The 72,089-nt window shown below is 34.3% G+C and overlaps 3 protein-coding genes and 1 pseudogene across 8 annotated transcripts; all 4 read left to right on the top strand.

Moving 5' to 3' along the window:
- The first annotated feature begins 15,098 nt into the window (after positions 1-15,098).
- Positions 15,099-17,248, top strand: LOC120078172 (annotated as a pseudogene).
- A 23,227-nt stretch (positions 17,249-40,475) lies between these two features.
- Positions 40,476-44,233, top strand: LOC120077694. 2 transcript variants are annotated; one of them, XM_039031653.1, is made up of 2 exons: positions 40,476-40,806; positions 41,456-44,233. In XM_039031653.1, exon 2 carries the CDS (start codon positions 41,626-41,628, stop codon positions 43,741-43,743), a length of 2,118 nt encoding a protein of 705 aa, XP_038887581.1. In that variant the 5' UTR covers positions 40,476-40,806; positions 41,456-41,625; the 3' UTR covers positions 43,744-44,233. The 2 variants fall into 2 exon arrangements, with proteins under 2 accessions (XP_038887581.1, XP_038887580.1); XM_039031652.1 differs by having other exon boundaries at positions 40,476-40,903.
- A 167-nt stretch (positions 44,234-44,400) lies between these two features.
- LOC120077695 (transmembrane protein 256 homolog) lies at positions 44,401-47,365 on the top strand. 2 transcript variants are annotated; one of them, XM_039031655.1, is made up of 5 exons: positions 44,401-44,878; positions 44,951-45,021; positions 45,104-45,184; positions 45,864-45,903; positions 46,970-47,365. In XM_039031655.1, exons 1-5 carry the CDS (start codon positions 44,833-44,835, stop codon positions 47,014-47,016), a joined length of 285 nt encoding a protein of 94 aa, XP_038887583.1. In that variant the 5' UTR covers positions 44,401-44,832; the 3' UTR covers positions 47,017-47,365. The 2 variants fall into 2 exon arrangements, with proteins under 2 accessions (XP_038887583.1, XP_038887582.1); XM_039031654.1 differs by having other exon boundaries at positions 45,864-45,907.
- Positions 47,366-49,255: 1,890 nt separating this feature from the next.
- LOC120077893 (nuclear pore complex protein NUP133) lies at positions 49,256-55,935 on the top strand. 4 transcript variants are annotated; one of them, XM_039031991.1, is made up of 8 exons: positions 49,256-49,597; positions 50,360-50,484; positions 50,572-52,383; positions 52,725-53,446; positions 53,523-53,675; positions 53,790-54,132; positions 54,620-54,690; positions 55,228-55,935. In XM_039031991.1, exons 1-8 carry the CDS (start codon positions 49,407-49,409, stop codon positions 55,780-55,782), a joined length of 3,972 nt encoding a protein of 1,323 aa, XP_038887919.1. In that variant the 5' UTR covers positions 49,256-49,406; the 3' UTR covers positions 55,783-55,935. The 4 variants fall into 4 exon arrangements, with proteins under 4 accessions (XP_038887919.1, XP_038887918.1, XP_038887917.1 ...); XM_039031990.1 differs by having other exon boundaries at positions 54,617-54,690; XM_039031989.1 differs by having other exon boundaries at positions 54,614-54,690.
- Positions 55,936-72,089: the final 16,154 nt, after the last annotated feature.

Here is a 72,089-nt window from a genome sequence, read left to right as displayed (position 1 = left end):
GAAGACCTTTGCGACATATTCTCCCTACGACGCCGCATTAGGGAGTATCTTCTCCTTCTTCGCCTTCTTCTGCCGCAACCATTTGTGTTGTTTCAGGTTGCGCCGATTCCATAAATTGTGCTGTTTCCCCCTACCCTCACGGAGGTTGATTCTCCATCCTTTTCAGGGCTTGCAGCCCTCTGCTTCTTTTCTTCTTCCTTTTTTAGGCGCCTCTCTTCATGACAGCGCATTCTTCTTTCTTCTTTCTCCTTCTTCTTCCTTTCCTTTTTCTCTTCCTCATCTTCATCATCATTCTTCTTCTCTTTATTATTTTTCTCCTTGCGATGATGAGATGACTCAGCTTCTCCAGCCTTTCTCCCTTTTCCTTTTCTCTTTTTCTTTTCCTCTTCAGCTCTTTCTGGTTGCATCTCCATTGCAACTTCAGGAATCTCTACCACAACTTCAGCCTCCTTAGCCTCCTCCACCACAATCTTCTCCACCGTAATTCTGGAGGGTCCGTCGTAGACTTCTGCGTTGGCAGTTACCTCAGGAGTCTCTAAGGTCAGAGTGTCTCTTCCTGTCTCTTCTTCAACCACCACTGCCTCCGCCACCACCATTTCTTCAGCCACTGCCACCTCTTCAGCCACCGCCTCTTCCTCCTCCGTGGACAGTGGTTAGTTTACAACCCTGCCTCGGATAATCCCCCTCCTTGCTCTAAATGACTCAGAATGTTGCCACACTTCCTTGTCATCACGCCTCTTCTTCTCACTCTCAGTTGAGACAGCAGAAGTTGGAACTGGGATATTTTCAGTGTTGTGCCCCCTCTTGAGTTGAGGAGGTTGGATGGAAAATGGGTTTCTCCGGGTTCTACCCGCAATTCTTGGGACGGTATGGGGTTGGGTAGCAAGCCGACGACTGGCTAAAAGGAATGTTGCCTCTCGCATGGTGATTTAGTCAGATGAAGGGGTTAAGGGTGAAGTAGAAGATTGGGAAGCTTGGTCAGCCATGGGAGCTTGGTTGAAAGAGCTGGAAAATCGTTAGGGTTTTGGGAAGAAGAAGGTTTCGTATGCTAGCACTAGGGTTTTTCAAAGTGCAAATGAGGTAAAAAAAACTCACAGATTGGGAAGGGTTCCTATTTATAGGTTGGGCCGCAGTGGGCCCAACGCGATTTTTGCGGCGACAGGCCTCGAGAAGCTCAAAAGGCCCGTCGTTCGAACTTCCCTCATTTATGAATTTTCAGAAAAACGTCCTTTCGTTTGCAAAATCATCATTGCTTTGGGATACGAAACGATTGGACTTCTCAAATGCAAAAAGAATTTTCTTTAATATTTTATTCGAATGGACGCAATGTAAAGATTAACGCAATGTGCTCATCAACGCAAATGCATCTTCACAGAGGACGGGCAATAACGTATACACCCCCCAACACACCCCTTAACTAACACATTTCTGGAAGATACCTCAACATAGTGCATTTAACTAAGGACGGGCAAAGGATATATACGTGCGCAACACACCCCTCAGCTCAACACAGTCGAGTTGGGTGAACGCAAAGCATATCTCATTGGTTCAAGATGCGTCCATTATCGCCTTGCATACTTGTTGTTAGTTATATGATATTTCTTTTTCAACAACGCAAGTTGCTATGACTTGCGGTAATAAATTTCTCTTTATTTCCCATTCATTCACCATTTAAAGAATAACGCATTAATTACAGAAAAGTTCAAAGAATTAAAGATGGTATAAAAATAAATACAAATGAAATAAATGAAGAATTAAATTCATAAAGTCATGAAACAAATTAAATACAGAAGTAAAGACAAGATTCAAGAATTCAATAAGACAGAAATTAAAGAAAGCGTTAAACATAGTTGTGAGATATGGACCGGAACATGCGTTTCTTTGAATTAGCGTAATCCACATCCCTGTTGGCGGTCCGGCTTGCCTGCCCAACGTCCTAGGGACATTGCTCCTTTCCATTGGATCCCGGGGCTTCTGAGTTGCTGGGCAACGTTCCTGGTGCTCTACTTCTCAGCTCAGATGCCAGCTGGCCCACTTGGATCTCCAAGTTTCGAATTGAAGACGCCTGCGCTTCCATCACTGCGTCATTTTTGTCCATATCCTGTTTCAACAGGGTCTTCAATGAGCTTCCAGAGGTGTTTGATGATGAGGGTTGCTGGTTATGCAATTGCCTTGGTTGCCCCTGGTTCGAGTTATAGTGGAAAAGAGGATTTCCTCGACTGCCACTCTGATGGTTGATTGGCCCCCCTTGGTTAGGATTTCCTCTCCACCTGAAGTTAGGATGGCTCCTCCAGCCAGGATTGTAGCCGTTGCTAAAGGGGGATGGCTCCTCCAGCCAGGATTGTAGGCGTTGCTGAAGGGGTTGTTTTGGATTGCACATACTTGCTGAAGATTTGATGGGCACATTTCTGCTACATAAGCCCCTCCACAATTAACACAACTTATTGCGGCCACTTGAGCCGGTGCAGCAGGTTGTGCTGATTGTTGGTAGATGGCTCCTTTATTTATTTCCATCGATTGAAGGATTGAGGTCACCACGGCCATCTGAGCAGCCAACATGGTCATTGTCTCCACAGAGACAATGGCAGTTTCATTTNCCAACATGGTCATTGTCTCCACAGAGACAATGGCAGTTTCATTTTTTCTTCTTTCGGCGCCTCGGCCTCCATAGCCATCATTAATCCAGTCATCCATGTTCCACGATATGCGGTCAAGGATGACTTTAGCCTCAGTATACGTTCTGTTCATAAAACCTCCTACCGCTGAGGCATCAGCAACAGCCTGTGTTGATCTGTTCAGGTCGTTATAAAAGGTCTCCATCAAAACGCAATCGGGTATCCCGATATGCAGGCAGTTTTTCACCAATCGTCTAAATCGAACCCAAACGGTGCTCAGGGTCTCATTTTTCATCTGCTCGAAGTTCAGCACGTCCTTTCGTCTTCTTGCGTTGACGTTCGGTGGGAAGAACTTCTTCATGAATCGCTCCATTAGTTGATCCCATGATGTGATCTCGTTTGGCTCTAGTGAGTGAGCCCACCTCTTGGCTTCGTCCCTCAAGGTGTAAGGAAACAAATACAATCTAATACTCTCTGGGGTTACGCCAAGTAATGAGAAGTTGTCGCACATTTCGACAAAGTTAGTCAAGTGGGCATGCGGGTCTTCACCTTGCAGACCCCCAAATTGCCCTGCATTTTGGATCATTTGTAGCATGACCGGTTTTATTTCGAACCTTGCGTTCTCCTCAACAATAGGCCTCGAAATCCCAGGCGAAAAATCATACAGGTCGGGTACCGCATAATTCCTCATGGGGATGTTACGGTCAGCAACTAGGAAAACAGGATCCTGCGCTGACCTAACAGCCTCTTGATTTACTACGAGAACCGCATTGTCATTATTATCTGCCATACTCGCTACTTTCTTTCGCCTAATCCGATTCTGATGTGCCCATGCGCGAAAGGTACGCTCGATCTCAGGGTCAGCTTCGAATTCTGGTTCAGCACCAGTACTCATAAACCGTCAAGCTACTCTCCGCGTTGAACAGCTAATACAATGAGATATGTCCTATAAATACCACAAACACACTCAAACAATAAACCATTAACTAATCCCCAGCAACGGTACCATAAACTTGTTACTTAGAAATTGATCTTATGTCACACAATGCATGGATGCATATGATGCAAGGTTCAAATCCATGTGATACTACTTCTAGATATGCATTAATTAACAATGTTCTTGTAGTATGTTGTGCATTGTCACAAGTTTCCTTGCGTTGAAACCAAGTATAATTTCACCGCATGTTTCTCGGTGTGATCCGAGGTCGAACACAAAGACTGTTTGAGGTTATTGCGTTATACTTGTGATACATGCGACCAGGGGTTTTCAATTAATAAAAGTTGTTGTGTACAAGAATATAAACATGCGATAAAGTAAAGTAAAGCGTGAAGATGCGATAATAAAATAAATTGCGTTAAAGTAAATCTAAGCTAAGATGATACAAGATACAGGTTTCATGATACAAGATACTAAGGTCAAGGCTGGCTGTGAAGATTATGCAAAAATCATGTAATGCGGTGACATCTTATGTACGAAGCAGAAACAGAAAATATAATTAATACAAACATCGCAAGTTCCTTAGTTGCGTTAAAGGCATAAACATGGTTCCGCTTTTCCCGTGACGTACACCTCTCGGTGATCGGCCACGTTCCCACATCTCTGTGGTGAAACAGGGGCAAACGTAATGAACGCAAGGTTGCTTCCATCTCTGAAAGTACTTCTTGCTTTAGTTAATGCATTCTTCTAACCTTCTCTCGACAGATCAGAATGACATCTTCACTTCTGCTCTCACAGGTAAAGGTGTCGTTAGCATGTTTTAGCTAAACGTTCTTATTTCTTTAGCACGGAGTAAGTTACTTGTTTAATTCATATTAATTACCAAGGGATAAAAAGACTTTATGAAGAAAGCGATAAATAAAGGAACGAAAATAGACAGAGAAGGGAATATGAAATCGATCGAGACATTAAATATTTCTATTCAGCATCTGATACATGATTTGTGAATGAAAAGATTAAGAAGGTGAAATACACTTGATGAAAATAGAGTTAGAAACAAATACAAATGAGCGCCAACGTCTTAATGCCGATCTGGATGGAAATTTGCTTGCCGGTATGGATGGATCGTGCGGAACGATGAGCTTCCCTCTCAGGCTTGTTCAACCGGTAACAAGGATCTAAGCACAGAGATTCGCGGCGACGATCTGGCAGATTTGCACTGAGATTCACCTCTCGGCCTTGTCTCTTTCCCTCCCGGATTTCTTCCAATCAGTACTCAGCTCAGCCTCTCTCTCTCTCTCAGTAATTTAGCAGCAATTAGCCCTCGTATCAATTATACTCGTATCAAGTATATCTTCTGTGAATTCTATAGAGGTATTTATAGGTGAAAAGCTTTGACTCTTGGCTGTGGACCCCCACCTCTTGTTATGGAAATTCCAAAGATGGAGGAATAAATATTTCTTCTGTTATGCAATCATACCGTCAAATCTGCACAACTGTTAATTGTACACATGTCGCAATCCTCCGTCTTTGCGTTGCTCATTTGCATCTTTCAATCGGTTGCTCGCATGCGGTGTTGTTTTTATTACCATATGATCGACTGTCGCATTGCGCCGTCTTTGCATTAATCGTCTCTTCATTGTTGATTTATCGGCACAATATAATAGAGATGCATTGTTCAGTTTCTCGTTGCCTTGATCGTAAGCGGTGGCTTGGTTTCTTGCAAAACAGAGTAAAAATATCCTCTTCTACCATCTTAACGATGTTAGTGGGTGTAATTGTGTTAATTCATAATTATTGTATTTCTGAGCTAATTTTCATACAATCAACGCATATTCCTTCTCTTTTGGCTATAATATCTATAAGGAAACATAAATAACTTGTATTTCTATAAGTTATCAGTTATCAACAGTAAAATCAAATCAACAAACAAATTACTAGCGGTTGATTACACCAACAGAGTTTTAACATAGGATTGTCCTCTATCTCCCAACTCATCTAAAATTATGAATTATATAGATGAGAATGTTGAATTCAAAAAATAAGATAAATATGATTTACTTGTTATCGAAGCATGTTTAGTGGAAAATGATAAAATCTGGATAATTGATTCATGTGCTGCTAATCATGTATGTACTATCTCACAGGAAACAATTTCCTGGAGATAGTTGACAAAAGGTGAAACAATCAATAAGGTGGGAACTTGGGAGATTGTTTCAGCCAAATAAGTGGGAGATATAAAGTTATTTATAGGAATTTATTTGAAAAATGTATATTATATTCCTTCTATGAAAAGGAATCTAATATCTATATCTTATTTGCTAGAACAAAATTTATTTCGAAAATGGTGAAGTGTTCATCAAAATGGGAAATAAAAAGATTTGTTCTGCAAAATTAGAAAATAACTTGTACATGTTAAAACCAACTGAGGTCAAAGCTGTTTTGAACATAAAGATGTTTAAAACTATTGGGACTCATAAGAAAAGGAAGATTTCTCCAAATGCCTATCTTTGGCACTTGAGACTGGTCATATAAATCTCAACAGGATTGAGAGATTGGTTAAGAATAGTCTTTTAAACAAGTTGGAAGATAGTTCATTACCACTATGTGAGTCCTGACTTGAGGGTAAAATGACAAAAAGATCTTTTTCTAGAAAAGGTCCTAGAGCTGATTCACTCAGACCTTTGTGGGCCTCTAAATGTTACAGCAAGAGGAGGGTATCAATATTTCATCAGTTTTATAGATGATTATTCCAGGTATGGGCATGTTTACCTAATGCACCAAAGGTTTGAAACTTTTGAAAAGTTCAAAGAGTATAAGGCTGAGGTTGAAAACCAATTAGGTAAAAAGATTAAAACGCTTCGATCGGATCGAGGTGGTGAGTATATGGACATAGAATTCCAAAACTATTTGATAGAACATAGAATTCAGTCTCAACTCATAGACCCTGGTACACCTCAGCATAAAGGTGTAGCAGAAAGAAGAAACAGAACCTTGTTGGACAGGGTTCATTCCATGATGAGTTACTCTCAGTTACCAAATTCTTTTTGGGGACACGCAGTTGGGACTGCGGTGTATATTTTGAACATGGTTCCCTCGAAAAATGTTTCTGAAACATCTTACGAGCTCTAGAGATGATGCAAAGAAAATTTATATCACTTCAGAATTTGGGGTTTTCCAGCACATGTGTTGATGCAAAATCCTAAAAAATTGGAACACCGTTCAAAAATATGTCTATTTGTAGGCTACCCAAAAGAAACTAAAGGTGGTCTCTTTTATGATCCTCGAGAAGATAAAGTGTTTGTATCAACAAATGCAACCTTCCTGGAAGAAGATATATAAAGAACCATCAACCTCGCAGTAAGCTAGTAATAGAAGAAATGTCCAGAGAAACGACAAATGTATCAACAAGAGTTGTTGATAGAGTAGGTTCGTTAACAAGAATTGTTGATGAAACTCATACTTCATATCCCTCTCAAGAGTTGACAATGCCTCGTCGTAGTGGGAGGGTTGTGCAACAGTCTGACCGGTACATGGGTATAACTGAAACTCAAGTCATCATACCAGATAATGGATTAGAGGATCCATTGTCTTTTAATCAAGCAATGAACAATGTGGACAAAAACCAATGGATTAAAGCTATGAACCTTGAAATGGAATCTATGTATTTCAATTTTGTCTGGAATCTTGTAGATCAACCTGAAGGGGTAAAACCCATCGGTTGTAAATGGATCTACAAGAGAAAATGAGACCAAACTGGTAAGGTACAAACCTACAAAGGTAAACTTGTGGCAAAAGGTTTACTTAAAGAGAGGGATTAGATTTTGAAGAAACCTTCTCTCTAGTTGCCATGATAAAGTCTATTAGAATAATCTTTTCTATAGCCATGAAATATGGCAAATGGATGTCAAGACAACATTTTTGAATGGCTATCTCGAAGAGAGTATCTATATGTCTCAACCATAAGGGTTTATACAGCAGGGTCAAGAGCAAAAAGTTTGCAAGCTTAATCGATCCATTTATGGAATAAAACAAGCTTCTAGATCCTGGAATATGAGATTTGACGCTGCGATCAAATCTTATGGCTTTGAACAAAATATTGACGAACCTTGTGTATACAAGAAGATCGTAACAAAACTGTCGCTTTTCTAGTGTTGTATGTTGATGATATCTTACTCATTAGGAATGAGGTAGAATATCTAGCTGACGTTAAGAGATGGTTGGCTTCACAATTCCAAATGAAAGATTTGGGAGAATCAGTATGTTCTTGGAATCCAAATAGTTCGAAATCGCAAGAACAAAACATTGGCATTATCTCAAGCATCTTATATAGACAAGATGTGTCTAGGTATAAAATGAAAAATTCCAAGAAAGGATCTTTACCTTTCAGGCATGGAATTCACTTGTCTAAGGAACAGAGTCCTAAGACACCTCAAGAAGTTGAGAAGATGAATCGAATTCCATATGCATCTGCAATTGGGAGTTTGATGTATGCAATGCTGTGTACATATCCCAACATATGCTATGCAGTAAGAATTGTCAGTAGATTTCAATCCAATCCTGGTCATGACCATTGACTTCTGTTAAAAACATCTCAAGTATCTGAAGAACGAGAGATTATATACTCATGTATGGACATAAGGATCTTATCCTTACTGGATATACTGATTCTGACTTTCAGACCGATATTGATTCGAGGAAATCAACTTCGGGGTCAGTATTCACTTTTAACGGAGGAGTAGTTGTGTGGAGGAGCATCAAGCAGAGTTGTATTGCGGACTCCACAATGGAAGCTGAGTATGTAGCTGCAAGCGAAGCAGCAAAAGAAGCAGTATGGCTCAGAAAGTTCTTGATAGATTTGGAAGTAGTTTCTAATATGCACCTGTCTTCTATGAAATACAGATACAAATATGGCTACACGATATGGATAAGATCGGATACAGCAATTCGTCAATTTCTAAAAAACTAAGATACGGATATGTCTAAGGATGCGTCAGTTTTTTATATATTTTTTTAATATATATATTTCTAAAAAACGAGGGTACTGATACGTTGAAGATATATTTTTTTTCTTTACAAAAATCTAGGATGTAGATAAATTTAGCATACAAGTTAATAACAATAGCACAAAATATAATACAAACACTAAAATACAATACAAAAAAAAAAAAAAAAAAAAACATCTAAGATATTGAAGTACAATAGTTAATAAAAGCAATGAAAAGTGACTCATATTGAAAAGAAGAAGAAGAAGATTAGAGATAGAAAGTATGAAGATAAACGAAGAACTTATTGTTGAAGATATCCAAATGGTTATATTTTGGTGGACTTTGTGGGGATTCAAATGTGAAGATGGAGATTAGATGATTTTAGTCTAGGGTTTGGTTCGTTATTTTTTGTCTTTCAGTTTTGGACTCGAGTAATGAGCTTTTTAAATAGATTGCCTAATTTTAGATTGGGAAAGATTAGATGAGTTATTTGTCTTTTTTCTTTAAAAAAAATATGCATAGAAATAGATACGTGAAATCACGTATCAGATACGTCTCTGGAAAGTATCTGAAAGTATAGATACGCCAAATCGCATGTCAGATACGTATCTAGAAAGTATCTAGAAGTATCAGTATCCAATACGTGTCTGATACTGATTATTTGCCTCACATGAAGTATTTGTGCTTCATAGCCTGCCTGTCACTCTCTATTGTGACAACAGTGGAGCAGTTGCAAATTCAAAGGAACCATGAAACCATAAAAGGGGAAAGCATATCGAACAAAAATACCATCTCATTAGGGAGATTGTACATAGAGAAGATGTCATTGTCACTCAGATTGCTTCCCAAGACAATTTAGTTGATCCATTTATGAAGGCCTTCTCAACTAAAGTGTTCGAGGGTCACCTAGTAGGACTAGGTCTACGAGTTTTGTATCACAAGGGCAAGTGGGAGAATTTATGGGTATTGTAATGCCCTAGTTTATTGTATTGTATTTTTTATTCACTCCATGTAAACTCAACATTGTATATATTTGTATATATTGATCCACTGGAGTTTTAGTCCAAGTGGGAGTATTGTTGGGTTTTATGTCCTAAAAACTCGTAGTTTATAAAATAATAAACATGTTCTATAATCAATATACTTGTTATTGATCTCATAAATTGTATGAAAGTCTAAATCCAATAAACTAAAACCCATGACTATAGTATGAGTAATTTAACTTTATGTGGAGACATAAGAGTGGATCAAGTTCGAGTAAATAATTAAAATGATCTATAGTACATGAATAAGATTGGGTACCTTATTCTGGTAACACCATTGGATGCGGCCTACTCTGTAGCTGTTACAAAGAGTTGTAAAGTACTACATACAATGTGATCTTAATTCGTACATGTTATGACATGAGGAGTGGGAGCATCATATGCAATGAGTTTGCATAAGATCAGGACCAAGAAATAAGTCACTCTTACTTTATAATGTTGTTTGCTATTTAAGACTGACTATTTCACCTAGATGACCTAGGTAACTCAATCTTATTTCTGAGCTAACTATGAACTCCTGTTTATTCGGGACTGCCCTTAAATTTGCATAGTTGAGGGTTAGCTCAACAACGCCGATTCAATAAGACTCCCATTTCAGGGGTAAGACCGAATAGATAGCTGGGGACATAGGGTGCAAGATGGAGTTTACGCCTACCCGATTTAGGGATAGGAGAAAGATCATTCTCTCAAGTACTGAATCCAAGTCTTGAACAAGGGGCCTCACCCTCTCATTGGGTTAAGAGAGTTTGGTTAGTGATTGGATCACAAACCAGTTGTTCATTAGAGGATCAGTAGGGACTTGAGGAATAAGACGTAATCTCAAGGGTAAAACAAATATTTGACCTAGTCGTTATTACGAACAACCTGTGAAAGGTCGACTTGCTGATTATGATTAAATCATGTGGACATAATATATCTACAGTGAGGGGAGTGCAACTATAAGCTTTAGTGAAGTGACCCATTAGTTAACGAATGGGGATTAATTTGGTCTAATGAGTTTAGCCAATTAATCTCGGATCGTTGGAGCCCATGATCTGTAGGTCCACGAGGTCCCCCTACTAATTCCCTTAATTCTAATTTGAATGTTTCAAATTAACTTATCACGCTATTCTAGAGCTAGTTCGTTACGACCCAATATATGTTTTTCATGGTTCAATCTTCTACCATGGTTATGTATTGGGTTTCTTTAGTTTCCATTTTAATAGGTAACTGTAAGTTGATTATTATTTATTTTAAGTTTAATTTATGAATGTTGGAGAATATACTTTCTTCTCATACCAGATTGACAAATAACATTTCGTACAGTTTTTCCCTTGTTTGGGGGCTAATTACAAAGAACTAACAAGTTCATTGAATTTGGTTTACACCATAGCAATGGTTCCAATGCAGTTTGATGTCAATGTTTGAAATGTGGGAATCATGTATCCAACGATGTTATAACAGTTAGGTATCACTTGTATGCCAATGGAATCGATGAAAGTTATAAGGTATGGTTTTGACATGGAGAAGATTTGACCATAAAGAATGTTAACAATGGATTAGAGAATAATGTGACTGAAAATTATGAAGGAGATGGTGATTTATTTAATGTATTTAACATGCTGTAAAAGTGTTGAGTCTCTACGAGACTTGAAAGGAAAAATTAAACCATGTTCAAAAACTCGTAACTCATCAGAATGTGCTAAAGAGAAAGAACCTAAAGATCCATAGTGATTGTACATCAAAAAAATTCAAGGAGGACCCTGTTGAAGTAGAAAAGAAGGTCAAACTGAAGAAGGAACCTCTAGATAAGGAATATGAGTAAAAAAAGTCTGCGAGCTCAAAGAAGATAAAGGTTAGTATTGATTATAATTCATACAATTGTTGTGAAATGTGATTTAGTACTAATCTACTTGTTTTACAATGACTTCATTGTGGTTATTACACTCATAGGTACTTATACAAAATTATTGACAAATCCAATACTCTGAGTTTGTACAAGTTCTTGGGCATTGGATCTATTTCAATATCTACTTACAAAGAATCACGTGTACAAATATTGAATGCTAGATTACTGGGAACATATTGAAATCAACTTATCATGTTTCTTTATAATTCGGGGTATGTTGTGTAAAAATTGGGCATACATAGTTTAGTATCATTAGTCTAACAATTTCTATGTTTATTTGAACATATGACAATCACCGGAGTTTGGTAGTTGTTGATTACACAAAAGTTGTCGGACCCTCTGAAAAATTGTATCCATGAGGATGCTATGGAAATAGTTGGAATATATGTGATACTTACATACCATTTAGCATATAATGACTAACTATTTTATGTCAATAGTTAAAATCTTCTTCATTCCATGTATGCATCCGTAGGTTCTTCAACATCTCAAAAAAGAATAAGTCAAGTTGGAAGGTTGTCAAGGTAGGTGAAATGACAATACAAGTAAGTGACAAGTTAGTTCATAGAAACCTTATCTATCATATATATGTATCTTATGTTCTATGCACAGTGTCCTAAACAATTAGGTGTGGTTAAATGCGACTATTATGTCATGAGATTTATGCGTGATATAATATTGTCCAAGAACACTTCAATTATAGACATGGTATGTATTGTAGAATGTCAAAAAATTTGAACGAGAAATTTAGTGTCATAAGTTAAGATCCACTTTCTTGTATACAAATGAAAGGTGCACCATCTACTTATACACAAGATGATATTGACTGTGTGCGATCTGAATGGGCTGAGTTTGTAGGATCACACAATTTTTTACATGATATGTGGTACTTGGTATTTTTTGTTGCTTTTGGACCGCATTTTGTTGTAAATGATTTTTTGGAGAAGAAATACATGTACATTCACACATTAGGGAGAATTAAAACCAACAAAGTAGTGACTTTAGTGCTTGAATGATATATAAGAACAATTTGATTGTGATACATGTAGACTAATTTGAATATTGACTTTTTGTTCTAAGAAGAATTTGTGGTGATTATCCAAAGGAATGTATAGGTTACGGGATCTCTTTTGTCATTTTTCAGTAACTTATTGGTGCTCGATAGATACGTAGCAGTTTTTACATTTTCCATTTGTATACCCTTCCCCTCCCCAATGTTTTACTGCTGTCGCCGCGTTAAGCCCCCCCCCCCCCTCCCCCCCCCAAAAAAAAATAATAATAATAAGGAAAAGAATGATGCTATTTGTTGTCGAGTATTCCATGTTTACTACCGTTTTGGAGAATTTTGTTGAATATTATTATGATTGTTGACATGGATGAATTGCGAGTATAGGTTATTATACCAATGTTGTATAAGTAAAACATTTACCCAATTTGATTATAAGTTTTCATACTTGTGGATATAGGTTATGAACTCCATGTTTTGGGCAAGATCAATGTGTTAGAAAAATCGTTAACATTGGAAAGGTAAAACCTTCTTATATTATAATTATTGTCAATATTGATGGGTAGACTTGAACTCTAAAATGATTTTTTATTTTCTTAACAGGTTTTGTAAGAACTTGTTGGAGAAAAAAAAACCATGGAGCATTGATATATTTATATGATTTTTTTGTAGGATTAATAGCTAAACTTTGATTGAAATGTAATTAGATGTGGCTTATTGTAAAACCTTTATAAATGGTTACTAGTTGATCTTTTATGTAAAAATATTATCAACTTTATGCTTATTTTCTATATATGTGAAAGTATTTTATATTTGTGTTCTTGGGGTTGAAAAGCATTAATTCATTATGGAAATCTTATATGTAATGACAGGGTTCACAGAAATAACAACTATAAAAAAAAAATGCATCTTAATGACATTACAAAAGTATAAAAATGTTAAATTTCGTGATAGTTAAAATATATCATAATATAATATTTTTTGACATATAAAATTCGTCTTGATTCAGATTTCAATGACACTGAAAAAATAATCATTGTCCATTTATTCTTGACAAGAAAAAAATGTCACTATATATTTCTTTTTGACATTTTATAATTGTGTCATTACCTAAAATCCTACATAAATTAGTCAATTTTGAGTCAATTGACGACAATGATAACATGTCATATTAAACTTGACAATGACAGTTTATCATTGTCAATAATCGTTTATTAGTGGCAATTATTTGTTGTCATTTAAAGCTCAATTATGATATTTTTCGAAAATTGCCATTGAACATCATACTTTTACAGGGGTGACCACGACGAAAAATAACCGTCATGAATTTTAAATATGACAGTTTTTAAATGTTATGGTATCACAATATTTTAGTAGCGTAAAAATAAAACAGTTACCAAACAGAACCCAAAAAATAAACATTAAACACGAATTATTTCAATAATAATAATAATGGCCTACCATTTTGGGAGTATGTGAAGAGATGAATGGTGAACATGAAAAGGAAGAAACATATATAGAGTTTCATAGAGCAATCCCAAGTTCCATGCATGGATCATAGAAGCAATGACATAGGGGGCTAAAAATTGAAAGGCATTGAATCTTTTTGGATGAAAAAGAAAGAAAGGACTATTCGAAATAAGTCCTTGAAATAGGTAAAAATAAGGAAAATTTAAAAAAAAAAAAAAAAAAAAAAAAAAAAAAAAANAAAAAAAAAAAAAAAAAAAAAAAAAAAAAACAACAACAACAACAACAAATATGCTTACCCCTTTTCATTAAATTGCCACACACAAGAAATTTCTCACCCCATTTTCTTCCACTTCTTTGCTCTTTCAACTTTTCCCATTGAGACCTCTCTCTCAAAAGAAATATAACAAATTAACAAAAAAAAGAAATGAAAGGGGTTATATTGCAAGTTTATTAACTTTTTCTTTTCCCTATTAACGCCTTTATGACTATTTGATTTTTAGTTTTTAGTTTTTAAAAATCATATTTATTTTAACAGAATCGGTTCATCTCTTCTGAGGAAACAGGAAGCTAAATTTCAATTTTTAGTTTTTGAAACATTGTTTGATTTTTTAAAACACCTATTAGAAAGATCATGTAACAAAAGTAGAAATAGTATTTATAAACTTAAAATTTCAAAAACAAAAAACGAAATGATTATTAAATGAGGTCTAAACTTTTATAAGTGTGTAATATGTTCCTAAACTTTCAATTTTATATTTATTAGGTTTCTAAACTTTAAAAATGTCTAATAGATTCTTGAATTCCAATTTTGTGTCTAATACTGTGTTTGTAATTTTTAAAAATTAATCATCTATTAGATATAAATTTAAAGGTTATGTATAATGAAACGTTAAGTGTTCAATTTTATATCCAGTAGATCTATGAATTTTTTAAAAAAATATCAACTAAGTCAATAATTTATTAGACACAAAACATAAAGCTTAAGAACCTATTAACTATTTTTAAAATTTTAAGGACTAAATAGACATAAACCTCCCAATTTTAGAAACTTGTAATATAACCCCAAAAAATAGGCTTTTTTTAGTTCAAATTTGAATAAAATCCAGTCATTTAAATTTAAATAAAATACAAAATGTTTAAAAAAGAGTTAGTAGGATTAGATGATGCTTTGGGTATTCAAGATGGTATATTTACATTGAAATTGGGGTGAAACGCAATAGGGAATACTTGTATAGCATCTGATCTCATAGGAAGAAATGCATGTCAATTACAAATTAAACTCATTTGACAATATTTGTTTTGATTTATTTTCTACTTTGGAAAACACTTTTTACAACATTGGTCAAATATTCAGGATTATGAGGGAAAAAGTTTCAAACTATCTTTCAATTAAGAATTTTATAAATGGTTGTTGGATGGATAATCCAAATTTTGGGAGAAAATGAAATTTGTCCTTTTTGAAATTGGAAATTTTTAACCTTTTGTTTACGACATAATCAGATGAAATTATCAAAACGAAATCTCATATATGTAGATTGGGTCTCTCGTCCTCTCTCACTTCCATCTCTTTCACGCAAATCGATCTCCTCTCTTTCTTGATCTTCTTTCTCGCTCTGCAACACAAAATAACTTGGTGTAGGTGTGATGAAGCATGATGTCAAGTGTCGAGTGTTGTTTGTTGCTGGGGTTGCAAGTCTTCTATCGTAGGGAAGCACTATCGAGGAGCTGGTCTTTTGGTCTCATAGAAGCTAGAGTGTGGTCAGAGAAGAAAAGCAAAGAATTAGCAGAAACAATGGCCTTGCTTGAAGGCATCTCATAGACCATTTAGGCGAGCTTTACCCACTTCAAACTCATTGAAATATTCTTTGATTTTATATTGCATGTGCATTTTATTAAGACGTAAAGAATGTAGCTTGCGAAAAACAAAACCTACATATGGAGCTTGCCACATACACTCTAATGTTATGCTGAAGTTAAGGACGGATGATTCATGTTACCTTATATGAAGCATAGGGATTAACCTAGATCTTCTCCTATTCCTTCTTGGAATTTGGTTATCTCATAATTTGATAAGATGATATTTAGCATTATTGCGTGTTTGTATGATGATTGTGCTCCTCGACCTACTTTCTTTTTCTCTTACTTATTAGATTCACGTTGGGCTCAAATTTTCTCCAATATACAAGATTATGTATTTTCTAATTTTTTTGTGATATTATTCATATAACAATTTAAGATAATTTTAAACCCACTAATACCTTAGTTTTACGAGTAATTATCTCCTAGAATAGAACAGATTACATTTGTTATAGAAGCATATCTCGTCTATAAGATGCAACAAATTATACTTTGAAAATAAACTCAACTCGAAAGATTTTATAAAGAGAGAGAGAATTGCATGGGAGAAAAGTGCTTTTGAAATGAAATAATGCATTTTTCATAACAATCGTCATTAGCAAATGGTGTAAATTATTCTACTGTAAATCAAACTTGTCTTTTACCAATTTCTTTTTCATTTCTTTCTCCATCAATCTCACAAGTCAATTTCCCCAAAACCCCCTTTCTTTAAAATAAAATTTTAAAAAATAATAAAAATAAAAATAAAAAACCGCCCCTCATTTTTTCTCTCTCGATCCAGAAATTGAATCAATCAATCAATCAACAAGAACAACAAAAAGAAACAGCTTAATCATGCAGCGAAATGCACAAGAAGAAGATAACAAACAGAACAACAACAAGAAATTCAAATTCTCAATCAACGATCACCTCGACATTCTCACCGAAATCCTCAACGACTCGGCGCTCCTTCCCTCTGCGCCGCCGCCTGCGTCTGCCGTCTCTGGTGTGCCCTAGCTCGCAACGACGATTCGCTCTGGGAACATCTCTGCTTCCGCCACCTCTCTTCTCCGCCGCCTTCCTCCCTCCGCCCTCTCGTCCTCGCTCTCGGCGGCTACAAGAGACTCTACATGCTCTGCCTCCGTCCTGTCCTCAGCCGATTGAACCGCTCCGGTTTCCTCCCTCGTGTTTGGACTCTCCAAGATCAGGTCCAACGACTCTCCCTCTCATTGTTCTGCTTTGATTATTACGAGAGAAATGGTTGCCTCGGCTGCGATGCGGCCGCCGCGGCTCCGTCGCTGCGCTTCCTCTGCGAACCGCTGAACGTATAATTCGTTTGTTTGTCTGTTTTGTTCTCAAGCGTATTTGATTTGGAATCGTCTCGTTGGAGAAAGTTTGTAAGTGGATTCCTTTTTTCTTTTTCTTTTTTTTTTAGAATTTATTTCAATTTTTTTATTAAATAAAGTAATATTATATATTTATATTACAGTCTCCCTTGAAATAAATTTGGGAGTTGAAATTTTGACTCAATAATTGTTATTTGTTCAACAGTTTCTTTCTTTCTTTCTTTATATCGGATGAAATTCAACCTTTGGAAACCAAATTAAAAAGAAAAATGTTTGATAAGTTTAGGCATAATTAGTTGAAATTAAAAAAAAATTAAAGCCATTTAAGCCATTTGATTTTTAGTTTTCAAAAATTAAGTTAAATTTTGAAAACTAAGATCTTGTTTAATAATCATTTAGATCTCATTTAGTAATCATTTCGTTTTTGTTTTGAGTTTTTGAAAAATTAAGCTTGTTTCTCCTAATTTCTTACCATGATTTGCATCTTTATCAAATACAATGGTTGATTTATTAGCTAAGTTTCAAAAACAAAAATATTTTTTTAAAAGTTACTTTTTTTAGTTTTCAAATTTTGGTTTGGTTTTTTAAATTATTGGTAAAAAATAGATGACTAAGGAAGAAATTTAGAGGTGGAAGTAATATTTATAGGCTTAATTTTCGAAAACAAAAATAAAAAATCAAATGTTTATCGAACGGTAACTTGATTTTTTGTTTTTGTTTTTTAAATGAAGCCTAGACATTACATCCATTTCCAAATTTCTTCATTAAGCCTTGTTTGGTAACCATTTATTTTTTGCTTTTTATTTTTTTAAAATTAAGCATATTTCATCCACATTTCTTACAAGAATTTGCATCTTTCTTAAGTTCAATCGTTGACTTCTTAGCTAAATTCAAAAAACAAAAACAACTTTTTGAGAGCTACTTTTTTTAGTTTTCAAAATTTGGCTTAGTTTTTTAAATCATTGGTGAAAAGTAGATAATAAAAAAGAAATTTGGAGGTGGAACTAGTATCCATAAGCTTAATTTCAAAAACAAAAACAAAAAAAAATAGTTACCAGATAGGGCCTTATTTATCTTCTTGTTACTGTGGTTTAAAAAACCAAACCAAAATTTGAAAATTAAAAAAGAAAAAGTAGTTTTTAAAAATTTGTTTTTATTTTTTAAATTTAGCTAAGAATTCATTCATTGTACTTGATAAACATGCAATCATTATAAGAAATGGAGAGAAAATAGGTTTAATTTTCAAAAATCAAAAACTAAAAACGAAATAGTTATCAAATAGTGTCTAAAAAAATCGTTTATAATTTTTTTTAAAAAAAAAAAGAGGCTAAAAATCTAGCTCTTTAAAAACTTCTAAATGATGATAAGAAATTGAAAGAAGATAAACTTAATTTTTAAAAATAAAAAAGAAATATTTACAAAACGGGCCTAAATGAACATTGAGACATAGTTAAAATTATAAGGTTTTGGAATGATCTATAAAAAGTTGTATAAGCTAATAAAATATAAGTTTTTTATTGCAGATAATTTAAACCAAGAAATACAATAGTACTTAAAAGAAAGAAAGAAAGATAGTATATTTACTTAAAATATTAAGACTTTTATGTTGACCATATTTGAGGCGGAGGATTCAAATCTTTGATCTTGAAATCTATAGTGCACGTTTTATGTAAATTAAGTTAAGCTCGTTTTGAGCAACAATTTAATTTAAAATTTTATTTTTACCTTGAATTTGTCATGCATTTCAATTTAACTATAATTATTTTCATCTAATCAAGTGATAAATTTTAATAAATATTCTAGGAACGAAATACATTTTTGGCTCTTAATTTTTTGTTCTAGTTTATATTTGGTCGTTATGTTTTAAAATGTTACCATTTTAGTAGTGTTTAGTTTGATTTCAATTTAGTTTTTTTGGGCATTTGGAGCAAGGAATTGTTATTATAGTTTGAATATAATAGTTTGTATTTGAGGTGTAGATTATTTTAGTTTTGGTTATAATAGCATGTGTTTGAGGTGTAAACTATTTTAGTTTGTGGAGGGAATAGTAAATACGGTAGTAAAGAATAAAAAAAATGATGAATGTAAAATAGTAAAACATTAGCAAATAGTAAATACGGTAGCAAATTAGAGTTTTGAAATAATGTTGATTGTAGCTAATTGGAGATTATAAAATAACACGTGCTATAGCAAGAGATGGTTATTATAGTTTAGCATAGTCATTGCCCCGAACCCCTAAGTTTTAAAATGTTACAATTTTACCTTTGAAGTTTTAATTTTGTTTCAATTTAGTTATATATTTGAAGATTTATATTTTTAATATTGATCTTTCACTAAATACTCACTTAGTGTTTACAATTTTTCCTTTGAAATTTTAATTTTGTTTCACTTTAGTTATAGGTTTGAAGATTTTTATTTTAATATTGATATTTAACTAAGTACTCACTTTCAATATTTAGTGTAATGTCTATTAATTAATTTTAAACAATTATAATTAATTATGTTTCTTTAAATTTTCATCCATATTAAAATTAATTTTAATATTTCAATTCATAATTATTTATCCAAATTGAAAAGAAGTCTTTAGTAAAAAAATCAAAGTAAAAAAGTATGAAACTTGAAATCTAATGTCAAATTAAAACAAAATTCAAAATTTAAGTACTAAAACGATAAGATTTTGAAACTTAAGAACTAAATAGAAACTAAACTCAAAATCTCGAGACTAAAATTTTTTTTTTTTTTACTTGTTAAAAAAAAAATTGCCACTAAGAAATTTGGTGGCTGTGTGTGACTATGTGACTCAAATAAATATTATATTAAAAAACTAAAATATATATAAATATAGTTGACAATATTTTTGTGAATGTTAATCTTTGGTTGATTTTTGTGGTATTTAATTGTTAGGTTAAACATCTTTATCGTTGGTTGATTATGTGGCTCGTATCGAGTATTTAGCAAAATTTTGATATTTTTTACATATATATTTTGGCTATTTTATTATATAGTTTTTGGTGGTTTATATCATATAACTGTTAAATATTATTATTTAACAATATATTGACATTTTTTTAAAAAAAAAAAGACAAGCAATATATTGACTTATTTTTAGGAAGGGTGTTAATATTATTAATATTTAATAATCAAATTTTGATAAATTTGTTGTTATAAAAAAAAAATTGATAAATTTGAGTTTAATTATTGAACTAAATTTATGTAAATCTTTTACTACAAAATTATAAGTTTCGTTTATCAACCTTTTTACTTTTAATCAATATATTCTAAAATGACCTTTTATATTAATATGGTTGTTTTCAAAACTTATTAGAGAAATATTGTTGTTTTGAAACTTATTAAAAAAATATTGTTGTTTTAGGAGTTCGAGGCTAGAAGTCGAGGGTTGAGGATTCGATTAATGTAGAGGTCGAACGTTGAGAACTCGACAAACAAAGAAAAACTTGGAAACAATATGTATATTAGGGTTGTCGAAGGTTGAAGTTTCGACATACATAAGTCGAAACTTCAACCCTCAACAAAGAGGATAAGTGGGTGAAGGAAATCTCGCTAATTTTGTGATGAAGATCTCGCTCTAGAAGAAAATCTCGCTAATTTTATGATGATGTATATTAGGTTGTCGAAGGTTGAAGTTTCGACATACATAAGTCGAAACTTCAACCCTCGACAAGGAGGATAAGTGGGTGAAGGAAATCTCGCTAATGTTTTGATGAGGATCTCGCTCTAGAAGAAAATCTCGCTAATTTTGTGATGATGTACATTAGGGTTGTCGAAGGTTGAAGTTTCGAGATACATAAGTCGAAACTTCAACCCTCGACAAGGAAGATAAGTGGGTGAAGGAAATCTAGCTAATTTTGTGATGAGGATCTCGCTAATTTTGTGATGGGGATCTCGCTCTATAAGGGAATCTCGCTAGAAATGTGGGCTGAATCTCGCTGGTAAGATGAGCATCGCTAGGAAGACAGTTTGTTAAAGGATTGATCTCGCTCATGAGGTTCTCGCTCATGAGGAGGATCTCGCTCATAATTGTCTTCACTTTATTTACTTTCCATAGAAATGCTTGATCTCACTCATAATTGTCTTCACTTTATTTACTTTCCATAGAAATATATATATACATGACCAATGAGAAAAAAAGTTAATAATCATTAATGAAAAAATAACAACAATAACATAATTTTGTTATAACTAATAACTATAATTGAGTAAGTTTAATGAAAGTGCATATATTAAAATTGACTATAATTGAATAAGTCTGAAAAAATATGGTCAACCTTGATTTTATTATCAAGTAAATTAAAAAAAAGGCGAAATAAATAAATAGAATAGTAGAGTGAGGTCCTATCACCATGCTACCCCTGCTCCGATAACCCTGCGTGATTCCCTGCATGCATTGACTGACTGCATGCATGCTTCCTTTGCCTGCCACTGATCCGATTCCCCTACTTCGATTCCCTGCATGCATTGACGCCTGTATGCCCCTCTGTCATAGCCTTAATGCCCCTTCAACCACCCCAAACCCGTGGGTCGAGTGTTCAACACTCGACCTACATCCTTTTAAACTCCCATCCTCTTCATTTTTGCTCACTCACTCCCTCGATAATTTTTGTCCCCTCTTCATTTTTGCTCACTCACTCCCTTGATAGCTCACTGCCCTTGATTTTGCTCACTCCTCTCCCTTTGATTTGCTCACTGCCCCCTCACTGCCTTCGAAAATAAGCCTTTGAAATCATCTTCCTCTCGTCCCATTTCCATTTCCATTTCTCTTCTTGTATTTCGTTTAATACAAATTATTCTCATACGACTATACTGGTTCGTTACTCTACTAAATTTTTATTTTTTAAGAATAATTATAAATTTTATTTTCGTTCTTATATTATTATTTTTTATAGATTCTATTTTTTTTAATTTTTTGTAGTTGTTGTCAGATAACAAATAACAGGAGAAAATGGTGAACGTTGTCACTTTGAAGGAAAAAAGAACCGTCGAATCTGTGAGTTAAACTTATGATATTTGAAAAGTTTAGTTTATTCTTCTGATATTTGATTTATTTAGTATTAACTTTGATGTTTATAGTGTTAAAATGTTTAGTTTATTGTTATGTTTAAGAAGTTGATATTTATAATTTAATACAAAATTATTGTGATAGTTAACAAGTTTAGTATAGTTTCAAAAGTTTAATATAGTTTGAAAATTTTAGTTTATTCATATGAAACTTATTTGTTGTTATGTTTTATTGTGATAAGTTGATATTCTTCTAGTATTATACTTTGAATTATAATTTAAAATAGTTTGAAAATTTAATTTAATTTGATTTTTTTTTTGTATTAAATTTGAAAAATAGTTTTAAAAAGTTACCTCATTTTAAAATCTATGAAAGTTTAATTTGTGTTTATTTGTAAGAAAAGGTTATAAAAAGTTTTAATTATTGTTATGTCTAAAAATATTACTATAGAAGTTATTATTATTTATTTTAAAAAGTTTGATGTTCCAACAACTTTAAAAAAAGTTTATGTTTATAAACTAAAAAATTTAATATTTTTTAATATACTTCTTATAAAAAGTATAATACAAAAAATTGATGTTTGTCTTTTTTTTTTTCTTTTAGAAAATCGCAGGCAAATGCTTGGGATTTTTGTTATTTACAAATGATAATATGATTGATGGTATTGATGGGGTTGAGTATGACCAGCCGGAGTTTTACCATAAATGTGAACAGTTGAATTGTATTTGAGCAATTCATTGAAATGGTTGGGATGTTACTTAGTGTAGATATGGGAGCAAATCATATAGATAATATATAGACATCCTAATCTAGAACCATCAGGATCAATAAGGTTTATGTCATTCCCTATTTCGAATGCACAAGCTATGAACTTGATGTTTTCAATGGCAATGCCACTGCCAAATCTAGTGCATTTTTATGTAAATGTAAATACGATAGGGGTGGATCCTGATACATCATTTAACCAGTTTGAAGATCCAACTCAATGTATCGATCCTGATCCCGAGTCAGTTGCATCGCCATGTGATAATGAAGATATGACGGCTAACAACCTATACAGAGACTTCAGAACAAAAACGGATGACGAATTTAAAGAGTTGGATTTCGATGGTCGTGAACATGAGATGCTTTCAGATACATTTAATGATTTGGATATGAATGTACTGAATAGCACTCGGGAACATGACCCAATTGTAGCTCATGTGGACATTGACAATACTCAATTGTATAAAGGATGATTTGTCAAGACAAGGAAATGCTACAACACGCGGTCAAATATTTTGCAATAAAGTGTCAAGCACCATATGAGGTTGTTGAATCTACACCGACGATTTGGACAATCTGGTGTAAGAAGTGGGAGGAAGGTTGTTAGTGGAGACTTTGTGCAATAAAGAAAAAATCGCATGGCTTGTTCGAGATCACTAGGTATGATGAGCAGCATACATGTTTTTATTTAGAACTAAGTCAAAGTCACGTGCAATTGGATTCATCAATGATTGCATTGGAGTTCTATGACGCTGTAAGAGAAAAACCATCTATCAGTGTGGCACAACTGCAGTCCGACATCAAATCAAAGTTTGGATATCATGTTCCTTACCATAGGGTATGGGAGGGAAAAAAAAGCATTGGCTAAAGTGTTCGGTGATTGGAAGAAGTCTTACAAATTGTTGCCCAGATGGTTATATGTGGTTAAGCAGATCAATTCCGGAACACGTGTAGGGTGGAGAGTTAAAGAAACGCTTACTGAAGGCCATGTTATCCTAACTTCTGTATTTTGGGCATTTGGTCCTTGTATAGAAGCTTTTAATAAATGTCGGCCGATAATTCAGATAGATGGTACACACTTGTATGGCAAATATAGAGGAAAACTGTTGATTGCTACATCAGTTGACTCGAATGGTCATCTTCTTCCACTTGCGTTTGTCGTTGCTGATGAAGGGTCCGCAGACTCATGGGGATGGTTCCTGAAACACCTGAGAGAAATTGTAACACACGAATCAGTGAACAACCCAGCAAATGGTTGGACGGGACTGAAATGTCACAATCGTTTCTGCTTACGACATATCGTCAGCAACTTCAATAAAAAGTATAAATTTAATTCATTGAAAAATTATGTTTATCGTGCCGGGTGTCAGTTTCAAATTCGAAAGTTCAACAAAGCAATTGAAGATATCAAAGGAATAAATCGGAGTTGTCTGAGTTTTTTTTACAACATTAGTTTAGAGCACTGGACGATCAAATACATTGTGGAGGATTCAGATATGGTGGATGAACGAAATCTATCAGAGTGCATAAATGGAGTCCTCAAAGGAGCTCGAATGTTCCTTATAAATGCTCGCTCAGATAACATTCTTCAAATGCGTGAACTATTTCGAGAAAGAAGAGAGAAATTAGGGATGCATTGGAGCGTCAGATAACACTCGGTAATATTATTTTATATATATATAATATATTATTAATAATTTATTTCAAACCTATTTTTATAATACTAAGTGGAGCAGGTACGCACACGACAATAAATAAATGGGTGCACGATCTAGTAAACATGAGAGTACAATCATAAGATCGGTTGAAGTGTGTTTCATGTGAAACCGGACGTAATTCTTAATGCCAAAGGAAGAAACGTTCAATATATTGAGGCTAAACAAGTCGGCGGTACTGTTCATGTAATAGATGTAAGCATTCGACTTCCATGCTCGCATTTTATGGCCGTTTACTCACATTTTTAACATGAACTACGAAGATTTTATTGAGGACTACTACAAATTGTCAACCGTATGCTGATGTATACTTCCTCAATTTCAACCTGTACCGATGAAGATTACTGGATCAATACACCCTAATTTTTCACAAACGAGATGGATTGGACAGAATCGCACTCAACAATGATGTGGATTTTGTAACGACATAATCGAAGGAGTGTCCTTCGTTCTATTACGGGCTTGATAGTTAGTGATTATTTGTATTTTTTTTTAAATAGTTTTGGGATTGAATATATTTTATTATTATTCTTTATTGTTATTCAATTTTTTTATTTATAATTTATTGTATTTCAATTTTTTATTAATAATTTATTGTATATTCAATTTTTTATTGTAATCAATAAAGTTTTACATATTCTTTACCCCATATTCTGAGTGAATTTACCTCACTTTTTCTACTATTCTATTTATTATTTCGCCTTTATTTTATTTACTTTGATAATAAATCAAGGTTGACCATATTTTTGAGACTTTATTTCAATTATAGTCAATTTAATAATATTGCACTTTCATTAAAACTTACTCAATATAGTTATTAGTTGTAACAAATTCTGTTATTGTTGTTATTTTTTCATTAATGATTATTAGCTTTTTTTCTATTGATCATATAATATATATATTTCTATGAAGTATATAAAGTGAAGACAATTATGAGCGAGATCCTCCTCATGAGTGAAATCAAGCATTTCTTTAACAAACTATTTTCCTACCGATTACTCACCTTACTAGCGAGATTCAGCCCATATTTCTAGCGAGATTCCTTTTAGAACGAGATCGTTATCACAAAATTAGCGAGATTTTTTCTAGAGCGAGATCCTCATCACAAAATTAGCGAGATTTCTTCACCCACTTACTTATTTTTATTGTAATATTCAATTTTTTTATTATAAAGTTGTACATTATTCTTTTAATTAAGTTGTACATTATTTTTTTAATTATTGTACATTATTTTTTAATTAAAGTTGTACATTTTCTTTTAATTAAGTTGTAATTATTTCTTCATAAGTTGTACATTTTCTTTTATATTAAGTTGGTACATTATTCTTCTAATTGAGAAACAATAATTTTTTAATTGAGAAAAAATATTTTTTTTTTTCAGATCATGGCTTTAAACCCAGGACCTGTTATCCTGATGTTTTGTACGACCAGTCCATTCATCGTATTGTTGATGGCGAGATCGTACTACTGGAGAAATATCTTGAGGGCATCGAGAGACGTTCTCCCGCGCACTATCCCACTTACCCTCGAATACTATTCGCTTTGCGCAACATCTGATTTATGGGGTTGCCAGATTAGGATTTATTCAGTTGGACTGGCATCTAATCAAGCCTTGGCGAGAGATAAACCCGAGACGCATACATATTATATGTAGAGTGCACTATCAATCATACAAGATATAGAGTGTTTGATTGAGCCGTTACGCTGTGATGATGGCTGAGGCGGTCACCGGTGATGTACATGACTGTCAGAAGATTTGTCTAACTGTACTCGGTGCGACCCACCCTCGACAGTTAAGGGATTCAAGGTTAAGTTTAATATGGTTAGGAATACAATTTCGTGAGCTCACAGATGATGCAGACGAGGAAACCGTCATAAGATATGCGCGAGCATATATACTACAAATGATGGGTGGAAGTCTATTTTCAGATAAATCAAGTCATTTTATTCACTTGATGTTCCTGCCACTGTTAGCTAACCTCTATGATGCGGGGTAGTATTCGTGGGGTGAAGCATGCTTGGCATGGTTGTATAGACAACTATGCAAAGCAACAAGACCTGAGGTTCTAGAGATAGTTGGGCCTCTCATACTTTTGCAACTATGAGCTTGGGAGCGATTTCCATCAATGGCTCCACAGCTACAACATGTTAATGACGCTCAGTTAGTTGGACGAGCCTATGGTTATCGGTATGTTATTTTAATTCAATTTAATTTTTATATCACTAATCTAGTTAATTTAAATTCTAAATTATCAATTTAAAAATTTAGGTGGAAAGATAAATTTTGTGTGACTAGGACAACCACATGTAGTCAGCCAGTATAGATATATGTTTGATCTGCTTCAACCTGAACAGATACATTACACTGAACCTAATTGATTATTTTACACACATTTTTATTGTATTTGTCTTTAATATTCTCTAATATAATATTTTGTATTTCAGGTTATTTGGGAGTCGTACAAAATTATTATGCATACTTTGTCTAATTTTTGTATGAATGGTCAAAACATATGGCGGACAATGAGTTCTTTCATATGCTTTCACATTGGTGAGTGGCATCTTCCTGACAGGGTGATGAGACAATTCGGTTTTCAGCAGGATGTCCCATCGCCTTGTAATACTGAACCTGTACTGCATGATATTGATCTAAGGACTGGAGATTGGTCCGAAAAAGTTGCACATTTGGTAGTGCGATGGCACTATCGTGCAAGGTTTATTGCAATGGGGGTTTCTCTTGAACAGTTTGACACATATGTCACTCCAGAATATATTCATTGGTATAATAATATCACAAGGCGCTACGTCACTCGTTCGGGAGCAGCTGTGGGTCATCTGGTAAATGAATGAATATTATCTAATTATTTTTAATTTAAATTTTTTTTGAATATTGTCTAATTGTTTTATAATTCACAGAGATCGAACAACAGTAGATTCCATGAGGTTGTGAATGATCCGAACCAGGTTTTTGCTATATGTAGTGACAACCAAAGCTATATGGAGGAAATTCATTATATGTACGATATACCTATTGTTCCTCCACCAGCTATTAGACGTAGAGGACCTGTTCGGGAAGAGGATGAATTTGATGAGGTTGCACATAATGTGGAAGAGTTGTCCCCTATGATGCAGATGCAAAGTCAAACTGATTATGTTAGTCCGATGATGATGATGCCAATATTTGGTTCAGGACATTATGACTCAAAGGCTGGTCTTTCGTCTTTATACGTGTATAGACATGGTCGGGGTCGTGGAGAGCATAATGAATATTTATATTATGAAGCGCCTGCAGAGGTACCAAAACAACATCAAGAAAAACCCAAGCAATCTCAAGTTCGAAGTCGACGACGACAACGAGCTCGAAATCACAACGTCCGCCTTGTGGGACACATTGATTTTTGTAATTATTTTATATAAATGAGATATTTAATTTACATTTTTTTATTTTTATGATATATTATTTTTTTTAATTTATTCTTTTTAGAGTTTAAATAAAAATAAAAAAATATTTTAGAAAATTATTTTCATTAAAAATGAAAAATTTTAAAAAAAGGAAGAAAGAAAAAAGAAGGTGAAATGTGTAATAATTAAAAAAGAAAAAAAAAGGGCAAGATCGAGGATTTAAAATTCGATCTACCTTGGTGAGGGATTTTAAAAGGCATTATTTAAGTTTTTTTTTTCTCCAAAGGTATTGAATTAAATACATAGGTGAGGGATTCAAATTTCCGACCTCGAAATTAATAGTACAAATACTATGTCAATTGAGTTATGCTTATTTTGGTTTTATTTAAATTATTAAACTTACATCGTGTGTATTGCCAAAATAATGACAATAATAATAATGATAAAAACCAACACAAACATAGTTCGACTAACGTGAACTTGTATAAATATTTTTATTATATCTTAAAAATCCATAAAAAATAAAACTAAGCAAAAATATCACCAATGTGAATATGATACAAATAAGATTAAAATACTATATTGGTTTGAAGTTTTGTTCAATTTTAGTTCATATACTTTCAATAAATCATAAATATAGTCTCTCAAAATTAGTTTTTTTTACCAAAAATTGGTTAAATCACGATAATAATTTCCATGCAATAAAATATAATATGTGAATATATTTTCAAAGTTTATAGTAAAAAGGCTAATAGACAGCAAAAAGATATTTAAAATAATCAAGTAGCATAAAATTGAACAAACCTCAAAGTATTTTAATCTATAAATAGTAAACAATTTAATTCAATTAAAAACATATAATGTTTATTTAATAAGTTACCAGAATATTTTCAAATAATAAAAAATGAGCCAACTTATTTACAAATATTAAAAAAAAAATTACTATCTATTAGCGATAGACAGTTTTCGAGCAGTTTTATCATTTAAAACAATTATCAAGTTTTTAAATTTCTTTATAAAATTTGTTGTTCGTATAATTTTTTTAGATGATGAATTTGAGGTCGATATTTTTATTGATATCAACATCGACGATTCAAAGGGCTAAATTTGTAAATCTAAAAGTTTAGTGGGAGAGAGAGAGAAAAGGAGGGGGGCAGTGACAGTGAGGGTTGAAGAAGGAAGCCGTGAAAGAAGAAAGAAAGGATGCGTTTTTTTGCAGAGAATCCGACGGTTGTATTCGGACTTTGGTGGTCGCTAAGAATATTTGCTCTTCTCTCTCTATTTTACCATAGCCCTATATTCTATTCCAAGGCCCATCTCTTTCTTGGCCCATTGCGTTTCTCCTTCAAACACATAATTTCACGACCAATAATTAGGTATATAACAATAATTATACTATCACTTGAAAAAATAGTAAAAGGTCGGATACTTTTGAATTATAGCAAAACACGTGAATGTCACGTGAGATTTTTTGAAATTCTAAAATACCCTCATTGTCCCTTTTAATTATATTATAATTAATTCCACATCTTTATTATTAATGAGACTCTAATTAATTGTTCAACGTCAACTAAGATCATCATTTCAAGCGGATAATTTGTTATAAATCTAGCGATTTAATAGTTGTTTTGAATTTTTGAATTATATTTAATAGTTGTTTTGAATTTTCAAATCTTGTATCTCAACTAATTTTCAAATCTTGTTTTGAAATTTAAAATATTACATTATATTAATTATCCTAACTGAGATTTGTAATTTTTATTATACTTTCTATTAATCTTAATCAAAATTCGTGGGTTTTAAATTATTTTGAATGTTATATTTATTATCCTTTGTTTCAAACATAAAATATTAGAATACTCTAGTTTTCTTCATCCTCTGTACTAAACGCTTTTCTTGTTATGGATATTCAATGATTAGAATTTTATTCAATGGTAAGTGGGATGAAAATAACCACTATAATGACTTCTGATTTATTGAAGTTTCTATTGCTTCAAACACATCTTTTTCGATTTTTTATTTTTTTTACTGATTTTTTTTTTGTTCTCAATCGACGACAAGTCTACTTTGGAGGCTTCACTTAATCGATCAAATCCACTGAGCATAGATGAAAGGCTCGACCTAATTGACCATCAACCAAAAGTTCAAGTGGCAAAATCTCTTTTATCCAAAGTGATTCCTGCCATTGTGAAAAGGTAGGTCAAGTAGGACAATGTTGGTATTAACCAGTTTGCCTTGGGGTCTCTTAAACCCACCTTAAGGTTTCCACGATTGAAAATTTTAGAACGAAGAATGAAGACAGACCAATCGCATCTAAAGTAGTGGGATGAAAGAAATTATGATTGCGATAATAGATTCAGAGACAGTGATCTATTCACGACAACATCATTGTTAAGAGTTGAGTTCGGCAATGGAGCTTGTGTCGGAGGAGTTGAGATAGAAGAAAATGGAATTGGGGTGATCACTAGTGTCTCCAAAGGAGTAGTAAATGAAGCCGATGGAGAAGGAGCTAAAGTCGAAGCTAATGATGAAGTATTCGTGGAAGGAGAGAGAGCCATGCTCGATGGAGAAAGGGATGAAAACAAAATTCAAGTCGAAGGTGTCGTCGTTGTTGGTGGAAGAGCCGATTTCAGAAAGGAAAATGACGGTAACTTGGTTAGAGAAAGGTTAGTGTAGTGCTCAGAGCATGACCAACCGATAGTCTCTAGTTGTGTGTTTTAATTACAATGTAATTATAAATATTTTTTAATAAGTCAATTGCAATCTAATAGGTCTCCAATTATGTTAATATCAAAAAAGAAAGAATAAAAGGGAAAAAGGGAAGTCGGTGGTTGAATCGGTTAAGACTTATGGTCAATTCTGTGGGGAGAAGTTGAGGTTTAAAAAGAGGGAAGAAACCGAAAAGGAGGGTAGCGAAGTCTGAATATCATGTGAGGAAGGAGAGCTCTCGAGAGTGGGAGTTTAGAAGTCTCTATCTATGCCGTTCATCGTCTACTTCTACCAGGCGATCGTGTATTTGATAGGTGATCGTATAGCAATTGATAAGCAGTCGTATTGAAACTAATAAGTGATCGTGTAATAGTTTGTAAGCGCTCGCGTAGGAGTTTGTGAGTGATCACAGAGTATTTTGTAAGCGATCGTTTAGTAATACTTAGCGATTGTGTAGAATTTGTAAACGATTGTTTAGTGTTTGGTAAGCAATCGAGTAACATGTAAGCGACCATTTAACCTTTGACTCTTATCGTTTAATAAAGAGTTTGTTCATCATTTAATCGCTATTCCAGAAGATTGTACCAACTTGTTACGTTAATAAAGAATTTCAAGAATCAGTTTCCTAACACAATCTCATTTGTATGGTCAGGGGTAGTTTAAACTTTTATAATTTTTTTTTTAATTTGTTTTATCGTTTTTACAAAATGAAATGTTGATTTGCTATTTTTACAAATGAAAAGTTAAAATCTGTCATTCTTCTTGTTAGCCCCAATTTCACAACCGTTTTGAAGCAAAGAGTGGAGTTATTTGAAGTTAATAACTTATGAAATCGATGATGTTTAATTATGAGACTACTTAACCCATCTGTGTTTAGTTTTAATCTATTTTCTTGATTTTACTCGATGGCTCTAAAAGAAATTATTTAGTAAGACTACAGTTCTTAAGGACGGTTAGCAATAGTAGAGTTACAATAGGGCCACAACTTCATACAACGATTATATAGTAGTACTATATGTTTCATGTTAAATTATAAAAGAAGCATAGGGCTTTGTGGCCTCAAGAGATGTTCAAGCGGTGAGATAGGGATGACGAAGCCTTTCCCATTCCCGTCTCTGTCCTCAATACTATATGTTTCATATTTCTTTTGTTTTTTCTTAAATTTATTGATCTTTTTACAATTTTTTAAATTTATTCTCAATCAAATAAAAATTTTCAATTTTTATATATTAAATTATTCATTTCCAATAAATTTTTATTCAAAGAAAACACTATAAAATTTCTTAATAAAAACAATAATATTTTGTTGGGAATGCAATCCAAGTCTCCCACTTGTTAAATAAAAAAAATGGTCATGGATTTATAAATGAAGACAACTATCTATCTTTTACGGTATAAGGCCTTTGGGACGAAACCAAAAGCAAATCCATATGGTGTATCCCAAAGTAGACAATATAATATTATGGCGATATCTAGAGAATTGTTGTTCTTGACTAGGAACTAAATTCAAGTTCTCTTATGCTTATTTTGCTTCACTTTTCATCTTTTTTAATTCTTGAACTTTGTTATGTATTATTTTATACTCTCGATTAAAACTTAATAATATTTAAGTTAACCGATAATGAGAAGGAAATACTATACATTATTATAAAGAGAAATTTGAAATAATAGTACTATAGTTAATTGTAAGTTAATGACAACTATTATAATAGGAGCCTCAAACATGGAGCATTCATTTGAAATTGGGGTCCAAGTACCCCTTAAGTTATTAAACAATTAAAAAAATGACATTTTTAATTTAGGTGTTTTTTTTACGATATTAAATTGTTATAAATTTTAAAGTTCAAGAATTAAATGGTTTAAAACGCTCAAATTGCAAGTACTAGATTGTTATTAATTTTAAAGTGTGAAAACTAAAATTGTTATAGTCCACGGTTTGTAGACTAAATTGTCATTTTTATGAAAGCATGTGGACTAATAGTATTTTTTAACTTATAAAAAACTAATTGTATATTTTTTATTAAATTTTTTAACTTATAGAAAACTAATTGTATATTTTTTATTAAACAAACTAATATTAAAATATATCCAAAATCCACAGAAGTTTTAGACCCACTATTGACCATTGTATGTGGATTTGAAAAATATGCATATTATTGGGTGTTAAATTTTTATATTATAGAATAAATAGAGTACTTCATAACACATAATGACATTTTACTTGGGAAAATAAATAGGCCTTAGAAAAGCCATTAGAGAACAAAAAAATTTAATGGAAAATACCAAAATAATAATAATAATAATTAGCCATAAATCCTAATTTTCCTTTAACATTAGGGACATTCAAATAACCCGACAATCCGAACAACCCGGACTATCCAACCCAAAATATAAGAGTTGGGTTGGGTTAGTTTTGTTCTTGGGTTGGGTTTGGTTAAATGGGTTGGGTCAACCTAATTTTTTTTTTTTTTTTTTTAATTTCTCTTGGTTTAAAGTTTGATTATTTTGTATGGATTAATTTGTGAATTTTTAATATTTTTCTTTTAACATTGTTATGATATTTGTCTTTGTTTAAAGTTTGCAATAAATATCATAGATATTTGGTATTTAGAATTTGGATTTTATGAGATTTTAGTTATTAGTCATGTGTTGTATATAAATTTACATATTTTTAATTATAAAAAAAAAACAAGTTATAACCAACAACCCAACCCAACCCAACCCAACCCGAATTTTAAGGGTTGGGGACTTTATTTTGGTCATTTGGGTTGCCAACCCCAACCAATCCAAATTTTCGGGTTAGTCCTGAAAACACCTCAACCTAACCCATGTACACCACTATTTAATACCCTCCCTCAAACTTAAGGTGGTAGAATGACGAACAACTTGAGTTTGCAAAGAAAATTTGCTAATCAAATCATCAAATTTGGGATAGAATCAGAAACTCATGAAGAATCAAAACACGAAGAACTTCTAGGTTGAAACAGAAATCAATGAAGGGCAAAACTAAGAACCTTCTGGACTAGAAACATAGATCCTCATATAGAGATCTATAACAAAACCTATGAAAAACGAACAACAATTTCTGGGCTAGGACAAAGTTCTCATTGATAGATCTAAAACAAAACCCTCGAAAAACTAATTTGAAAATCGGAATAGAAATCCACAAATGCAAAGATGAACCAACGCAATCAGCCAACCAAATCAAATGAACCAAATCAAATCTGACTGGTCTAACCAAACTGAACTGAACCACACTGAAACTGAAACCGAGCCAATTTGATTGAACCAAACGAGTATTAAACTGAACCAAATGGCCTCAACTAAACCGAACCAAATTGACTAAACCAAACCAAGAAACTAGACCACACTTGGTTCATTAAACTGAATTTTTTAATCTCAAAATACAATTTGGAACATTCCAAAGACAACAGGAACCACGAATGTAAGAAGGGCAAGACATCAGGTGGGCGACATATTTGTGCACAACAGGACAGAGTGGATATGGACTACGAGCAACGGGTTTAAGTAACAGTGTGTGTTTGAGCAATAGATTGGAGCTCACGAGTGACGAAGATACATGCAACAACACTGATGATCGGATCTGGGAGCAGATGCAACAACTCGGATGACTTGACCGGAGAGCAAGTACAGTGGAACGAATTTGAGTACACGAACGTGAATGGAAAAGAGCGAAGCAAACAACACAATGCGGAAAGAAGTAGGACAACATGGGCTGGGCACCGAATGGCTGGGTGGTCGCTGAATAGATCTGGACTGCACCACACACCGCCCACCATGGCAAGGTGACTTCCGAGTTCCGACAGAGAGTGGACTAAGAGAGGTGTCACGGATTTGGGCAAGTGAGATACTCGCGACGGCTGATCTGCGGCTGAGATTGAGTGGCGGCAAGGTGAGATCCAGTTGAGCTTGGAATGGTACTCGCGATCTAGGATGCACAGAGGAGTTGAGGGTTGTGGCAGACAGACTTGTGGTGAAGTAGATCTAGAACCCACGAAAGGAACATACACCGGACAATGACGACGCATGGTTGGAATAACTACACTCAAACTCTAATACTCTAATAGGCGATGGGTCTACCTCCGTTGATCAATCGACGAAGACAAAGAATGAATATGACAGTAGCGACTTAACCAAATAAAACCTTAATAAACCTGATACTCTGATATCATGTTAAATTTGTATGTTATTGAATAAATTAGAGTACTTCATAATACATAATGTCCTTTTACATAGGAGAAAAAATAGACCTCAAAGAAATCACTAAAGAAAAAATACATAAATAAGAAATATTAATTTATTTAAAATACTCGGTGCTCGATGAGATGATACTCGAGGGTGATTATCAGAAGTTTTTCAAATACTCGATGCTCGATGAGATCATACTCGATGGTCAGCAGTTCTTAAAATACTCGATGCAATACTTGATGACTCGATGAGATGATACTCAATGGGTCTAATCAGTTTGTTAAATCCCATCTCTGTGTATATATACTTATAATTCCTTTAATAAAGTATGTGAAGATATTCACTCTTTTGAATGCTGGTTGTTAATAAGAAATGCCAAAAAGAAAAATAATAATGAAAAATAAAATACTTAGCTTTAACATTGGGAATGACCAGTCAATTAGTCATTTGTTGGAATTACTCGTCATAAAATTAGCCAAAGGTTTCTAAATATATTTTCATATCTAATTTAAGTTTAAAAACAACTTTCTGTATTTAATTAGATATGAAATGTTTTTCTATTTAATTTAGATATGAAACGTTGTTATATCTAGTTTAGATCTGAAACATTTTCTATATTTAATTTAGAAAAAAACGTTTTTATTGGATTCTTATAAAAAGAAAAAATGGTTATTTTATTCCTTAAGGTGAAATTTGAGTCCTTGCTTATTTCTCTCTATTTCAATGATTTAGAGCAAAGTTTTCATTTGATTCCAATCCTTCTTCGAGCGCATGTCTAAGAAGGGTGTTGTATTAATCTTTGGGAGCAATCGCCTTTTGACGATTTAGCACTGAGGTCGTGCCGATTTTGCTTTCAAGGCAATGTTCCCATGACACAACAATTGAGATCCAGAATTGTTTTCTTTTTCGACCCACAATTTATAACAATTTGAAAGCAAGACTGCCTACATTGTAATGTTTGTAAATTTATGCATTGCAATGGTCAACAATGAAGTTTTGAGATTTGTGATGTAGAGGAAGAAGAAGAAGTTGAAAGAAAATTTTTTATTTGAAGGCGAGAAAAAAAAGAAAAAAAAAAGAAAAAAAGGAAGGTTCATTAAGATCAAGTTCAATTGCACTATAAATCTAAAGAGAAGCCGTTTTTGCAGCACGCAAGGTGTTTGTGGAAATGCCTTAGAGAAATCGATCACCAAAACAACCAAGAGGCATTTTCTTGGTGGGTTTGCCAAAGCTGCTTTTGTTTTGTTATTGATTTTTCCTTTGGGGCTACCAACTTCTGGGCAAAGGAAAAACCCATGAACCAAATGGGATTTTGGCTCCCAAAATGTCGGGCTGTGACAACGATTTTATTTGTTCTCTTTCTTATTTCGATTTTGAAATCTTTATTGAAAAGTAGAATCAGAATTTTTTTTGTAAGCCGTCAAGACACGACGATCAAGTAAAGAGCAAAACCTACAAAACAGAAACGTGTTATAAGCTGAGTCGCGGAGCTCGCTTTCTTTAAGACGTTTCACGGCTTTGTCCAACTGTGCAAATACAACAGCCAAATGAAAACCGATCGAAAATGCACCGTTACCGATCGGAACGTACACCCTTTTTAAACTCATTGTTCGGAAAGCTAAGACGTTTTAAAAATAATCGATGGACCGTTTTAAAAAATAATAATAATAATAATAAATAATAAATAAAACAGTATTTTTTATTAAAATTAATCATTACACACGCGTGGCGAGGTGTCCAATCCATATTGGTGGATCTCCTCACGCCATTCAAAACATGAGTACCCTTGGGACCTAAACCCAAAACACAAGTTTGGAGTACATAAATAAGCGACTTCCAATACCAAATTTTCCAATGTGGATTCTCCAATCAATAAAGTTGGTTTTTTTCTGTTTTGAAAGTTAAATTTTCACCCAACAAAAAATGTTGGTACAAAGAACGGCTATATTACGAGGTGAGTTTCTTTATTTTTATTTTTATTATTGTTATTGATTTGCATCATGTGTGACTTCTTTGTGGTTCTTTCCCTTTGAGTAAATAGTCGCGGTTGAGTGAACAAAGTATATGTTCCATAGGATAATCTGAAATTAATTTTATAAAGAAAAATGGTTGGATAGTATAATTATATTTACCATTTGTTTGTTGATTCAAGATTGTAGTTGAAATTAATTTACTGTTGGGAAAGAAACTTTGAGAGATATTTTTTATTTTAACTTTGAGAGTAAATAGTCCCGGTTGGGTGATAAAAATATATATATTGACAATCAATTATACACTGTCCAACTTAAGTCATTTAAGTCATTTCCTTTGAGCAAATTCAGAATCAACAAAAGGAAAACTAAATTAGAGTTTAATATTATTATTATTGATTTTGTTGATTAATCTGATTTTTTTTTTTAGAGAAATGGTCTAATTTTGGTGGATTCGAACCTTGTGTTTCAAATCGATTGATTTCGTATTTTCTTATTTAATTTAAATTTGAAAATGATTTTCTGTATTTAATTTAATTTAGATATGGAAAGTTTTTATATTTAATTTAAAATTGAAATGTTTTCTATATTTAATTTAGAAAAAAAAAACGTTTTGGTTGGATTCTTACCAAACTAAAAAAAATGGTTGTGTTAGTCCTTGAGGTGAATTTTGAGTTTTGACTTATTTCTCTTTATTTTAATGATTTAATTTTGAGCAAAGTTTTCACTTGATTACTATCCTTCTTCGACGAGTGTACATCTGAGAAGGGTGTTGTGTTAACCTTGTGGAGCAATCAGATTTTGGTGATTTAGCATCGAGTTCGTGCCAATTTTGCTTTCAAGACTGTGATTTCTACGACACAACAATTGAGAGCCATAATTGATTTTTTTTCTTGACATTCCATTTATTACACCCATATGCCTCCAACTTCCTAATAATCTTTGAATACAATTTTGAGGTAATTTTACAATATCTTTTTCATACATCAAATGGTATAAATCTATAAACCACACTGTAGTGATCTAGTGCCAAAGCGAGTATAACTCAACTGACATAAAAATACACTAGCGACTAAGAGGTCTATGATTTGAATTCTCTTATCCTTATGGTACTCGAAAAAAAACATCATTAATAGTTGGTGAATATAGTAATGTTTTGTAAACTATAGGCTAAATTGAAATCAAATGTGGATTATATGGATTGGATATGGTGATATGTGACTCATTTGATAATGATTTTGGTCGTAATATTATGTTTGTTTTTCTAACTATTTATTGATATATTTTTCATATTTTAACGTATTCAAGTTTTTAGTCCAAGTTCCAAAACATTGTTTTTTTAATTAAAAATAGGGGTATACATAGGTTGAAGGGATTTTTTGGACCAACCCGAATTCGGGTTGGTCGGATTGCCTTCGGTAATGACCCGAATAAGGTCTCTAATCCAATCTAACCCGAGTTGGGTTAGGTTGTTGGATTATTTATTTTTTCTTTTCTTTATTATTACATTTTTTAACTTAAAATACTTAAATTTGTGTAAACACATATAAATAATTAAACTTTCATAAAACTCAAATGTTAAATATCAAAATCAAGATATCTATCGCAAACTTTATACAAACATCATAAAAATATATATGAGTTATAATATTTATAAATTTAATATATATATATATATATATATTAATAATATAAAAAATTTAAGTTGAGTTGGGTCAACCCGAATTTTTAAAAGTGTAATTCGAACCCAACTCAACCTGAAAAAAAAAAAAATCAATCCAATCAAACCCAACTCAATCCTTACAATTTGGGTTGAGTAATCTGGATTGTTCGGGTCATTCAAGCATCCCTAATTAAAAATATATTTTTTTTTCAATGGCAAATTTGATCTTATATTTTGAAAATGTTAAAAAAAAAAAAGTACTTCTAAACTATAGAAAGAGAATAGTAAATCTAGAGGTGTGTTTCACAATAATGATATTAATGATTAATAATTAAATAAAATTGAAATGTTGGGTTTTGGGATACAGTTGAAATTTTTTAAAATAATACATAATGGTATGAACTAAATTCATAATTTAGTATTTTATTACTTATTACAAGAATCTCAAATAGGGTAAGGCTCTCATTGGTGACCTATTTGAGGCATTCTCATTGTTTGTGTCATAGGAGGCATTAATGATGATACACAAGACCACAAATGTGGGTTAAAAAGCTCTCCATAGTTTCAAGCTTATCTTATAACAAATTCTATTTTTCTATTTTTAGGAAAATATATCACATACTTAAAATTTCATTTGTATTATTCTTAGTCTAGTGTCATCCTTATTTCTAGATGAAAATGTAATGTACGTTTTCTATCAAATTGATATATGATTGGAGACATCGAGAAGAGGTGAAAGATAGATTTTTCAAGTCTGCAGGTTTGCAAGAAACAAAAGATAAAGGTCGGTGATTCTACAACTCCCAAGCAGAAAGTCGTCGGTTTCACGCTTCACAAAGTGTTTAATGATGCATTTGTAATAACTTACAAATAGGACAAAAAAACATGCTCACTAGTTAAATTATTATAGGAAGAGTCTCCTCGAGACTATCACTAATTTTAGTTGTAGAATCTCATGGAAGTTCCTCATCCTCTCTTTTTATAAAATCTTAATCAAATAACGTATTAAAACTCAATTTAACTCATGTTTTTCATTCAATGTAACTTGGCTCATATCATAAACACATTCACTAGAATCATTACACAAATAACAAATAACTTGTTCATGTTAGATTTTGTTACACGTTATTTAACGGAAAAAAAAAGCCTAGTTATAAATTTTAATACGAAACATTGGTCAAAACTTAAACTTTTAAAAGAATAGAGATTAATTTAAAATGGAGGTTAAATATTATAGTGTTTAAAGTTATAATTTAACTTAATATCAAATAAAGTTGGTAGCTTGATATATTATATGTGATCATATTAACTAACAAAGTATGGATATAAAATGCATGAAATCAAAAGATCAAACATTTGAAAATTGACTGTTGAATAAATTTAAACAAGAAAAAGTTTATGTTTAATTCCAAAAGAAAGCAAATTTCTACCAAGGTGAATTCCAAAACATATCAAAAACCTAATTATTTCTCAAAGATTCAAATGGTAAAAATCTGATATGATTTTAATACAGACAAAAAAGGTAAAAAGTAATATTCTTTATAATTATCTATAAAAGAATTAAAATTGTCAATACAATTTAGGTAATATAAATCTATAATTAATTTATAGTTAATAAAATGAAAAAATTAAAAAGGGAAATAATTAGTGACCTACATTATTGATTTTTAGTTTAAAGAAAAAATAAAACCCCTAGCAATAAATTAATCTTGAATTATCTGTTTTCCACTGTTTATTATAAATTATAACTTGGAAAATACAAAAATAAATATTATAAATAATTAAAAAAAAATGGAAAGGTGAAAATTAAATTATTATACATTAAATAAAAATGGCGCACGTTAGCAGGACGCACCATTAAATAGCATATTACAATCCCATTTTACAAGATTATATTTCATTTTTATTATTATTACATTACACTAATTTTTTTCTCCTCCTAATTTTTCCGACCGGCGATCGAGGGCCTCCATATCCAAATTCCTCGCCGCCGCATCTTCGGAGCCAGAGCCGGCTCCGGCCCGGATCTAATTCTTCCATGTCCGACCTTCAGATTTCCCCAATTTTATGAACCCTAATTTACTCTTCTGTTCACTTCCAGTTACATTTTCCCCTCTTTTTTGAAAAAGGGGGAAATTCCTTTTTTTAGGGAAATTTCTTCGGTTTTCGCGGGAGGAAGTTCGTTTGAGTGGGTTAGTGTCTCTGGTACAGTGAGATTTGCCTACAGGTGAGCTTAATTTTGCTCGATGTTCTAAGTACACGTGGCGATCTGGATAGTTACCACCTCCATTTTGCTTGCTCGGATTTCAGTGAGCTTTTTTTAGGTATTTCATTTTTTGTCTTTAATTTTTTCTTTTTTGAGTGATATAGTATTCGTAGCGTATGGATTCTTTACATGTGCTGTTTGGTATTTTGAATGTATTTCTTTTTTGGGTTTGAATTTAGGAAGAGTGGGTATTGATTTGAAAATTAAGCTGAATTTTGTGTTCTTGAATGGATATGGATTTGTTGCGATATGGGGTTTCTGGTTTTGGTGTGAAGTGTTTGAATGCTGAGGAAAATGAAGATGTTGATGGGATTTTGGGTTTTGTAGTTGCGAGTGTACTCTGGTTACTGAGAAATGAAAATGTCGATATTGTGAAATTATTTGAGATAAGGACTGGTTGATTCTTTTACTTCAAAGATCGAGATTCTCGAGGCTTTGATTTTTAAATTCCAGTATACTGTAGCTAGCTGCTAAAATATCAAATATGCTTGAATTTCCAGTTCAAGATCTTGTGTTTTATTTTCCCTACTTCTTGTTAATTACCATAATGAGAATTCTCGAATATATTGACTCTGATATGTTGCCTTTTTTTTGCATTGAAAAAAAAAAGCTGTACAGGAAGTGTTGGTTGAGAACGTTGACATTTGTGCCAATTATTAAGGAACGTGGAAATGTGGATATGTTTGAGAATGTGGCTTCATGAGCTGTTAAGAACAACTCACTGGTCATAGTCTTTCTTTGTCTCCCAGTTTTTGGTATTTCACTGATTTGGATTTGTAAATGGAAGTAAACAGAGAGGAGGCCCTTAAAGCAAAAGAAGTTGCTGAGAAGCGTTTTGGCAAGCGAGATTTCAATGGGGCAAAGAATTATGCGTTGAAGGCCAAAACTTTGTTTCCAGAGATGGACGGGATATCTCAAATGGTGGCAACTTTTGATGTTTACGTTGCTTCTGAGATTAGATGTAATGGGGAGGTGGATTATTATTCCATTCTTGGATTGAAGCCTTCTGCAAACAAAGACGCTATTAAAAAACAATACAAGAAGATGGCTGTGTTGCTACATCCTGACAAGAATAAGACCGTAGGGGCTGATGGAGCATTTAAGCTTGTTTCTGAAGCATGGGCTCTACTTTCAGATAATTCCAAGAGAAATGCTTATGATATCAAGAGAACCACACAATTGGCATCCGGAGTCAACCACCAGCCAAACTTATCTTCAGCTCATGCTTCTGCGGCTACAAGTTTTAACAACTATACCAATCTGTCCATGTCCCACGGTAGACTTGATACCTTTTGGACTGTTTGCACCTCCTGTAAAGTTCAGTACGAGTATCTTCGGAAATACGTGAACAAGAAACTCCGATGCAAGAATTGTCGCGGCGTTTTCATTGCCGTCGAAACTGGAGCTGCCCCAGTGAATGGTTCTTTTCCTTACTGCTCCTGGTCAAATGTTGCTGGTAATCGATATGGAAGTCATGGGTTTGAGGGAGTTACGTATATCCCCGGAGATACTAGCTTTTTTACCGGGCATGGGTATGAATATGTTTCAAATGTGTCATTTCAGTGGAACTCATCATCTGGAGTTTACACTCAAACCTTGGGCCCAAATGGACCGTCTTCGGTACCTATTGATAATGTTGGTCAAACTAATGGACATTTCAGTACGTCAGGAGTCAAAGACAAGGCAAGACTCAACGGAAAGCGTGGTACAAAAAACAAGTTAGCCAATATGAATGCAACTAGCTGTATCGAGATTTTGGGATGTGATATCAATGGAGCTGATAAGAGAAGGAAGGTTGTCGCAGAAGCCAGTTTGAGAAACGGTTATGTGGAGAAGGGACCACTGCCTGCTTCAGATTCAAGATTAGCTAATGGAAATGCTGCTATTAAGCATGAGCCTGTAGTTTCTTCTCCAACTGAGCTTTCAGCTAAGCGCAACCCTGTTCCTCCTGCATTTGACGCCAGAAAGCTGTTAATTGAGAAGGCAAGGACTGTAATTCGTAAGAAATTGGAAGAGATAAGGATTTCTTCAGCCAATGCTGCTGCACAAGAGAAATCAAAGATGGCGCCTCAAGTTGGTCTGGTTGGAAAGACTGGCCGGGCACCTAAAACAACTAATTCCGATGTATCCGGCCGTTGGTTAGAGAAAGACAGAGCTGGACCAGTCTCAATAAATGTACCTGATTCTGACTTCCACGATTTTGACAAAGATCGGTCTGAGGAATGCTTCAAGGCAAAGCAAATATGGGCTCTGTACGATGAAGAAGATGGTATGCCTCGCTTGTACTGTCTGATTCGCGAGATTATCTCAGTTAAACCATTTAAGATTCTTATTAGTTACTTAAACTCCAAAACTGATACGGAATTTGGATCAGTCAACTGGTTGGAATATGGGTTCACAAAATCCTGTGGAAATTTCCGTGCTTGGAACTCTGATATTGTTGAACATATCAACATCTTCTCTCATCTCTTAAGCCGTGAAAAAGCCGGTAGGGGAGGCTGCATTCGGATATATCCTAGAAGTGGAGACATTTGGGCTGTTTATCGAAACTGGTCATCAAACTGGGACAGATCAACTCCCGATGAAGTGAGGCATCGATATGAAATGGTGGAAGTTCTTGATGATTACTCTGAAGAGCTTGGTGTCTGCATCTGCCCTCTTGTCAAACTAACTGGATTCAAGACGGTATATCAAAGAAATGCAGACAAAGATGCCATTCGTTGGATTCCCAGGAAAGAGATGCTACGGTTTTCCCACCAGGTTCCCTCTTATTTACTGAAGGGAGAAGCTAATAACTTGCCTGAACATTGTTGGGATCTCGATCCGGCCGCTACTCCTGATGAACTGCTCCACACTGCAACAGAAAATGAAGGGTTGACTGAAACCCAGTTGAGCTAAGCAGGAGAAAGAAGATGATAATGGGTTGGAGTCAATCTGAGCAGTCTTAACCAAAGTTAGGTCTAACTGTACAAATATGTCTCAAGAGTTTGGCCAAATGCCATTACAGACAAGACGAGAAATCTACAGTTGATTTGGATAATGTCTGCTGAGTCGCTTCTACGACGATGAATTTAGTTTCAAGTAAATGCACTTTTACAGAAGAAGAACTACCTCTTATCTGGACTTAATCTTAAAGGAGCACTTGAAAAATTTTCATTGGCGAGCAACTTTGAGGCTTATTATCCTGAACTGCAGCACCACAAATACAATTATTATGCTACGTTCCCTGCCTTGTTAATCAGAAGAGCTTTGTTTTTTTCTTTTCCTTTTTCCAGATTAGTTTTACTTTGTTCTAATGGAAATGATCAAGAACTTGGATGTTTAATCTCTTGATTTTGTTGTAAAATTTGAAGCTTCAATGCTTGCTTTGAGGCCTCATTTCATACGACAAACTGCTGTTCATCTCATTTCCTTTATGCTCCATGATTCTCATTCACGTACCTGAAACATCGACTTATCAAAGTCGGCTTAGATTAAATTTACCGTAATCTATCAACTTTTAGAGATTAATATACCCGGCTTGGTATGCAATCTGAATTCTCTTTTTACGATTCGAGGTAGATTACTCAGAATCTCTGTTCTTCCTTGGCTCCAAGATTTCATTTAAAATGGACCTTTGGATCTTTTGCTGCTAAGTACCATTTATTTCCTTTCATTGTACGGCCATTATGAAGCCGCCGAAATAAGAAAAGTCAACGCATTGACCGGTCAGATGAACAGCGCCGGTCAAGTCTTCAGGTTCTGCAGATAAGTAAAAAGGAATGAAATCAACAAGCAGGAGAAGGAGACCCTTTTACTTTTTCTTTTCCTTTTCCATTGTCTTCTCTTGTTGGGCCGATATGTCGGCTGTGGACTTCAAACCAACGTCAAGGAGAGCGACGGGTCGTTTTAACTTCAAACCAACGTCATCATTTGGGGGCAAAAGGGAAAGAAAAAGAACCTTTCACAAAACCCTCCTCGAAGCAAACCCAGAAACCAAAGAACAAGATGAACATGAACCCACTTCTCTGGCACAAAGTCGCTGCGATTTCTGGTAATTTTCCCCTTCGATTCTCGTGTTATAGCTTCGCGATTATGAATTTGAATTGTGATTTGCTTTAAACAGGCGTTGCAGCTCTTGGATTGGGCACGTACGGCGCTCACGGTTTCAAACCCAAAAATCCAGCTTATAAAGAGGTTGATTTGCTTCATCTTTCGTTTCTTTGATTCGATGTGTTCTTCGATTTGATTTTGATTGTTTTTTTTCAACGTTGTGAAGGTTTGGCAAACGGCGTCTCTGTATCATTTGGTTCACACAGCGGCTCTGCTTGCTGCCCCTTCAACCAAGAACCCTAATATTGTAAGTTTTCCTTTCATTCCTCGAATTTGCAGCACCGTTTTTGTATGCAAATTTCTTCTTCTGATCATTTTGGGCAAAGTTTATTGATATCCAAACTTCTATCAATCGATTATTCAACTTGACCTTACCTGAAAGTAAAGCCCTAATCTTAAAAAGTTTTGGGTATGGTGGAATTCAAAGCACGAGATGATGTTAGGTTTCTTGGAATGTTCAAACCCACAAATAAAACTAGTTATATGTCTATTCCTCAACTTTTTGGTTCTTTTTTATTTTTTTGTTTTTGAAAAGGGTTATTTTCTCACCATATTTTTACGATAAATTTGAATTCTTAATCAAGTTGCATAAACATAAACAAGTTCTTAAAAACTATTTGGTTTGGTTTTCAAAACTTTGCATCCGTAGAAGTACGATTAGTTATTAAATGAGGCCTTAAGTTTTAGTTTTCAAATTATAATATTTAGGCTTAACTTATAAGTCTAGGTTCTTTCAAAAAGAAAAGGAAATAGAAATATAGAAAAATTAGTACAAACACAATTATACCTAGGTCAATGTAACTGAATGAGTACCACTATCACATAATATTTTAAAAGATAAAGTTATCCAAAATTCTCCTACTATTTACTTTGATGGGTCCTTTGATTTTTATTTATGTTTTTTTTCCTTTTTTCTTTTGGGACAGTTTGGAGGCCTTTTGACTGCTGGAATCCTTGCATTTTCTGGCACGTAAGATACCTTTTTCTTTTTATTTGATGTATGTTAGGATCTCTCCTTTTTATTTCTATTTGATTTTGGATTCATGTGTCCAAGTTTCTATGAAAGGTAACATTTCATATTTGTCATTTAAATTGATAAGCTCAACATTTTATTGAAATGATGAATTATATACAAAGGAGAGAATAGAAATCCCCAAGAATACTTGATCGACCAAGGGGTTACAAAAGAAAAGCTCTTCAATTGGCTGAGAAAAATTGGGCAAGAGAGGGAGATTAGTGAGAGAAAGTATACGTGTGAAGAGAAGCGATCGGGAGAAATGCGTATCGGCAAGAGAAGTTTATGAGGGAAAACAGTTACATTGAGAACAAGTATGTACAGAGAGAAGTTAATGAGAGTCTGAAATTAGATGAAGAAAATATGTCATAAGAGATCGGTAATGAAGTTAAGCCAAAAGCATTTGATAAACCATCTATTAGTTACTTCTTTGCAAGGTACTCAGTAAAGAGTTTTGATTCTTGAAATATCATATTTCATATTCGAGTCCATTTGAAATGATTTTCAAAGTGCTTAAAAGATATTTGAAAAGTAAATATGTCTTAGATTTGTATCATGATAGACTAACAATTATTGATCTTTCTGATTAAGATGAATAGACACCTCAAACTATAATGGATTGACCTAATGATAAATAAGTGAACATCGTCTTGTTAAAGAGTTAAGATGTCATGTATTCAATCTATGGTAGCCACCTACTTAGGATTTAATAGAATCCAAATATTGTAGGGTGAGGTGGGTTGTTCTATGAACTTAGTCGAGATGTGCGTAAGTTGATCCAAACACTTACGGATATTTTAACAAAAAATAAAAAATAAAAAATTAGACACCTCATATTTGATTTCTGTTATTTTGTTGTCAACCTGATGAAAAAGCCATGAATAAGCAATGATTGTGCACAGATAGCTTTGGATTCAATTTGAGATCTCCTCCAGTTTCCTTTTAGCAATTCTCCATATATTATTGAACTCATCTTTCTGTTTAAGAGGTGAATAAGAATGAGTGGTTGCATTGCAGGTGCTATACTGTGGCCCTTCTTGAAGATAGAAAATATTCTTCTTTAGCTCCATTTGGTGGCTTTGCTTTCATTGGTGCATGGGCTAGCTTGCTCTTCTAAATTTTCCCAGTTTCGATATGTTTACGATTACTTATCGCATCGATGTTTTTCGATAAAGGTATCTGATTCTTGATTCAACCCATATGTTGTGTTAAAGCATATGAGGACTGTACAAATTGGAAATAATCAGAGTTAGCTTATGCCCTTTTTTCTTTTCTTTTTTTAAAGGTTCAGAATATATTTAGTAATTTGATAAAATCTAGCTCATTGAGTATACTTTCTTTTTGGACAATCTATACTTTATGTAAGAGAATAATACTTTTGTTTTTTTAAATATGGCAATTAAACTTTTGGCACATGTGTGTGGGAAGCTTGTTTTCTGATCAATTTTATTTTTAATAAGTAGAATCACATATTTGTGTAGAATAGACTAATGTTATTGTGTGTAATGTTAAATTAAAATCATAAATTTATATTTTGTACTATCAATTTATTGTTTAGGGCTTTAATTGATACAATTTTAAAGTTTAGGAGTATTAACCTTTTGACATCAAAGTTGATAGAACAAACATTATGCTAGATGAGTTAAGCTGATTAGCTTTGATCTACTACTAGAGAAAATGGTTTAACTTATCTTTGGTCTACTAAAGAAAAGGATTTAACTTAAATCGATAATCGAACGTGAAAAGTGAAACAAGCATATAAAAGTTTTATTAAAAAAATCCAAAACCATTCTTTTCTTTTTTTTTCTTTTTGTTAGTTTTTACTTGTTTTTTTAGTACAATAAAGATTCGAAATTCAAACTACAAATTTCTTTGTTAAATAATTGTGAGAAGATGATGGATTAAGGGTTAGTTTCGATTGACTTGAGAAAAGAATGTTTTTTTTTTAAAATAATTATTTTTATTTAAATATTTTTTATAAAAATAGATTGAATTACACGAAAAACTATTTTGAGTGGTTGCAAATGTTTCAATTTGTTTTGAAATGGTTTATTTTTTTAAATTAAATATTTAAAAATGTATTTCAAATATACCTTAAATTATCTACTTTTAGAGGTATGGTAAACATGTTACTAAGCTAAATTGATGATTTTGTAACCATTTTTGTAGGTTGAAATCAAAGTTTTTGTTCCAAAATAAAAAGTTAAATGGCAAATATAGTATTGGATTTATAGGTTTGATCCTTAAATTTTAATATTGATCAACCAAACTCTTTTTTTTTTTTTTAAAAATATATTTTGTGTCCATTGGACTCCTAAATTGTAATATGTTCATTAACTATCAATTTGATTTTCAGAAAAATAAATCTTTTTTAATAGGTCATCAACCTATTCAACTTTTTTAAATTTTACCAAACTACTAAACCAAAAATAGATAGTTTAGGATCCTATTAGAAATAAAATCCAAATTTAATCTAATGAATCAATTTTTTTAAAAAAATGTACCTAATGGACTATTTTATTATTCTTATTCTTATTATTAATCACATCTATTATTATTATATAAAAATTTAAAGTTTTAGAAACTTATTTGATATAAATTATTTATAATATATTCAAATTAGTGACATTTTTTCTGTGTATCATAGAGTTTTTTGCTTTTTTTTTTTTATTTACCATAGAAGTGTAGAAACATTTAGGTAAATGTCAATATTTCGATCAAAATTTAATATCAAGACTAAATCAAAGTGAGGATAACTCAATCATAATTTACATATATTACCTTTCTTAAGTCGACAATTTGAATCTATTACTTCATTTATTCTACTAAAAAATAATGACAAATTGAGAAAACTACCTTAAAGTATGGTATAGTTGCAATTATATCCTAATTTTTTTTAATTGTAAACATTAAATCCTCAATGCCAACATGAACGTAGCTCAACTGGCATAGTGCTCGTACGATCGACCTTGAGATTAGAGGTCCGATTTTCCTACCCTACACTTTAATTATAATATCTTTGCAAAAAAAAAACAAAAAAACCCCTCAAACGTACATAATTATAAAACTGATATTTATCGTATAAGTTCGAGAGTTCAATTTTCATCCTTTGATGTTTCAATTTCTACCATTATTATGAGTTTGATGGTCTAATTTTAATACTTATATAAGTATGATAACTTAATTTTTACCATTCAAAATTTAGAGGTGTAATTGTAATTATGATGCGGGTAATTTTTGCAATTTAAGGAAAAAGAAAATTAAGGGTAAACTTGGAATTAAAATAACAAGGGATTGCTAGTGGTCCGTACGCTTGATCACACTGGATCACTCCCATCTCCCGCCCGCCGGAGCCCCCCGCTCTCAGATTTCATTTCTTTCACACTCCAAGCTTTAAACCCTAAACCCCCGATTCCAATCCTTCTTCTTCTATTGTTCTGTGTATTATGCAGCGATGTTCTCTCCCGGGACGAAGAGACGCAATTTAAGCTCTCGAACAGACCGAAGTTCGGCTCCAGCCCTGTCTGATTCTCCGATTACACCACTCTCAGCCGTCCGTAAGCCAGTTCTCGATAATCTGGTTCCCAACCGCCCCGGCACCGGCACTCCGGCTCCTTGGGCTCCTCGCTTATCCGTGCTTGCAAGGTATTACTACCACCATTGCTGTATATATCTATCATTATAGTTTGTCAGAGCGCTAATTTTACTCATTTCAGTGTACCCACTAAGTTTTTATATGCGATTCATATCCATAGTGGTAATTAAGTTCGTTTGTGCGAGTTATTGGTAACAAGGTGATGAAATCTAATGGCTATTCATTATAATGGGATTGCCCTTTTTTCTGGTGATTGTTGTGGGCTGATGGCTTTTTTTAGTGGCATTTCGAAAATTGTTAGAACAGGAATAATCTGACCAAGTATAAATTATAATGTGCCATTTTTTTTTCCCTGTTGATTTGTGTGAATTGAGAGTGCTTGTAAAATATGTGTTAAGACTAAGAGTTGGTTTAATAGTCCCCTTTGGCTGGTACTAGTATGGGCAGCACTTTTAGGACTAATTATTGAGTGTATAACAACATTTTTAAAGAATTGTAAATATAGAGCAAAATCTATCAGTGATAGATAGACTCCTATGACCGATATAATTTATTATTGATAGACCTCGAGAGCTGGATCTAAATTTTGCTATATAGGCAAATTCTTTTGTATTGTGCTATTTTTGCTATTACTTTGGATTTGATTGCTATATTTGCAATTGTCCCTTTAACTTATCTTTCCCGATTTAACTCTACCCACAATTTCTGTTTTTATGGAAAGGTGTGTTCATTCATTTGCTCATCTATAGCTTCTTGCTTCATAACTTGCTCCCATATGGAGAATGTTTAATTAAATATTTTTATCTTCCTAGAATTTCACCAGCTAATAGATGTGATAAGGAAGACGAGACAGATCCAGTTAAGCCTGTATATGTTGGAGAGTTTCCCCAAGTGGTTCGTGATGAGCAGGCCAGTCTTGTACAGCAGTTTGTCACATGTAACAATGTTCATTGCAGTAAAAGGTAGTTTATAGTTCTTGATGCTACTATTTTCTTGAAATCATGATTGGTTTTTTTCATTGCAGGTGGTGCAAGCATGTCAGGTGGAATGGATGCCAAAACATCCCTTGCTTGGATTATATGCCGAGACAAGCTTTTTCTTTGGACATACTTGTTACCTGTAGCCACCATGAAGTGTGTTGTTTGTGAACTTCCAAAAAGAATTGTAGATAGCAAAGATATTGGCAGAAATAACAACGATAATTGGTTGCTCAGCGTTGTTAGTTGGGATAGCCAAAATCAAAGTTCAAGAAAGTCAGTCAAACACCAGCATTCTGTTGGCATTATAATATGTAATAAAAAAACAGGAGCTGTTGTGTATTGGCCTGATATCTTCTCAGATGAAGGAACTGCTCCAGTTACCTGTCTAACATCTTCGCATGAGCCAGCAGCAATTTCTTCATTTTCTGATGGGAAGAGCACTTCCCATAGAAATCAAAGTCTGAATAGACCGAGGACATTCAACTCTTTGATTGCCTCAATGGTTCCTGATTCCCAGAACGTTTGTGTTGCCCTTGCATGTAGTTCCAATGGCCAGCTTTGGCAGTACCACTGCTGTCCTATGGGAATTCAATGTACTAAAGTTTCTCAGGATATATGTGGTCTTCACAGCCAAGAGGATGGTAGCTCTCAATATCTTGTGAATGATGGGTACCCAAGGTCTCTATCTTGGTCTCATTCTCATCTTCAACTAGATAAATTTAACAGGAAGTTCTTGCTTCTGACAGATCATGAGATACAGTGTTTTTGTCTTAAACTTTTTCCTGATGTACAAGTGTCCAAGCTCTGGTCATATGAAATTGTTGGTACAGATAATGATTTGTGCATTAAAAAAGATCTAGCTGGTCAGAAAAGGATCTGGCCTCTTGATTTGCAGGAAGATGAAGGCGGCGCAGTTATCACTATTTTAGTTGCTACACTCTGTAAGGATCGCATTAGTAGTTCCAGTTATATACAATATTCCCTTCTTACCTTGCAATACAAATATGGGGCAGAAATAGATGCTAATGGTGATAAGAGGATATTGGAGAAAAAAGCCCCGATACAAGTAATAATTCCAAAAGCAAGAGTAGAAAATGACGACTTTTTGTTCTCCATGAGACTTAGGGTTGGGGGCAAGCCTTCGGGATCAGCCCTCATTCTTTCAGGTGATGGGACAGCAACTGTCTCCCATTACTATAGAAGCTCCACACTGTTGTATCAATTTGACTTACCTTATGATGCGGGGAAAGTATTAGATGCTTCAGTCCTTCCTTCTACAGAGCATGGTGAAGGAGCCTGGGTCGTACTAACTGAAAAAGCAGGAATATGGGCAATACCTGTAAAAGCTATTGTCCTTGGTGGAGTTGAACCTCCTGAACGAAGTTTGTCACGCAGGGGAAGTTCAAATGAACGATCTGTGCAAGATGACACTAGAAGCCTCAATTTTTCTGGCAACATTGCTAGTACAAGGGGAACTTTTGATGTGCAGGATGTTGTAGATAGAAAAAAGGCTACTATGGCTGGAATTTCACATCGAACAGCTCGAGATGAAGAATCGGAAGCTTTGCTGCGTCAACTTTTCCATGATTTTCTATCATCTAGTCAAGTAAATAACTCTTTTGAGAAGCTGAAGAATTCTGGTGCATTTGATAGGGAGGATGAAACAAATGTTTTTACACGGATGAGCAAGTCAATTGTTGATACTTTAGCTAAACATTGGACTACAACAAGAGGTGCTGAGATTGTGTCGATGACTGTTGTTTCTACTCAGCTGATGGAAAAACAGCAGAAGCATGAAAAGTTTCTCCAATTTCTTGCTTTATCGAAGTGCCATGAAGAGTTGTGTTCAAGGCAAAGTATGTTTCAACTCATTTTCAATTTGAATTCTCTGTGTTATAGCGGTAGATATTTACTTTTATATGCAGAACCTTTGTTAATTTTTTTTACCTCATATGTGTTTCTTGTCAGTATGTTTTTTATACTGGCATAAATGGTCTAGATGCTTTTTGTCTTCAGATGTTTATTCTAGGGCAATAAATTTCTATTTTCTGATTATTCCTGATATTGGTTTGAAGTCAGATTGGAATTGGTCTGATTAGGTACTCAAATTTTTATTCTTGGATTGGGAAGGTAATTTGTGGAGGTGAAATATCAAATTCAAATTAATGAACTTGAACTGTGGTCTCGATACGTGTAGGAAATTCTTTGCAAATTATCCTGGAGCATGGAGAAAAGCTTGCTGCTATGATTCAATTAAGGGAACTGCAGAACACTATTTGCCAAAACCGTTCAACTGGACTTGGCTTCTTGAGTTCTAATTCAGAAACTCCTATGTCAGGTGCTCTATGGGATCTTATTCAGTTTGTTGGTGAGCGAGCTCGTCGAAACACTGTTCTTCTAATGGACAGAGACAATACTGAAGTGTTCTACAGTAAAGTCTCTGAGCTAGAAGAAGTGTTTCATTGTTTAGAAAAGCAGCTAGATTATTTGGTAAGTGCAGACGAATCATATGTGATCCAGAACCAGAGAGCTTCTGAGCTCTCTAAAGCATGTGTTACTATCATGCATGCAGCTGTGCATTATAGAAATGAGCATCAGTTATGGTATCCACCGTCTGAAGGCTTAACACCTTGGTATAGTCAACTGGTTGTGCGGAATGGGCTATGGCGCATTGCTTCTCTCATGCTTCAACTTTTAAATGAAGTTTCTGAGCTTGATACGTCTGCAAAATCCGATTTATATTGCTACTTGGAACTATTGACTGAAGTTCTTCTTGAGGCACATGCTGGAGCTGTCACTGCAAAGGCAGAGCGTGGAGAAAAAACTGATAGTCTTTTACATGAATTTTGGAGTAGAAGGGATTCACTCCTCAGCTCTCTTTATCAAAGAATAAAAAAATCTGTGGAAGCTGAGCATAAGGTTATTTTCTTACATGATGTGTGCTTGTGACCAAGATTCTAGATCTGAGTTCATATTGAAACACATGGTTTTGCAGGATTTTAGGGGAGATTTGGTGGAGCAAAAGGTAGAAAGCCTCAGGAAACATTCTTCACGTCTGTTATCTGTTGCAAAACAGCATGAATGCTACAGTATTTTATGGGAAATCTGCTGTGACCTTAACGATCCAGAGCTACTCAGGAAACATATGGTATGTAGTTCTGTTATTTCAATGCTTCATTTGATTTTTGCAAATTTATATATTATTATCATTTTATATTAGTTGGTGCTTGCATTTGATTGTTTATCATGGATGGTGATGCAGCATGAAAGCATGGGACCTAAAGGAGGGTTTAGCTACTTTGTTTTTAAAAAACTTCATGAAAATAAACAGTTCTCCAAGCTTTTAAGACTAGGAGAAGAGTTTCATGAAGAACTGTTGATATTTCTGAAGGAGCATCCGGATCTTTTGTGGCTTCACGAGCTGTTCCTCCATCAATTTTTCTCCGCATCAGACACTCTCCATGCATTAGCTCTGTCTGAAGGTGATGGTCCTGTGTCGTCCCTTGAACTTGGGACAGAAGTTGAATCTGACCATTGTAATTTGGAATTAAGATTGGCAGATCGAAAACGGATTTTATACCTCTCGAAGATATCTTTAATGGCAGGTATTACTCAACATTGATCCTATCCTTTCCATTATTTGTGTCCTTCCTCAAGCTCTTGACATATTTATTTGTGCATTGCTAGAGGACATTTTTTCAATTTTAAATAAGAAAACTTCGTTAAACCTGAAAAGAGGAGGGGTCTCTCATGTGCTAGTCAACTTTTGGTCGTCTAGCTGGCTTCATTAAATATCATAGTTCCTATCACAAAAAACATTAAATATCAGAGTCGATCTTTCCAGGATTCGTCATTAGATATTTTACCTACCTACATGCTCTTAGGAATGTACTTCCTATCTTAAATGCATGTGTATTGCCAAAGTGATTCAATAGTTTATCTCTATGCATTTAAATGTTTATCTATAGTATTTCCATCACTTGAGATATATCCTCTATATATGTTAGTAACGGTCTTCTCTGATATGCAATGGTGATTGCCGGCTTTTAAACCCAATTATTTTTATTAATATTGTTTTTTATTTAGCAGCAGCAGGTAAAAATGCTGAGTATGAGAGTAAGTTGATGCGCATTGAGGCTGATGCAAAGATACTTAAGTTACAGGTTGGTTTTCTTTTTGAAATGGTGAACTTGATTGAACCTGCTTAAATCTTTACATCTTTATCAGCTCTGAGTTATGAATGATTTCATCTCATCTTATTCATATGATATATATACTCATATAACTTCCGTTGAATTATTGACTTTTGTCTTATTCCGATCTTAAAACTAAGGGACTAATGATATTTTGTTGACGTCATACTTTAGAGCACCAATGACAGTCTATAAATATCTACTCAATCTTAAATGAGGAACTAATGCTTTAATTACTTCACTTAACTAATAGACATCGAAGAAGAGAAGGATTCATTTAGAATTACTTGTCGTTCTGGAAATAGTATATAGGATTGAGATGGAAGCTACCCTAAAGATTTGAATGTGATCGGTGTTGCTGTGTTAGACATGTTAGCTCTTTTTTTCTTTTGTTCTTACTACCACTGCATTAGTTTTTCGGTTACTGCATTAGTTTTTCGGCTTCAATGTAATGACATAATCTTGTTTATTGACCGGTGGTTCCACCTGATCCCTTGTTTCTTGTAGGAAGCCATTTTAGATCTCTATCATGCCGTTGAAACAGAGCAGCAGCTTGACCGCGAGCTCCTCCATCCTGACCGCCTTATTCAACTGTGTCTCAAAGCTGAAAACCCAACCCTCTTGTTGATGGCTTTCGATATATTTGCCTGGACCAGTACTTCATTTCGCGAAACCCACCGAAAGCTTTTGGAAGAATGCTGGAAAAATGTTGCAGATCAGGACGATTGGAATCGACTTTATCAAGTGTCTGTAGCTGAAGGATGGAGTGATGAAGAAACAATAAAAAACCTGAGAGAAACAACTTTGTTCAAGGCTTCAAGTAGGTGTTATGGACATGGAGCAGCAGAAATGTTTGGAGAAGGATTTGATGTAGTATTGCCACTAAGACAAGAGAATCTTGAAGGAGGTTCTATACTGAAAGATTCTATAGGTTCTGTTGAGGCAATTCTGATGCAACACAAACATTTTCCTGAAGCAGGAAAGTTAATGGTGACTGCCATTATGTTGGGAGTGGATGATTATGATAATACATTGGAAGATGATCCTATTTTGATGGATTAACACAGTTTAGGCCATTGTTCATTGATGAAATTGGTAGGCCAATTGTGTTTGTATAAACTCCATCTAAGTTTTGGCCGTTACATTTTCCCTTTGGCATCCTCCAAATTTTGTATATTTTTAGGTTTCTATGAGAAAATATCATTGATTGGGATTTTTCTTTCCCCACTTTTACTTTTATTTTGTTGTGCATCTTTAAATGATCCATGGCAATTTTGAGACATGTTCAGATTAAATGACTCGTAAAAGGTTGACACTAATTACTAGATTATTGGTTAATTGTTGTATTAAAAAAAAGTGAAAATCAAATGGGAAAATGCAAATGATGATCAACCGACCATATAATGACGTGCATCTATACAAAAAGATTAAATTAATAAATTTTGTTTCTGAACTTAGGAATCTGTATTTATTTTGTTTATGAATTTTCAGTGTCTAATACATATTTAAACTTTCTGTCTAATGGATCTTTTAACAAATTCAAAATTTTTAAGTCTTAATTGATTTATTAGATACGCATTTCTTAGATTTTCAATTTTAATTTTATGTTTATATGTAAATTTTTAAAGCTAAATTATATAAAATACATTAAACTTTGCATTTTAGGTAAAAAATACCTTGAGCTTTCAAAAGTTAAAAAAATATCTTTAAACTTCCAACAAGAGGAGAAAGAGGAGCGTCGGGATTCTAGTTGCCCCTCATCCTATGGTTAAGTGTGGAGATCATTTCTTTGTCGGATGAAATTGATTCGACTGTTTGCTCGGTAGCTTTTCCTTTCAAAAATCAGTATACCATTAACCTCGATTTTTTTTTTTAGAATGGCGATATTCGTGGTGTGCTTCCGAAGGGAAGAGACTCACGATGTAGTTATTGGCAACTTCTTCAGGTAGATCGTTGTCGGGATCATCTCCAATCTGGGTCTCACATCTCTTTCCTCCCTCAAGAGGTTTTGATTCTCGGCCTTTGTTTGGCTCGGCCTTCACAAACCACTTTCTGCCCGACCGTTTCTTTGAGGTAGCCTGCTTTTGCTCAGGTGCCTTGAGTGCTGCGGATGGTGCTCGTAATGCTGGCGATTCCTGTATAGCCGGTGGAGTTGAAACTGTAAACTCTGATGTTGTCGTTTCAGCTTATGACTCTTGAACGCAGATGTGAGCGAGCTGGTTGAGTTTGGCAGGCCCTCATACTTCGAGTCACCATCCATTGAGCCGAGAACGGTGCTGAAGAAATGATGGGACTGATTCTTTCCTCCCTGATGGGGGATGCATGCTGGCTGACGGGTGCTGAACCTCCCTTTTCGTAAGGCTGGGCTGGTGACCTTTCCGATGTTGCGATGATTTAGGTGGCTACCCCTGCTCGGGAATGGGTCCATATGTGGGTTCAGGAGAAGGAGGACTTCGACTCTCAACTCTTTCTTGATTAGGGAGTTCCAAAATCGAAGAGTTTAAAAATATCCTTACCGTTAGTTTTGGATGGAAACCGTTAGTGCTTAATGTCAAAGAAACCCCTAAACTTTCAAGTTTAAAAAATATCCTTAAATATTTTAAAAAGTTCAAAAATACCCTTACTGTCATATGAACAAACCGTCATATAGTCCTACTTTTTTACTACTTTTCTATTTGTAGTCTTTTTTCCCTCCTCTCTTCTTCAATACCCTCCTACTTCCCTTTTTGTTAATCATTTGACTTTTTTTTTTTTATAAAAAATAAGTAAATAAATAAAATTGTGCACTTCAGTTAAGGTATATGGACTATAATAAGAAGAAAGAGAATAAAGAAAGCACCATAGGATTTTAGGACTTAAATGTTTTTAACAAAGTTGTACATTGGTAGTTAAGTGTGTGTTAATAGCCAAAAATATATATTTTTTGTTTGACTATTTATCGTTTTGGTATGTTTTAAGGGGGATTTTGATTTTGAAATTTTGTGTGATTTTTTGGTATTTCATGTCTTATTTTTAAAATTTTGGTTGATGAAAAAATTGGTGAAAGTTAAGAATTAGAAAGTTAAAATCAAGAGAAAAATGAAATTATCTATATGAAAAAAAATGAGGATATCTATATAATTTGCTTTAAAATTAGAATTTTTAAACTTAAGAAAACTTCAAACAAATTGATCACCATATTAATTGTAGGAGCATTTTTTTAATTTTTTTTTTATTTTAAAAAATTGAAGTTATTTTGCAACAAGATATTAATATAGTTTTTGTTTGTATACTAATGGTGAAGGTATTTTTTTAAACATTTTTTAGTTAAGGGTATTTTTGAAACTTTGAAAGTTCAAGGTATTTTTGAAACAAAACTTTAACAAATTTTATCTAAAACTAACGGAACGATAAAGGCATTTTTGAACTCTTTCTGAAAGTTTGTAAGTATTTTTGAAACTTTTGAAAGTTTAGGGGTATTTTTTTGTACACAAAGCACAACGTTCATGGGTATTTTTTTTTAAATTTAGCCATTCTTTTAAAATTCGAAAGCTTATACCTCATTTGGTAATAATTTTTGTTTTTGAAAATTAAGTATATTCCCTCTCAATTTCTTAACATGGTATGCATATTTATTAAGTAACTGAGTTGGATTCTTAGCCAAAATTTAAAAAACAAAGACAACTTTGAAAAACTACTTGTTTTCAAACTTTGCTTGATTTTTGAAAACATTGATAAAAAGTAGTAAGGAAAAAAAAAGGTAAGGTGAAATGAGTGACTATAGACTTATTTTTCAAAAGCTCAAAATCAAATACTTATCAAACAAGACTTTAGAGACTTAATTGTATAATTTTGAAAGTTCATGAACCAAATAGATACAAACATCAAAGTGTAGAAAGTAAATATGTAATTTAAAAATAAATGATAATAATAAAAATGAAAAAGTCAAGATATACTTAATGATGTATATACATATATATATAAAATAATACTTTGGTGCATCCCAAGGTGCATCAATCTTTATACATAATCTCTCATCACTCCCACATACAAAATAAATAAATAAAATATTTTAAAAAAAATAAGAATTTGCCAAATGACATATTATGATTAGATAATTGGGTGAGATGCACAAATATAGGTATTTTCATATATTTATTTTCTTTTAATTATTGTTATTATTTACGTTTAGACTGTTTTCTTATGTTTATTTTTTTATTTACTAATTATTTTTTAATTAAACGTATACATAGAAAATTATACGTTTTATTAAAGAAAATAATGGAAGATTTTATTAATATAATTTCATTGGTAAATCACATTTTCTTTAAATATTCTATTATAAGCATTTACCATTTAGCAAATATAAAAAAAACAATATATATTTAGGTTGTGAGTGTGTTCTTCGAGAACCCCAAAGAGAGTTCTGTGTGAAACTAGAAGAAGATCAAATCTTCTCAACTCCCACCAACACACATAAGAGAAAACATGAAAGGAAGTTATAACTCTCCCAAATTAAATTCAAAATTTAATTTAACAAATAATAATAAAAATTTAATATATATTTATGTGATAACTAACTTATCATATAATATATATTAAACCATATGTTATATTATATATAACATATAACCTATAGTTTTTATATTGTATTAAATAGAATATAACCTATAGTTTTTATTTCTCTTAATAATGTATGACATTTAATATAAATAACTGGCTTGACTGGCATAATGTTCATACTATCAATCTCATGGTTTGAGGTTCGATTCCTCCACTCCAAATTCTATTCCGAATTCGAATTAAATTAAATTTGCAATTAAAGTGGAACATAAATTCTACTTTAGTTCAAATTAAAGTTTACTTAGCGAAAGTGTGTCAAACGAACAAGATTTCAAATCAAAATTTTGAGCTAAATTCTCATATTTTGATCATGATGATGCATCAAATTAAAAGAGTCAAAAAATCATACTTTGATCTCAAATTACATTTTTTTCAAGATTCATCCACCCATATACGTGCATAAATCTCGAAAAGGGGGCATTTGTTGAATGAGAAATTTTGGACCAATCACAAGTCACCACGTTGTTGCTAAATTAACGACGAATTTCTAAATCATTGACTTTGGGTCCAATTAGAAGTTGACACATGTCCCGAATTGAATTGAAGACAAGTTTCGATGACGTTACGCGGATGAATCAGATGAGATTAAAATGGTCCAATTTGATATTACTATTTGAGCTTAAAGTCCAAACTATAAAAAAGTTGAATTGGATCCAAATTCCAGATCAGACCCAAGGGTAGGTCCATGGACAACCAAGCCCACCTGAGAACTCTATAAATAGAGAAGTTCTCTTCATTTGTAAAGGCAACATTTTATACACTCAGAAGTCCCAAAGAGAATTCACTAACAAGCAGAGGACTCCCAAGACTCCTGAAGCTGCACTCCTATAAGGCAGAAGACCTTTGAAGACACAAATACTCTTCCAAGAACTCTACTTCAAGCTTCCAAGACTCCTATAAGGCAGAAGACCTTTGAAGATACAAATACTCTTCCAAAGACTCTTACTTCAAGCTTCCAAGACTCTTGAAGCTGCACTCCTATAAGGCAGAAGACCTTTGAAGATACAAATACTCTTTCCAAGACTTTTACTTCAAGCTTCTTAAGACTCCTAAAGCCTTACTCCTATAAGGCAGAAGATCTCTGAAGATACAAATACTCTTCCAAGACTTCTACTTCAAACTTCAAACTCCTTGAAGCTGCACTCCTATAAGGCAGAAGACCTTTGAAGACACAAATACTCTTCCAAGACTTCTACTCCAAGCTTCCAAGACTTCTACTTCAAAAACGTTCGGTACTTTCCTTCTCGAAGTCAAGCATATTCACCCAACTAAGAGAGAATTAGAGGATCAAATATTAGAGATCGAACCACATCGCATCAAATCAACTCCAACATTAACACCAACTCAAGTTCAACTCCATGAAACACGTTTCTCCGGAAACCTCGTGTGAACAATAACATTTATACTAAATATAATTATATGAATCCCATCCATATAATTAATATTTTAATCATATTCAAATACTTAATTCATCTCAAAATAAACTTTATACTACAATATATCAAATACATTATATTAATTATATCACACATAATTAATTCAAGTTAATTATATCACATATAATCAATTCTCAATTAATTTGAACAATTCAAATTAATCCAAAATTAATTCTCGATAATCCATGTTGAGTTACAAAAGGGACCTTATGGACCTATAGGTTGAAGTTCCAATGGTACTCGAATAATTAATTAAGCCCCTTTAATTAAATTATTCGACATTCATTAACTGCCGATAACTCCATTAAAGACCGACAGATGCACTCTTTGCACTACAGATACATTTTTGTGTCCATTGAATATAATCAGTCAACAATGCGATGACCCTTCACAAATTGCTCGCAAGTACAGTTGGGCCAAAATTACCGTTTTGCCCTTGTAGTTACATCTAACTTCTTAAATACCACTGATTCCTCTAATGAATAATAAGTCATAGTCCAACTTTGACCAAATCCCTCTCGAGCCAAGAGAAGGTGTGGTGCCACATTGTTCGAGCCTCGAAATCAGCCCTTAAGGGAACAATTTATCTACTTACCTCGATGGGGAAGGAGTGAATTTCGTCTTGTGTACCTGTGTTCCCAGCTCCCCAATCAGATGCATCCAAAAAATGGTAGACTTATTGAGTCGACGATCTAGCCACTCTCACCCATATAAATCAAAGGATCGCCCTCATAGGTAGGAGTTCACAACTCACTCAGGATTCAGGTCATGTCACCTATGGTCATCCTAGTGAAATATAAGTCTTTACTATTAACAGCGTTATATAAAGAGATTATTCATTTTGTGATATGGTCTTATACAAACCCTTTTGTATAGAATACCCTCGCCCACATATCTCTACACGAATGATTAGGAACATATCATTTGTAGCATTTTACAACAGTTGTAACATCTACAAAGTGGGCCATATTCATAGTGTCACCATGATAAGGTATCCAGCCTTATCCATCTGCTATAGACCATTTAGGTTATCACTTAAACATGATCCACCTGTATGTCTTTACATACATGATTAAGCTACAGAAGATAACTTTGGATGTTAGTTTATTGATTTTGTGGGTTAATGCTACTAAATGTCGAATAAAATATATCATATTTTATTAAATAAACAAATCGTTTGTACATTACAATTACAAACTATAGAACCCACGAGATTTAGGGCATCAACCCCAACACTATTGGAGTTGATGCCCTAAATCTCGTAGGGTTCTATAGTTTGTAAACTTTGTATGAACAAACTTGTATGTGATCAATAATATTTGATATTTTATTCACCATGTCTATGAAATATGTGATATATTAGTTGCATTAACCACAAACCAATAAACTAACATCCAAGATTATCGTTGTAACTTAAACATGTATGTTGAGATATACAAGTGGATCGTGTTTAAGTGATAACCTAAATGGTCTGTAGTATATGGATAAGACTGGGTACCTTATCCTGATGACACTACGAGTATGACCCGCTTTGTAGATGTTACAAATGTTGTAAAGTGCTACAAATGATTTGATCCTAATCATTCATGTATTAGACATGCAAGCGAAGATATTCTATACAAAGGAGTTTGTATAAGACTGGACCACGAAATGTTTAGTCTCATTATATAACATCGTTCATAATAGAGACTTTCATTTCACTAGGATGACCATACGTAACATGACCTTAATCCTGAATGAGTTGTGAACTCATGCCTATGAGGGCGGTCCTTTGATTTGTATGGATGAGAGTGGCCAGATAGTCGACTCAACAAGCCTACCATTTTGGGGATTCGTCTGATTAGGGAGTTGTGAACTTAGCTACACAAGATGGAATTCACTCCTTCCCCGAAGTAAGGGTAAGTAGATCAATTGCTCTCTTAAGGGCTGATTTCGGGTCTTGAACAATGTGGCACCACACCCTCTCTTGACCTGAGAGCGGTTTAGTCATAGTGGGACTATGATTTATTGTTCATTAGAGGGATCAGTGGTACTTAAGAAGTTAGATGTAACTACAGGGGCAAAACGGTAATTTGGCCCAGCTTTGCTTATGAGCAATTTGTGAAGGATCATCGTACTGTTGATTGGTTATATTCAATGGATACAGAAATATATCTGTAGTGCGAAGAGCTTAACTGTCAATCTTTAGTGGAGTGCTTGACAGTTAACGGATGGTGGATAATGTAGTTAAAGAGTTTAATTAATTATCCACGTACCGTTGGAGCTTCAAGCTACAGGTCCATAAGATCCCCTTAGTAGCTCAAAAGGATTTAGTTGAGAATCAGTTTTTGGGTTAATTTGAAGTGTTCAAATTAATAAGAGAAAATTTAATTGTATATGATATAATTAAATTAATTAAATTATATATGATATAATTGACATAATGTATTTGATACATTATATTTTAATTTGAGGAAATAAATCTATGAATGAGATTCATAGTTGTTAAATTTAATATAAATATGATTTATATTAAATGCCATAAAATAGAGAAAAATAACTATAGTTTATATTGTACATGATGTAATATTAAAACTATAAGTTATAAATATAATATGATAAGTTGGTTATCATATTTATTATTTTAAATAATAAATCTTTTTTCTCTCTAACCACCTTAGTGGGTGGTTAAGCCGGTTTTTATGAAAAATGGAATAAATAAAATATGATTTTATTATTCCAAATCTAAGCTACACGACTTCTAAGAGAATCAACACGATTTCAACGGAGCCTATATGATAGACTTTGTTCTCTACACGATTGGAGTATCTTGTTATATGATAGTGTATCCTTCTTCAATTGTCTTCCTCCTCTAAACTCCCTCCTAACCAAAATAGTCAGAGCCCACCATTTCTGGGTTCTCACCCTAATAATACCGAGGTCACCAAGTGGTAGTGTCTTCACATTTTTGGTTCGTTCTTGTTGTTGTTTGAAGAGTTCGTGACTGTTTGAAGAGTTCGTGAAACTTCAGGGATTTATGTGAAGAAGTGTTCTTCAAAAGTATAATCTCTGAACTCTTTTTGTAGTTTAAAAGCATGTTGTAATTTTTATTAAGATGCATAATTTGTATGTTTTCTATAAATGTTTGTTTTCAATCTAAATGGAATTTAGACGATCCGCTTCCGCTCATGTATCTTGTAAATCGAGTTCCTTCAAACACTACCTAGGTCACTCACCCTACGACTACCTGGGTCACTCATCTCACCTCTACCTCGGTCACCCATCCAGCCTCTACCTAGGTCACCCACCCCACCATTACCTTGGTCACTTACCTCACCTTTCCCTTCAGATACCATCACCTCACGTGTTTCACTTCCATTTCAGGATCTTGATATCACCAGCTTACCTATTTCTCACCCACTCGTAGAGTCTGATACCAGAACCTCACCTACCCTATTTCCACCTCTAGTACGAGATATCGCTGCTTACCCATTATCCTTCCATATCCAGATCTTGATTCGAAGGACACTGAACCTCCACTTTCTGAGACACAATGTTTGCTAGAGCTAGCGCCTATTGCACAGTTTGACACCACGCATCTCGATCCACTGGTATGATCCTTCTGTGATTGGAAAATCTCCTTATTCATATTTGTTATTTGACATGTTCACCATTTTGTTATATTTATGAAGGTTACGGTCGAAAGTCAAAAAGTTGCTCGTAAGAGGAAGAATGTTGACAAGTACACACCTTCAGCCTGAAGGGTGTGTGTCAACACGTCATACGGTCTCTGTCATTGGTTCACACCGTGAGATCATTCTGTACTTTCTCGTGGCGCCTTAGGAGCGTCCCCCTTCGGATGGGTTTTGTGCAATTGGTCAAGATCAAGGTGAACTCCATAAATGGATAGGGTCGCTTTAGGTTTTGTCCCAATCGCATTTTTTCCCTTTGGACTGGCTGCTTGGGGCGAATCTCTAGAACCTAAAATGATGAGTCACACTTACGGGAGGTTGTTAAGTAAGTTAATGATCTCTTGACCAAATCAATGATGTCTAGTCGTTATAGGAGCAAGAGTTGTTCTGGTATTAATGACTGTTTGAGAACTTCTCAATTCAGAGGAGGGATAATTGACCTCCCTTCAGCGACTTTTGTCCTAAACCTTTGAAGCATCATTGTGAAACTAGATGTCACACGGGGTTCGTGTTAGTTTTACTAAACCTTATTGGATGTTGTGTTTTTTCAACGGGTATTTGCTTAAAATCATATGGTCAATGTGTTTTTCTTTTCAATAACTCGTTAGTATTTCCATTTAGTGCTGTTAATATGATCAATTACATACAGTGGAAAGATTCGTGTAAAACGTATTTTGTGGTAAACGACCTCGAATTTTTCATGATTGAGGAATTTCCTCAAGTCCCAACCTTTGATGCACCGCGAAGTGTTCACAATGCATATGAGTTGTAGATGAAGGCTAATTCATTGGCCCAACTTCACATTTTGGCTAGCTTACCTGACGTTTTGGCCAAAAGGGTTGAGAACATGGTCATTGCACGCGAGATCATGGACTCATTGCAAGATTTGTTTGAACGTCAGTTCTTACTTTTTGAGCACAAAGGGATGGATGACAAAACCAGTAGTGTTAGTTGTTCTGATACTGATCCCACTACTCTTCAAAAGAGGAGGAAAGACAGTAAATATTATTTTTTGGTCTTGGAGATGTGTTTGGTAGAGAATGATGATTCTACCTTGATCCTAGATTCGGGTGCTACCAACCATGTCAGTTCCTCTTACCAAGGATTCAGTTCATAGCAAACGTTGCCATAGGGAGAGATGGCTCTTAGAGTCGATACTGGTGAGGTTGTTTCAGCTGTTACTGTAGGTAGGCTGAAGTTATTTATTGAGAAGAAACGTTATCTGTTACTGGATAATGTTTTCATAGTTTCTCATATTAAGAGGAACTCAATCTCGGTTTCTTGACTCATTGAAAAAGGGTATACCGTCTCCTTTTCTGAGAATAAAGTGTTTATTTTCAAGAATGGAATGGAGATTGGTTTTGGTTCGATGGAAAGTAACTTATATGTACTAAGGTCGTTAGTCATAAAAGCCTTGTTTAATACTGAAATGTTTAGTACGACAACAATAACTAAAAGACCAAAGGTTTCTCCTAAGGAAAACACCCATCTTTGGCATCTAAGGTTAGGTCACATCAACCTCAATAGGATTGAGCAGTTGGTGAAAAGTGGACTTCTAAAGATTTTAGAAGAAAACTCTTTGTCGGTGTGTGAATCATGCCTCGAAAGCAAGATAACCAAACGACCTTTTACTGGAAAAGGTTACAGAGCCAAGGAAGTCGTGGAGCTTGTACATTTTGACCTATATGGTCTGATGAGTGTTAGAGTTCAAGGTGGGTATGAATATTTCATCTCTTTCATAGATGATTATTCAAGGTACGAGTATCTCTACCTAATGCAACGTAAGTTTGTAGCCCTTGACAAGTTCAAGGAGTATAAGGCTGAAGTTGAAAACTTGTTAGGTAAGAAGATAAAAACACTACGATCTGATCGTGGTGAAGAGTATACGGATCTCCAATTCTAGAACTATATGATAGAACATGGGATTGCGTCCTAACTCTCGGCCCCAGGTACACCTCAGCAGAATGATGTATCAGAAAGGAGAAACAGAACCTTGTTGAACATGGTTCGATCTATGATGAGTTATGCTCATCTTCTAAATTCGTTTTGGGGTTTTTTAGTGGAGATTGCATGTTATATCCTGAACAATATTCCCTCGAAAAGTGTTTATGAAACACCTTTTGAGTTGTGGAGAGGCCGCAAAGGTAGTTTATGCCACTTTAGGATTTGGGGTTGTCCGACACATGTGCTTGTGATTAACCCAAAGAAGTCGAAACCGCGTTCGAAAGTTTGCCTCTTTGTAGGCTACCCTAAGGAAACGAGAAGTGGATACTTCTATGATCCAAGCGAGAACAAAGTGTTTGTTTCTACAAATTCTATCTTCTTGGAAGAAGACCATGTGAGGGATCATAAACCACGAAGTAAACTCGTTTTACGTGAGATTTCTCGTGAGACTGAGGTTGCTGAGGGTTCAACAAGAGTTGTTGAACAAGCCGACAGATCAACAAGAGTTGTTGAGGTCGGTACATCTAGTCAACCAGCTCAAGAGTTGAGACTGCCTCAAAGTAGTGGGAGGGTTATAAACCCATTGGATCGCTACATGGGTTTAATTGAAGCCCAAAATGTCATTTTTAATGATGGGTTGAGGCCGTTGTCTTTTAAGAAAGCAATGGAGGCTGTTGACAAGGATGAATGGATTAAAGCCATGAACCAGGAGATGGAGTCAATGTACTTCAATAACGTCTAGGAGCTTGTGGATCCGCCTGATCGGGTAAAACCTATTGGGTTAAGTGGATCTATAAGCGAAAGAGAGGTGTGATGGAAATGTGCAAACCTTTAAGGCTTGACTCGTGGCAAAGGGGTATACCCAGGTCGAGGGAGTTGACTATGAGGAAACTTTCTCACCTGTTGTCATGCTCAAGTCTACAGGTGTTGGGGTTGATGCCCTAAAGTCTCGTGTCTTGTAGTTTGTAAACAGTTTGTACGAATGCTTATGTTGTTAATATATGATATTTACTTCAAATCTCTTATTTTTTCTCGGTTACTTGTTTTATTTGCTTTACCACAAACCAAAAAACATAAAATCCCTGGTTATCTGTATGTGACTCAAGCATGTATGTGGTGACATACAAGTGGATCATGTCTTGAGTGATAACCAAAATGGTCTGTAGTATGGATATAGAAGGGAAACCTTATTCTGGTAATGCTATGGATGCGGCCCGCTTTGTGGAATGGTCACAAGTGTTGTGACTTGTCACAGATGGTCTGATCCTGATCATTCGTGTTGGGGACATGCGAGGGAGGCCATCCTATACAAAGAGTTTGTATAAGACCTGACCACGATGTGTTAACGTCTCATTATATAACACCGTTCATGACAGAGACTTCACTTCACTAGGATGACCATAGGTAACATGACCTCAATCCTGAGTGAGTTGGGAACTCTTACCATTAAGGGTGGTCCTTTGATTTGTATGGGTGCGAGTGGCCAGGTCGCCGATTCAAACCTACCATTTTGGGGACTCGTCTGATTTGGGAGCTAGAAACTCAGCTACACAAGATGAAATTCACTTCTTCCCCGAAGCAGGGGTAAGTAGATAGATAGCTCCTTTAAGGGTTGATTTCGGGGCTTGAACGATGTGGCGCTGTGCACCTTCTCTTGGCCCGAGAGGTGTTCACACATAGTTGGACTATGTTGTATTGTTCATTAGAGGAATCAGTGGTACTTAAGGAGTGAGATGTAACTACAGGTGCATAACGGTAATTTGGTCCAGTTGTACTTACGAGCATCTGTGAAGGGTCATCGTACTCATGATTGGTTATATCCGATGGACACAGAAATATATTTGTGGTAAGAAGAGTTCAGCTGTTGGTCTTTAGTGGAATGCCTGACAGTTAACGAATGGTGGATCTTGTGACTAAAGAGTTTAGTCAGCTATTCATGGACCGTTGGAGCTTTGAGCCACAGGTCCATTAGGTCCCCTGGGTAGTTTGGATGAAGTCGAGAACCAGTGTTTGGGTTAATTTGAAATGTTCAAATTGACAAGAGGAAGTTCGATTATATATGACATAATTGGACTGGTTAGTTATATATGATATAATTGGCTAAATGTATAAGATACATTATTTTGGAGGAAATTAGATATAAATATGATTTATATCAAGTAGAGGAGAAAATACTATAGTAGATATGTGATATCAAGCTATAGGATAAAAATATAATATGATTATATTTATTAATTAATTAGTTGGTTAATTATATGATAATTAATCCAAAATTCATGTTCGAATGTGGGTTAGTGAGGCAACATCGGTTATTGTAACTAATGAGTTAAAATGAAAATAGTTTTCATTTTGATCGATCACCTAATAGATTTCATAAGTGTGCGTTGGAGAAAAGAAAACGATCGCTTAAATTTTTTCGAGAGCCTATACGATTGCTCCTCTCCACCTAAAGATCGTCTACCTCATGCCTAAACGGTCGTACACTGTCGCCTACACGATCACATAGCTTCTCTAAATGATTGTATAGTATACCAATTTTGCTAAACGATCATATACCTTTTCCTAAACGATCGTTCAGTAAAACCTACACGATTGTGTATCTTCTCCTAAACAATAAGCAGTCTACTATGCGATAGCATCTTTTTCCCTCTCACTTGCTTATCGCCTACATGATTCGTGTTTCCTCATTCCTCTACCAAATTCACCGAAGACCACCCTTTGGGTTTTCACTCCGAGAATACCTGGGGCTCTTTAATGGTGGTGTCGTTCCAGTGGTGTTCGTGTTCATACGTTGTTCGTGCTGCTGTTGTCGACGCTGCTGCTGGGTGTTGGTAGATCGCATGGAGGTTTCCGATGCGTTGGAGATCTGAAGTGTGAAGAACGTCTTCAACTGGTATAGAACTTTTCCCTTGTTATTTATCTTGTTCTTAGCATGTCGATAATTAGTGTTTGTTTGCATAACTGTATGATTTGAATGTATAATATGTATTTCGGTCACTGTGAGATCGGAGCGATCCGAATGCACTCATGAAACTCTTAGATATGAGATCCTTCAATTGGTATTAGAGCCAGGTTCTGTTACTCTAATTTCATCTGTTGCAACGAAATGAGATTTACATTCATGGTGGGTGCATTTCTACACTGATTTAATGGTTAAATTTGCTGGGGATGTGCGGATTAATAGATGTTTTCAGGATGATTAGCCTCAGTTTTATTTAAATCCTAAAACATTTGCGATTGTTTGTAAAGGCCCCTGCGTTTTTAGGCAGTAATAATCATTATCAAGTCTATATTCAAAGTTTGTTTGAAGTTTTGAGTCGTTCGTCGAAGAAGTAGATCTTTGCAAGCGTTGCATAAGAGTGGTACGCGATCTGGGCAAGCGTTGCAGTTCTTCATAGAAGGAGGCGATCAAGGGTTGATCGCATCGTGTAGAAGATGTTTTACGCGATCACTGTTGATCGCATCGTAAAGATGAAGGAATACGCGATCGCGGTTGAACGCATCGGTTAAACGATGGGGTATGCGATCAAGAGTTGGTCGTATCGGGTTGACGATCGGGCACGCGATCGCTGAGTATCGTTTAACGCGCGCGCGCTAGACGATCGTTTAGGTCAGCAAGCTTCATCGCTTAGTAACTGACTAAATGATCGCTTAGCATCGCAAAGTAAATCGTTTACATGGTTGCACACATCAGTTAGATGATGAGAAGTACGCGTATCGTTTAAAGCGCGCATGCTAGACGATCATTTAGCAAACTTCATCGCTTAGTAACTGACTAAATGATCGCTTAGTAACGGAAGGTAAATTGTTTATAGGCTAATGCATTGCTTGTCTATGAGTAAAGTCAGAAATAACCAACCTAAAATGAATGCGGTAATGTGCATGCGGTGATTGAATAAAAGAATGTTGGAAGGGTTGTTAAGCTAACACTACTCCTACTCCTAGCTAACAGACAACGCAATGAGAATATGCATGAGAGGTAGAGACACGACAACTCTTGACATGAAATAAATTAATGGGAAAAATAGATAAAATGTGGAGATGTTTTCATTGCAATACTTAAGAGTGATCGCAAGGGTAACCTTAGTCAATGCAAGCCATGCGATCATGCAACCCACATACAATAGTAAACCACCTCTCGGTGCGAATCCTATGACTTCTAATGCTAGAACGCATGTGATATATGTGTTAAGTCTATAGGGCCGACACATAAGCCTCTATTCCTATTTATACGATGACAAAATGACATCCACACAAATATGCGACCACATAATATCATTCCTATTCCTAGGGTGCATGCGATGCAGGTTAACAAACGGAGCTTATCTCTAAATTCCTTGTTCTTGTCTATGCGTCCCAATCCGCTCTCTCAAGTCTTAGATTTAGGTTTTAGGCTACTCTCCCAAGTATGCCTAAATTATGAATGATGCGCTTATAGGACAAGGTAACCGCATGAACTTGGCTGACCGAAGATTATTCCTATCTCTAGTGAACAATGCATATATTGCTTAATGCAACCAACCACTTACCCTCCCGGGCAGCTGGTTATTGCTGACTTTACTCGTAGACAAGCATTGCGTTAACCTATAGACAGGCATTGTCGTAGCTTCACACTAAGAAAATAAGGTTACTCACACACTCACGCAACGCACACCTCTCGGTGGGTTGCTACATGTTTCATATCCCTAATCCACATGACTAAGTATGCGATACCTAAGCAATCTCACTAAGTGTTGCAATGAAAGTAAAGATGCTACGTAAAGAAGATGGAGATGGAATCGAAGGAAACATAAAAATGTATTGAACACAAAATGTATTAATTCCTTAATCACAAAATGTATACAATACAATATAAGAAAATAAAGGAAAATGAAATGACAGGCTGGAAGCAAAGACTTGCTTCTAGCAGATGTGCGTCAAGGCTGTCGGTGATGCCATGGATGGGCGGTGGAGCTGACTCTTTCGAGTTCTAACTCCGGTCGTCACTTGAAATGGATGAACGAGGTGAAGAACTCTCAAGCATCTTCTCACGCATTTGTCTGGATCACAAAGATCCGCCCTAGGCGAACCTTAGGCGAAAACCTTGGATAACCTGAATTTCTGCTCATCAGCTTCTATTTATAGAACTTGGATCACCGACAACATTAATGGACTGCTCTAAGTCAAACGGCTGCTAACCACAACAACCAGATAAAGAAGATATGGCGGAGCAGCCTGAAAACGGAGCACCAAATGAAAACAACGTTATGGCGAATCCAATCCTCCTGGAAAACGATCGTAATAGGCCCATTAGGGACTATGCATCACTAAACCTCTATGATTTCTCTCCAGGAATCATGAGGCCTACCCTTGATGGAAGCCAATTCGAAATGAAACTGGTGATGCTGCAGATGATCCAGACTACAGGATAATTCGGAAGGACGGCGTGCGAGGACCCGCACGCCCACAACTGTAGCTGTAACGACCCGACCCCCTAGGACCTAGGTAAGGTTTTACTAAAATAAAATGCATGCAAAGAATTTTAAAACGACGCTCAGTTATTTGAAATAAATGCTAATTAAAAACAAGAGAGTTCAAAAGACATTTAATAAATGCCATTGTTAAAACAATAGTAGGTACCCATAATCATCAAAGTTTATAAGTGCATATGAAAAACAATTCTTAATAATAAGTTTCAAACATCAAAACTAAACATTAAGGGAAACATGAAAGGAAC

This window comes from Benincasa hispida, chromosome 5, assembly GCF_009727055.1.
Source record: "Benincasa hispida cultivar B227 chromosome 5, ASM972705v1, whole genome shotgun sequence".
Classification (NCBI taxonomy): Eukaryota; Viridiplantae; Streptophyta; class Magnoliopsida; order Cucurbitales; family Cucurbitaceae; genus Benincasa; species Benincasa hispida.
This window is presented reverse-complemented; position numbering and strand designations above follow the sequence as displayed.

Bases quoted from the DNA above. Each gene is read 5' to 3' on its own strand.
- LOC120077694 (XM_039031653.1), top strand. From the start codon at position 41,626: ATGGAAGTAAACAGAGAGGAGGCCCTTAAAGCAAAAGAAGTTGCTGAG.
- LOC120077695 (XM_039031654.1), top strand. From the start codon at position 44,833: ATGAACATGAACCCACTTCTCTGGCACAAAGTCGCTGCGATTTCTG. The intron at 45,022-45,103 runs GTTGATTTGCTT...AACGTTGTGAAG, and splicing joins AAAATCCAGCTTATAAAGAG to GTTTGGCAAACGGCGTCTCT. The intron at 45,185-45,863 runs GTAAGTTTTCCT...CTTTTGGGACAG, and splicing joins CAACCAAGAACCCTAATATT to TTTGGAGGCCTTTTGACTGC.
- LOC120077893 (XM_039031989.1), top strand. From the start codon at position 49,407: ATGTTCTCTCCCGGGACGAAGAGACGCAATTTAAGCTCTCGAACAGAC. The intron at 52,384-52,724 runs GTATGTTTCAAC...CGATACGTGTAG, and splicing joins AGAGTTGTGTTCAAGGCAAA to GAAATTCTTTGCAAATTATC. The intron at 54,133-54,613 runs GTATTACTCAAC...TTTTTTATTTAG, and splicing joins GAAGATATCTTTAATGGCAG to CAGCAGCAGGTAAAAATGCT.